Source organism: Pseudophryne corroboree, chromosome 5 (assembly GCF_028390025.1).
Source record: "Pseudophryne corroboree isolate aPseCor3 chromosome 5, aPseCor3.hap2, whole genome shotgun sequence".
Lineage (NCBI taxonomy): Eukaryota > Metazoa > Chordata > Amphibia > Anura > Myobatrachidae > Pseudophryne > Pseudophryne corroboree.
In genome coordinates this window covers 571,269,830-571,341,918 of record NC_086448.1, presented here as the reverse complement: position 1 = coordinate 571,341,918, position 72,089 = coordinate 571,269,830, and the positions used below count along the sequence as shown (strand labels likewise).

Sequence of the window (72,089 nt, the reverse complement as noted above, 5' to 3'; positions counted from 1 at the left end):
ATATATTCGTACTTTTATTCATATTATATATATATATTTTTAACAAGCACTTACAGCACTTCTTCTGCACATATTCACTTTATTGCAAATTTTGCACAAAGCAGCACCTAGTCACTTTTTAAGAGCAGTGTATTGATACATTGTCTTGCATATACGTACAAACTCCACACCAACACCTGGACGGATGGGAACGGAGAGTCAGTACGAGTAAGGAACATCCCGATGCAAAGACACCTTAAATAAGGCGACTGTTCTACGTATGTCTGGTACGCATATTTTAACTATCACCTAAGGATTTGCAACGTATTACTCATGAACACTGAAGGCGCAACTGATTTACCACTAGAACAATTTTGAAAACTAAGTTCCCCTGGGAATTGGACCTTTTTGAAATCTGGTTGCGACACCATTTGTTTTAGGAGTGTTTTTTAATTAAATTATTAATTTATTAATTTGCTAATTTTTGCACCATTTCACGTATAATTCAAGATCTCCCATCTCAGGGATATCTGGTTATAGAATATTCAGGTTGTAGCGCTATCTGCACCTTTTTGTACACATATATATATATATATTTATATATACAGTATGAGTGAGAATGAGATAGTGAAACCTTTGTTTTCTGATGACTCACTGTACACAAACTTTCTTTAATACACAAAGTTAGTAAAAACATTGTATTAAATGACCTTCAGGCTGTGTGTATAAGGTGTATATGAAACAAATGAATTGTATGAATGTGTACACACTTTGTTTAATGCACAAAGTTTTTAAAAATATTGGTTAAAATTACCTTCAGGCTGTGTGTATAAGGTGTATATGAAACATCTATGTTATAGAGATGTGCGGCGGGCACTTTTCGTGTTTTGTGTTGTGGTTTTGGTTCTTATTCCACTTTTGTGTTTTGGTTTTGGCTTGATTTTACCAAAACCACCCTTTCGGGTTTTGGTTTTGGATCTGGATGATTTTTGGAAAAAAACAAAAACAGCTAAAATCACAGAATTTGGGGGTAATTTTGCTCCTACGGTTTTATTAACCTCAATAACAATCATTTCCACTCATTTCCAGTCTATTCTGAACACCTCACACCTCACAATATTGTTTTTAGGCCAAAAGGTTGCACCAAGGTTGCTGGATGACTAAGCTAAGCGACACAAGTGGACAACACAAACACCTGGCCAATCTAGGAGTGACAATGCAGTGTCAGACAGGAGGGCAGATATAAAAAAAAGGCCCCAAACAGCACATCATGCAAAGTAGAAAAAGAATTGTAATGAGGTAGTTGTATGACTAAGCCAAGCGACACAATCAATTGGCCCATCTAGGCGTGGCACTGCAGTGGCAGACAGGAAGGTGGATTTAAAAAAAGAAGGCCCCAAACAGCACATCATGCAAAGAAGAAAAAGAATTGCAATGAGGTAGTTGTATGACTAAGCCAAGCGACACAAACAATTGGCCCATATAGGCGTGGCACTGCAGTGGCTGATAGGAGGGCATATATTAAAAAAAAGGCACAAAACAGCACATAATGAAAAGAAGAAAAAGAATTGCAATCAGGTAGTTGGATGACTAAGCCATGCGACACAACCACCTGGCCCATCCAGTAGTGTCACGCAGTGGCTGTATGTCGAGAGTGGGCCGCAATTATTCGGTCCACTGACAGCATCTCCAGCATGCTCCAGTCATTTTAAAAAAAAATCTGCAATTGGTGGACTTATACGGCAGTACCCCAGGACTAATACAGCAGTACCTCTGAACTCATATGGCATTGTCACACAGGATGGCACTTTTCAAAAACTAGGCCCCAAACAGCACCTCATGCAAAGATGTCGAAGAGGTGCAATGAGGTAACTGTATAGCTAAGACAAGCGATACAAACAATTCCAACTGGAATTATACTGTACGTCCAAATCACTGGAATTAATTGGCAAGATCACTGTAATTAATAATTATAAATCACAGAAATTAATTGGCAAAATCACTGTAATTATACGTCCAAATCACTGGAATTAAATGGCAAAATCTCGCTATCGCCTGCCTAGTGAAGTGGAATCTAGATGGGATTTGTTACCGGGGACACAATACCTCCATCAATTATCTAAATCCCTCTGCACTAATGGCGGATACCGGACGCACGTCTAACACCAACATAAGTGTCAAGGCCTCAGTTATGAAGGCTTCCATCATCATGTGAAGCTGAACCACTAGTCATGAACATAGGCCAGGGCCTCAGCCGTTCCTTGCCACTCCGTGTCATAAATGGCATATTGGCAAGTTTACGTTTCTCCTCAGACCATTTCAATTTCTGTTTTTGGTTCTTTTTACTGACCTTTGACTTTTTGGATTTTATATGCCCTCTACTATCATATTGGGCATCGGCCTTGGCAGACGACGTTGATGGCATTTCATCGTCTATGTCATGACTAGTGGCAGCAGCTTCAGCACTAGGAGGAAGTGGTTCTTCTTGATCTTTCTTATTTTATCCTCAAAATTTTTGTTCTCCATTATTTTTTGGGAGTTATGTGAGACAATATGCAGCACAGGAATAACTGGAATGACTGATGAGACAGGACACTACCACTGGTCTGATGCAGCACATCACAGCAACACTGTAAGGGATTTGTGGTTGTTGTTGTTATTATTATTATATGGCAGCAGTGGACATATAGCAGCAGCGTATATTATCACTGGAATGACTGATGAGACAGGACACTACCACTGGTCTGATGCAGCACAACACAGTCAACAACACTTTATACAGCTACACTGGCAGGAGATGACACAAACACTGTGACTGCCTGGACTGTTGCAGCACAATACACTGTGACTACACTGGACTGGACTGAGCAGCACAACACAGCACAAGACTTGCCACCCCACTTTCCCGCCCTCACACAGACACTGGAGGACAGAGACACATCCTCTCACCACACTCTTCGAGACTGGAGTGAAAATGGCTGTGACGCGCGGCTCCTTATATGGAATCCAAATCCCGCGAGAATCCGACAGCGGGATGATTATGTTTTGCCGTGTTTGGGTTTCCGAGTCAGGCGTGAAAATCCGAGCCTGACTCGGATCCGGGCTCGAAAGGCAAAGTTCGGTAGGGTTCGGTTCTCTGAGAACTGAAACCGCTCATCTCTAATATATATACTGTATATATATATAATGTTATTCTTGATAAAACTGCACCTCAAAAGGTATTGCTTCTAAAAACTCCTTCTGAAGGGTAACTGGATTCCCTCCAATGTCTTTAATGGCTGCAGTGCCATTTCTAGCGGCGGACACAGCGTGCAACGGCACTTTTCCTGTCCCTGACTGCTCCACCTCCGCCCTGTAATTTTACTCCACTCATGCGCAGAACCGACCCGTTCGCCTTGGTCAGTTGCGAAAAACTGCAGCGTACGAACGGGTCGGAATGACCCCCAATATGCAAGCAGTCTAAGAAGCAATGCTAATAGTGAACCTTAAACTACATTTTACAACTAGGTTAAAACATTTTTTTTACCTGATTCCACATGATATTTGTAAATGTACTGTACTTATTTACATGTGAATGATTGGCTCACCTACTGTATGCGGGATGTGTCTGGTATTAAGCAAGGATCCCTGCTAGGAGTTGATGGAAAACTGAGAGCTATGGGGGTCATTCAGACCTGATCGCAAGCTAGTTTTTTTGCTGCGCTGTGATCAGGTCAGAACTGCGCATGCGTATGCACCACAAAGCGCAGGTGCGTCACACGGGTACAAAGCGGATTATTGCGGTGCGATGGGTTTTTTCGAAGAATCCATTCGCACAGCCGATTGCAAGGAGACTGATAGATAGAAGGTGTTTCTGGGTGGCAACTGACTGTCTTCATGGAGTGGTTGGAAAAATGCAGGCGTGTCCAAGCGTTTGTAGGGCGGGTGTCTGATGTTAATTCTGGTTCCGGACACACTGAAGTGATCGCAGCAGCTGAGTAAGTCCTGGGCTACTCAAAAACTGCAAAAGATCTTTTTGTACCACTCAGCTGCACATGCGATCGCACACTTGCACAACTAAAATACACTCCCCTGTAGGCGGCGACTATCTGATCGCAGCATGAGCAATCAGGTCTGAATGACCCCCTATGAACCACAATTCAACTACTGACACAAGAAGGACCAGAATCAAATGTAGTCAAATGCAGGCTAAAGGTAAATGTAGGCAGCACAGGTAAAGTCAGAAAACAAGTTTGAGGTTAGAGTCTCAAGTAGACTGGGATAGTCGGAAAAAAAGCCAAGTACTGTTCTAATTGTAAAGCACAACGGAATATGCTGCGCTATATATGAAACTGTTAATAAATAATAAATAATACTGTAATAGAAGGAAGTTTCATAAAAAATTTAAATATCACACTAGAATAAAATACCCTTTTGCTCAAGGACATTGTTTTGCACTAAGCAAGTTTTTTAAGCTGGTACGTAACACGTATGTCCGGTAGAGTCCATGATACACATTATGCCAAGTAGAGCCCCTGATACACATTGTGCAAGGTAAAGCCCACATTATGCTAGGTAGAGCCTCTAATTAACATTATGCCAGGTAAAGCTCCTGATATACGTTATGCCAGACAGAGCCCACATTATTCCAGGTAAAGCCCCTAATACACATTATGACAGGTAGAGCCCAAATTATGCCAGGTAGTATTCTTGATGCACATTGTGCCAGGTAGAGTCCACATTATGTTAGGTAGAGCCCCTGATACACAATATGCCTTGTAAAGCCCACATTATGCCAAGTAGAGCTCTTGATACACATTATGACAGGTAAATCCCACATTATGCCAGGTAGAGCCATTGATATACATTATGCCATGCCAGGTATAGCCCACATTATGCAAGATATAGCCCCTGATACACATTATGCCAGGTAGAGTCCCTTATACACATTATGCCAAATAGAGCCACAGATACACATTATGCCAAGCAGAAACCACATTATGCTAGGTAAAGCCCCTGATATACATTATTCCAGGTAGAGCCCAAATTATGCCAGGTAGAGCCCACATTATGTCAGGTAGAGCCCCTGAAACACATTTTGCAAGGTAGAGCCCACATTATGCCAGGTAGAGTCCCTGATACACATTGTGCAAGGTAGAGCCCACGTTATGCCAGGTGGAGCCACTGATATACTTTATGCCAGATAGAGCCCACATTATGCCACGTAGAGCCCCTGATACATATTATGCCAAGTAGAGCCTCTGATACACATTATTCCAGGTAGAGCCTACATTATGCCAGGTAGAGCCCACATTATGCCAGGTAAATACCCTGATACACACTATGCCAGGTAGAGACCACTGAATGCCAGGTAGAGCCTACATTATGCCAGGTAGAGCACCTGATATACATTATTCCAGGTAGAGCCCACATAAATGCTATGTAGAGCCCATGATACACATTATGCCAGGTAGAGCCCGTGATACACATTATGCTAGGAGTGAGAGTGGGAGGGTGGTATGTGTTTCTGTGTAGTCTGACCCCCCTCCCCACAGAGCACACATCTTTGCCTTGTTGCGAAACTACAATGGCTAGGGTGTGTTCACGAAACCTGCATCGCTACCCGGCTACTGTTCTACATCATGTTGTACAAGTAGCCGGACCCTGCAGCTACTGTAACCTGCACGGACACACAGGGCGGTTGTGCAGACCTGCAGATTTTGCAGGCAGTCCTGCACTCACAGTGCACATGCGCTGCATGCCAGGCACTGCTGGCACACACCTACTGTAGTTACGGCTCTGGTAGTCGTGATATGTTTATCATAGCAGACTACACATTCTGATTGAAGACACTGGCATATATTAAAAGGTAAGTGGTGTGAGTGAATGACTGCGTTGTAATGTATCTTTTAGCAGCCTAGGAGAATACAGGAGTTTCCCAAGAAGGCTCCCAACAAGAACGTGAATCAAAAGAAAAAGTGGATTCTCCCTATAGGTACTGATCCTTGTTTTCAAAAAGGTCATAAGGATATAATAAACCTTATAGAAAAGCTGGATACCAATTGAAGTTCACCAAATGTTGGACTACTATTGTAAAATATTTTAAACAGAATTTATTGTACAAATGACATAAATAAAATGATGTAGCAATGGAAATAGATCCTACCAGTGCAGGTGGTATTATCCTGTTTGTGCCATCACGGATTACTGGACCTTTTGGACGCTGTATTGCTTTGGGAAACAATCACTGGGAGCCAGTGCAGGGTATTTCCCAGGGTACTCTGCATTACAACTAGAGATGAGCGGGTTCGGTTTCTCTGAATCCGAACCCGCCAGAACTTCATGTTTTTTTTCACGGGTCCGAGCGACTCGGATCTTCCCGCCTTGCTCGGTTAACCCGAGCGCGCCCGAACGTCATCATGACGCTGTCGGATTCTCGCGAGGCTCGGATTCTATCGCGAGACTCGGATTCTATATAAGGAGCCGCGCGTCGCCGCCATTTTCACACGTGCATTGAGATTGATAGGGAGAGGACGTGGCTGGCGTCCTCTCCGTTTAGAATTAGAATAGATTAGAGAGACACTTGATTTACTAATTTTGGGGAGCATTAGGAGTACTCAGTAGTGTACAGTGCAGAGTTTTGCTGATAGTGACCAGTGACCACCACTTTTATTTATAATCCGTTCTCTGCCTGAAAAAAGCGATACACAGCACACAGTGACTCAGTCACATACCATATCTGTGTGCACTGCTCAGGCTCAGGCCAGTGTGCTGCATCATCTATTATCTATATATAATATTATATATATCTGTCTGACTGCTCAGCTCACACAGCTTATAATTGTGGGGGAGACTGGGGAGCACTACTGCAGTGCCAGTTATAGGTTATAGCAGGAGCCAGGAGTACATAATATTATATCAAAATTAAACAGTGCACACTTTTGCTGCAGGAGTGCCACTGCCAGTGTGACTAGTGACCAGTGACCTGACCACCAGTATATAATATTAGTAGTATACTATCTCTTTATCAACCAGTCTATATTAGCAGCAGACACAGTACAGTGCGGTAGTTCACGGCTGTGGCTACCTCTGTGTCGGCACTCGGCAGCCCGTCCATAATTGTATATACCAGTGACCTAATCGTGGTTTTTTTTTCTTTCTTTATACATACATACTAGTTACGAGTATACTATCTCTTTATCAACCAGTCTATATATTAGCAGCAGACACAGTACAGTGCGGTAGTTCACGGCTGTGGCTACCTCTGTGTCGGCACTCGGCAGCCCGTCCATAATTGTATATACCACCTAACCGTGGTTTTTTTTTCTTTCTTTATACATACATACTAGTTACGAGTATACTATCTCTTTATCAACCAGTCTATATATTAGCAGCAGACACAGTACAGTGCGGTAGTTCACGGCTGTGGCTACCTCTGTGTCGGCACTCGGCAGCCCGTCCATAATTGTATATACCACCTAACCGTGGTTTTTTTTTCTTTCTTTATACATACATACTAGTTACGAGTATACTATCTCTTTATCAACCAGTCTATATATTAGCAGCAGACACAGTACAGTGCGGTAGTTCACGGCTGTGGCTACCTCTGTGTCGGCACTCGGCAGCCCGTCCATAATTGTATATACCACCTAACCGTGGTTTTTTTTTCTTTCTTTATACATACATACTAGTTACGAGTATACTATCTCTTTATCAACCAGTCTATATATTAGCAGCAGACACAGTACAGTGCGGTAGTTCACGGCTGTGGCTACCTCTGTGTCGGCACTCGGCAGCCCGTCCATAATTGTATATACCACCTAACCGTGGTTTTTTTTTCTTTCTTTATACATACATACTAGTTACGAGTATACTATCTCTTTATCAACCAGTCTATATATTAGCAGCAGACACAGTACAGTGCGGTAGTTCACGGCTGTGGCTACCTCTGTGTCGGCACTCGGCAGCCCGTCCATAATTGTATATACCACCTAACCGTGGTTTTTTTTTCTTTCTTTATACATACATACTAGTTACGAGTATACTATCTCTTTATCAACCAGTCTATATATTAGCAGCAGACACAGTACAGTGCGGTAGTTCACGGCTGTGGCTACCTCTGTGTCGGCACTCGGCAGCCCGTCCATAATTGTATATACCACCTAACCGTGGTTTTTTTTTCTTTCTTTATACATACATACTAGTTACGAGTATACTATCTCTTTATCAACCAGTCTATATATTAGCAGCAGACACAGTACAGTGCGGTAGTTCACGGCTGTGGCTACCTCTGTGTCGGCACTCGGCAGCCCGTCCATAATTGTATATACCACCTAACCGTGGTTTTTTTTTCTTTCTTTATACATACATACTAGTTACGAGTATACTATCTCTTTATCAACCAGTCTATATATTAGCAGCAGACACAGTACAGTGCGGTAGTTCACGGCTGTGGCTACCTCTGTGTCGGCACTCGGCAGCCCGTCCATAATTGTATATACCACCTAACCGTGGTTTTTTTTTCTTTCTTTATACATACATACTAGTTACGAGTATACTATCTCTTTATCAACCAGTCTATATATTAGCAGCAGACACAGTACAGTGCGGTAGTTCACGGCTGTGGCTACCTCTGTGTCGGCACTCGGCAGCCCGTCCATAATTGTATATACCACCTAACCGTGGTTTTTTTTTCTTTCTTTATACATACATACTAGTTACGAGTATATTATCTCTTTATCAACCAGTCTATATATTAGCAGCAGACACAGTACAGTGCGGTAGTTCACGGCTGTGGCTACCTCTGTGTCGGCACTCGGCAGCCCGTCCATAATTGTATATACCACCTAACCGTGGTTTTTTTTCTTTCTTTATACATACATACTAGTTACGAGTATACTATCTCTTTATCAACCAGTCTATATATTAGCAGCAGACACAGTACAGTGCGGTAGTTCACGGCTGTGGCTACCTCTGTGTCGGCACTCGGCAGCCCGTCCATAATTGTATACTAGTATCCAATCCATCCATCTCCATTGTTTACCTGAGGTGCCTTTTAGTTGTGCCTATTAAAATATGGAGAACAAAAATGTTGAGGTTCCAAAATTAGGGAAAGATCAAGATCCACTTCCACCTCGTGCTGAAGCTGCTGCCACTAGTCATGGCCGAGACGATGAAATGCCAGCAACGTCGTCTGCCAAGGCCGATGCCCAATGGCATAGTACAGAGCATGTCAAAACCAAAACACCAAATATCAGTAAAAAAAGGACTCCAAAACCTAAAATAAAATTGTCGGAGGAGAAGCGTAAACTTGCCAATATGCCATTTACCACACGGAGTGGCAAGGAACGGCTGAGGCCCTGGCCTATGTTCATGGCTAGTGGTTCAGCTTCACATGAGGATGGAAGCACTCAGCCTCTCGCTAGAAAACTGAAAAGACTCAAGCTGGCAAAAGCACCGCAAAGAACTGTGCGTTCTTTGAAATCCCAAATCCACAAGGAGAGTCCAATTGTGTCGGTTGCGATGCCTGACCTTCCCAACACTGGACGTGAAGAGCATGCGCCTTCCACCATTTGCACGCCCCCTGCAAGTGCTGGAAGGAGCACCCGCAGTCCAGTTCCTGATAGTCAGATTGAAGATGTCAGTGTTGAAGTACACCAGGATGAGGAGGATATGGGTGTTGCTGGCGCTGGGGAGGAAATTGACCAGGAGGATTCTGATGGTGAGGTGGTTTGTTTAAGTCAGGCACCCGGGGAGACACCTGTTGTCCGTGGGAGGAATATGGCCATTGACATGCCAGGTGAAAATACCAAAAAAATCAGCTCTTCGGTGTGGAGGTATTTCACCAGAAATGCGGACAACAGGTGTCAAGCCGTGTGTTCCCTTTGTCAAGCTGTAATAAGTAGGGGTAAGGACGTTAACCACCTCGGAACATCCTCCCTTATACGTCACCTGCAGCGCATTCATAATAAGTCAGTGACAAGTTCAAAAACTTTGGGTGACAGCGGAAGCAGTCCACTGACCAGTAAATCCCTTCCTCTTGTAACCAAGCTCACGCAAACCACCCCACCAACTCCCTCAGTGTCAATTTCCTCCTTCCCCAGGAATGCCAATAGTCCTGCAGGCCATGTCACTGGCAATTCTGACGAGTCCTCTCCTGCCTGGGATTCCTCCGATGCATCCTTGCGTGTAACGCCTACTGCTGCTGGCGCTGCTGTTGTTGCCGCTGGGAGTCGATGGTCATCCCAGAGGGGAAGTCGTAAGCCCACTTGTACTACTTCCAGTAAGCAATTGACTGTTCAACAGTCCTTTGCGAGGAAGATGAAATATCACAGCAGTCATCCTACTGCAAAGCGGATAACTGAGTCCTTGACAACTATGTTGGTGTTAGACGTGCGTCCGGTATCCGCCGTTAGTTCACAGGGAACTAGACAATTTATTGAGGCAGTGTGCCCCCGTTACCAAATACCATCTAGGTTCCACTTCTGTAGGCAGGCGATACCGAGAATGTACACGGACGTCAGAAAAAGACTCACCAGTGTCCTAAAAAATGCAGTTGTACCCAATGTCCACTTAACTACGGACATGTGGACAAGTGGAGCAGGGCAGGGTCAGGACTATATGACTGTGACAGCCCACTGGGTAGATGTATGGACTCCCGCCGCAAGAACAGCAGCGGCGGCACCAGTAGCAGCATCTCGCAAACGCCAACTCTTTCCTAGGCAGGCTACGCTTTGTATCACCGCTTTCCAGAATACGCACACAGCTGAAAACCTCTTACGGCAACTGAGGAAGATCATCGCGGAATGGCTTACCCCAATTGGACTCTCCTGTGGATTTGTGGCATCGGACAACGCCAGCAATATTGTGTGTGCATTAAATATGGGCAAATTCCAGCACGTCCCATGTTTTGCACATACCTTGAATTTGGTGGTGCAGAATTTTTTAAAAAACGACAGGGGCGTGCAAGAGATGCTGTCGGTGGCCAGAAAAATTGCGGGACACTTTCGGCGTACAGGCACCACATACAGAAGACTGGAGCACCACCAAAAACTACTGAACCTGCCCTGCCATCATCTGAAGCAAGAAGTGGTAACGAGGTGGAATTCAACCCTCTATATGCTTCAGAGGTTGGAGGAGCAGCAAAAGGCCATTCAAGCCTATACAATTGAGCACGATATAGTAGGTGGAATGCACCTGTCTCAAGTGCAGTGGAGAATGATTTCAACGTTGTGCAAGGTTCTGATGCCCTTTGAACTTGCCACACGTGAAGTCAGTTCAGACACTGCCAGCCTGAGTCAGGTCATTCCCCTCATCAGGCTTTTGCAGAAGAAGCTGGAGGCATTGAAGGAGGAGCTAACACGGAGCGGTTCCGCTAGGCATGTGGGACTTGTGGATGCAGCCCTTAATTCGCTTAACAAGGATTCACGGGTGGTCAATCTGTTGAAATCAGAGCACTACATTTTGGCCACCGTGCTCGATCCTAGATTTAAAGCCTACCTTGGATCTCTCTTTCCGGCAGACACAGGTCTGCTGGGGTTGAAAGACCTGCTGGTGACAAAATTGTCAAGTCAAGCGGAACGCGACCTGTCAACATCTCCTCCTTCACATTCTCCCGCAACTGGGGGTGCGAGGAAAAGGCTCAGAATTCCGAGCCCACCCGCTGGCGGTGATGCAGGGCAGTCTGGAGCGACTGCTGATGCTGACATCTGGTCCGGACTGAAGGACCTGACAACGATTACGGACATGTCGTCTACTGTCACTGCATATGATTCTCTCAACATTGATAGAATGGTGGAGGATTATATGAGTGACCGCATCCAAGTAGGCACGTCACACAGTCCGTACTTATACTGGCAGGAAAAAGAGGCAATTTGGAGGCCCTTGCACAAACTGGCTTTATTCTACCTAAGTTGCCCTCCCACAAGTGTGTACTCCGAAAGAGTGTTTAGTGCCGCCGCTCACCTTGTCAGCAATCGGCGTACGAGGTTACATCCAGAAAATGTGGAGAAGATGATGTTCATTAAAATGAATTATAATCAATTCCTCCGCGGAGACATTGACCAGCAGCAATTGCCTCCACAAAGTACACAGGGAGCTGAGATGGTGGATTCCAGTGGGGACGAATTGATAATCTGTGAGGAGGGGGATGTACACGGTGATATATCGGAGGGTGAAGATGAGGTGGACATCTTGCCTCTGTAGAGCCAGTTTGTGCAAGGAGAGATTAATTGCTTCTTTTTTGGGGGGGGTCCAAACCAACCCATCATATCAGTCACAGTCGTGTGGCAGACCCTGTCACTGAAATGATGGGTTGGTTAAAGTGTGCATGTCCTGTTTTGTTTATACAACATAAGGGTGGGTGGGAGGGCCCAAGGACAATTCCATCTTGCACCTCTTTTTTCTTTTCTTTTTCTTTGCATCATGTGCTGATTGGGGAGGGTTTTTTGGAAGGGACATCCTGCGTGACACTGCAGTGCCACTCCTAGATGGGCCCGGTGTTTGTGTCGGCCACTAGGGTCGCTAATCTTACTCACACAGCTACCTCATTGCGCCTCTTTTTTTCTTTGCGTCATGTGCTGTTTGGGGAGGGTTTTTTGGAAGGGCCATCCTGCGTGACACTGCAGTGCCACTCCTAGATGGGCCCGGTGTTTGTGTCGGCCACTAGGGTCGCTAATCTTACTCACACAGCTACCTCATTGCGCCTCTTTTTTTCTTTGCGTCATGTGCTGTTTGGGGAGGGTTTTTTGGAAAGGCCATCCTGCGTGACACTGCAGTGCCACTCCTAGATGGGCCCGGTGTTTGTGTCGGCCACTAGGGTCGCTTATCTTACTCACACAGTCAGCTACCTCATTGCGCCTCTTTTTTTCTTTGCGTCATGTGCTGTTTGGGGAGGGTTTTTTGGAAGGGACATCCTGCGTGACACTGCAGTGCCACTCCTAGATGGGCCCGGTGTTTGTGTCGGCCACTAGGGTCGCTTATCTTACTCACACAGCGACCTCGGTGCAAATTTTAGGACTAAAAATAATATTGTGAGGTGTGAGGTATTCAGAATAGACTGAAAATGAGTGTAAATTATGGTTTTTGAGGTTAATAATACTTTGGGATCAAAATGACCCCCAAATTCTATGATTTAAGCTGTTTTTTAGTGTTTTTGGAAAAAAACACCCGAATCCAAAACACACCCGAATCCGACAAAAAAAATTCGGTGAGGTTTTGCCAAAACGCGTTCGAACCCAAAACACGGCCGCGGAACCGAACCCAAAACCAAAACACAAAACCCGAAAAATTTCAGGCGCTCATCTCTAAACAACACCTGCGGCTCCTTCTACCTGCACTGGTAGGATCTATTTCCATTGCTACATCATTTTATTTATGTCATTTGTACAATAAATTCTGTTTAAAATATTTTACAATAGTAGTCCAACATTTGGTGAACTTCAATTGGTATCCAGCTTTTCTATTAGGTTTATTATATCCTTATGACCTTTTTGTAAACAAGGATCAGCGCCTACAGGGAGAATCCACTTTTTGTTTTGATTCACTGGCATATATTAATCTACAAACACTGTGGATTTTACTATGTGCAGCTACTCCATTGTGAAGTTCAGTGGTAAGCAATTTAAGACTTATACCCCTTTTCCACTAGCTGTTTTTACCCGGGTTTTTGCACGGGGGCGCGCATCGACACGGGTTTTTAGTAGGTGGAAACGGGTCAACACGGGTTGAGTGACCCGGGAAACCTACCCGGCTATTTACCTGGGTAGAACACGGTAATGACACGGATAACGGTGCAGTGGAAACGGTCATTACACGTGTTTTCAGACCCAAGTAACGCTCTGAGACGCTGATTGGTGCTTCTGGGGCACTGGAAGATGATGTCATCCCTGGGAGACATGCTGGGCACATGCAGGCACCGCAGCAGCAAACAACACTACGCTGGGCACATGCAGGCATTGAGGCAGCTTGCAAACAAAACACTCTGAAGTCACGCTGGGTACATACAGATATTTTTATTGCTGCAGCTTCCAAACAAACAGACAATATACAGCAGCAGAAGCTCCAGCACAGCAACATGGCTAGCCATACCTGGTCAGACACAGAGATCAAAGAGCTGCTTAATATTTGGGGAGAGGAAGACATTAGAAGGCAGGTGACTGGAACAGTTAAGGATGCTATCGTCTACAAGAACATATCCCTTATGCTGGCAGAAAGGGGCATCCAAAAAACCCAGCAACAAGTCGTTAACAAATTGAAGGCACTACGCAGACAATTCACCAAAGTACATGACCATAACCGCAAGAAAAGTGGTGCTGGGCGTATGGAATGGGCATATTATGGCCTATGCTATAGTGTCTTCGGCAAAACTGCGATAACAAATTCCATAGCACTATCGTCATCCAGCTCTGCCAGTCGCCAGATGTCAGTCGACGAGGACTGTGATGAAACACAGCACAGCCTTCCCAGCTCACAATGCAGCCCATCATCCCCGTTGCTTATATCGGACAGCAGTTTCGAAGACTCGACCGTCAATGATGATTCCATCAGTGCCACTATTGAGGACGTACCACAGTCTTATGCGGAGACGTCGCAACCCCCCAAGACCACGACTTTGCGCTCAAATAGTAAGTATTACCATTACAAATACAGTTGCAGCAGTCCCTATACAAAATCTATGTAAAGGCATGGTAATGTTGCAGAGTATAGCTAGTGTGCAGGTGGGAGAAGGCCACAAACACGTATATGCTACCACTGCTATTTGTTAATAGAATCATGGTAATGTTGCAGAGTATAGCTAGTGTGCAGGTGGGAGAAGGCCACAAACACGTATATGCTACCACTGCTATTTTTTTATAGAAGCATGGTAATGTTGCAGAGTATAGCTAGTGTGCAGGTGGGAGAAGGCCACAAACACGTATATGCTACCACTACTATTTTTATATTGTTGCTTACATTCTGTTTCATCCCCTTCACAGTCTACAACGTTCCACAGCGGAAAAAGAAACTGAACAAAACAGAACAAACGGTCAGAGCAATGAAGTCCATTATCGTGGATCACCTGCGTGAGGCGGATAGTGAGCTCAATGCCCAGGAAGATGCACGGCTTGAGAGATTTCTTGCGTCAGAAAAAGAAATGCATCAAACTTTTATGAGGCAGTTAATGACCATGCATGATAGGCAGATGACATTTTTTGAACGCACGTTTGCACGTACCATAGGGAATACCACACAAGCACAACAGCAAGACACAGCCTACCCACAGCACCCACATGGTCCATACAACTATGAGCCTCCCTCAAATCCCCCAACACAAATCCCGCAATCCTCAGAATATCGGGTATATAGACAACTGCCTTAGAGCAGTGGGTGATAAAACAATGTTTGTGTTTTAAGGTTCTGTTTGAACTGTATCCTCAACCCTGATACCTACAAATCCAAACATTATTTTGATTTTACAGAGTGCCCTGTTGGCACTTTAAACTTTTATATTGTTACCTCTGAAAATGTGCGGCAGTGTGATCCAAATATTGGGGGTACCCCGATACCTGCCAAACCAAACATTAGGTTTTTTTTTACAGAGTGCCCTATTTGCACTTTACTCTTTTATACTGTTACCTCAGGGCAGGTGTCTTTACCATGTGGCCCTCTAACTGTTGTGGAAAGACATAGCAACACATGCTGGTACATGTTGTTCCACAACAGCTGGAGGGACACATGTTGAAGACCCCTTGCGTTATGTGGAATTTTACAGTGTCATGTTTGCACTTAAATATTTTATATTGTTACCTCAGAAAATGTGTGCCAACTGTTTAAAAGAAAACATATAATAACAACTTTTGAACCAAATTTTTATAACTGAAAAACAAAATAAACAAAATTTGTTTGCACACAAAAACTTGTCTGTCTTCTCTACTGCAACATTATTTGAAGATTAGCTGCAATGGTGGCCCTTATGCACTCGCTGGCAGTGTCATGCCCCCCCCCCCCACCAAGCCTGGTGCATCACGTGCAGTGACCCCCGCCCCATGATCATGTACATTCTACTCGGGGAGAAAGTTTTCCTTTTGAATCTCACATATGTTATGGAGAATGCAGCAGGCTGCTACTATATATGGCATTATTTTCAAGTCCACATCATTCCTCTTCATGAGGCAGCGCCAGCGTCCTTTTAAACGCCCAAACTTAGGGCATGGGTATATGATGTCTGTTCAGGGGATAAGTGAACATGCTGGGTGTAGCCCTTTATTAGCCAGCGCTGTAATGGGTATGCTGCATCACCAATGAGGTGGACCGGGATGTCCACACCATGTACGATCACCGATTTCTGTTAATAAAACATTAATATTATTACAGGGGTAAAACTTGACTATTGGTTTATGGGCGAACATTAGTTTAAGTAGTAAATAATCTTACCTCACGAGGGAAAAGCCATCCACCAAGCTTGTCCTCAGCAATACTGTAAAGATCGGAGTTGGCTAGAACCCTTGCATCATGTGACCATCCGGGCCACCCTATGAAGACATCTGTGAAACTAAAAATAATGGTTTATGCATTATCATAAAACAGGCCAAGCCTATTTCAAACACATTAGTGAAACAGTGCTTACCAGTATTTGTGGTCCACTACAGCTTGCAGAACAATGGAATACCAACCCTTACGATTGTAATAGTCTGCTGGGTTGTCACGGAGGGCGATGATGGGGATATGGGTCCCATCTATGGCACCAGCACACTGTGGGTAGCCACGATTCTTAAACCCTTTTATAGTCGCAACTAGCCACTGTCCTTGTGGCAAGGAAATAAAGCGATGGTACATGGTATTCAGCAATGCCCGCGTGACCTGGTAGACAATCTTGCAAACCGTGCAAATCCCTACTCCAAATAAACTGGAAACTGTGCGATACTCTCCAGGGGTAGCATACCACCAGAGAGCAATCGCTAATCTCCTGGCTGGCTCAATGGGCTTCCGGAACCTGGTGGTCTGCATGGTTATTGCGGGGGACAGTAGTTCCAAAACATACTCGAATGTAGCGCGAGACATCCTGAAGTTTTCCATCCACTGCTCCTCCTGATATGCTAGAATGGTCTGCATGAATGCTTCTCCATGTCTGCGATCTCTCAACAACATTCTTCGGCTTGGTGTAGAGTTCATTGTTATGAGAGAAATAACAACAGTGGATGATATACGCGCTCTCCTCCTTTTCAAATATTTGCGTCGATAGGTAGCACTCTCTGCAAAGAATTGAGCTCTCCTTCTCCAGCTCTGCAGTAGGTAGCACAAAGTGAAAAGCTGTATCAAGCTGTCTGTAGCAGAAATAAGCAGCAGTAAACTGCAAACAGTCTGCGACTCCATGCTAGACACAGCTACTGCACCGGCGTCCATTGCTGCAATGCTGTGAGCAGGCCCCACCCCTCCCTTTTGGTCCTTTTGATGACATCATCTTGATGAGACAGTAAAAAGACCATTTGTAATGACAGCAATAGGCTTTTACAGAGATTACCCGGGTTAGGTGGAAACAGATCAGACACGGGAATAACCCGTGTCGAAGTGTAGTGGAAACGGGGTGGCCGACATGGGTTGTAGCCGTGTTAAACATCCCAGATCGGACACGGTACTTAGGTGGAAAAGGGGTATTACTGTACTTAGGCCCTCATTCAAGTTGGATCGCAAAGAGCGATCCAACTGCACAAATTTCTAACGCCATGCGGGTGCATGCGCAGGGCCCATCCTGCGCATGCACCCACATTTACTGCAGGCACCCTGCAGTAAATGCTAATGCCGCTGCCTGTCAATCAGGCAGAGGCGTTTGCGGGGCGGCGGAGATGGAACATTCCATGGGTGGCAGGGAAACAGAGGCATGGTGGCACAAATGGGGGGGGGGGCATGACATGGGCGTGACCGGGGTGGCTGTGGTGGAAGGAGGCTTCCCTACTTTCAGCGATCATGCTGAAATTGTGGTGCAACTGCAATTTCAGCGTGGTCTCAGAGCACGAACAAAAGGATTGCAAATTGCCTTAAACCTGTGTATTTGTTTTGCATATTTATTTTTTTCACTTGAGTTTAATATCCCACTGATACTTTAACTTGACCTTATTATCTCAAAATAAAATATATAAAAAAAGCTATAAAATATAAAATTTACTGCATCTGCTATACTTGAAGTTTTGTCTAGGTACAGTATATGGTGTGTGCAGGTGTGTGTTCGCTTTTGTAGTAGACCTGTCTCTGAACTGCCCAGGACTTACTCAGCTACTGTGTTTGCTTCATGCTGATTGGGGCCGGAGCTGACGTCAGACACCCTCCCTCAAAATGCCTGGTCCCTCCTGTGTTTTTCCGGACACTCCTGTAAAAGGTCAGTTGCCACCCACAAATGACCTCTTCCTGTCAATCACCTTGCGATCGTGCATGGGATCACTTTTTTCACACTATCCCATCGCTAGGCACTGATGTCCGGTGCAGTCATCTGATGCGCCAGCGCATTGCGGTGCATACACATGCGCAGTTCAGATCTGATCGCCCGCTGCGCAAAAACACACAGATCAGGTCTGAATTACCCTCCTAATTCAGTATGATTGCAAATGCAATTCATTAGTAATGTAAATGAAGGAAGAGGTTCATATCACCTCCTTCCTGCATTTGCGATGCAATCCTATATGGGATGAACATCACAACCATCGATCGCAATGTTCAACTGTGACGGCAGGCTGAGTAAGCCTGAGTTTACTCAGACTTGCCATCACAGAGCGGCTTGCGAGGCCAACTGCATCTGGGAAGCAGTCCTTGGCCTCACCACTCCCGGAAAAGAGGGGTGATACGTCCCCATTTTCCGCAAAGCCTGCCGCCACCGTACCTCCCTCCGAACGCCTCTGCCTGTCAATCAGTCAGAGGCATTCGCATCTCTGCATTGTGATCGCAGGACCCATTCTGCACATTCGCAGAATGGGTCCTGTGCATGTGCAGTTTCCCAACCATCGAGTAACTGCAGGAGCGATCCTTACTGGATTAGGTCCTGTGTTCCAAATTTTATATTACACAGCTTTTTTTATGTGTGTTATTTTTAAAAATAAAATACATGTTTAACATAATATAATGTTACTGGCTCAACATTGTCTCTTTGGATACTATCAACTCAGTCTTCCTTTGCTATTTTTTGTCTTTTTGAGTATGGTGGGCAACACCTTCATTTGTGTTGATTGCAGCAGAGATAAGTACCCTTATCTGGGGTGTAATTAGGTGCTGGGTAACCCTTTGTATCTTTCTAATACAAACTTACTGCACTTCAGATCTCCATATTAAATTATGTCCGTGGCGGGTTCAGAGCCATGCATGCATGTTGGAGTTGCTATGCCAGTACCTAAAAAATTAGAAAGTAAGTGAGAGTAACTGGAAAACATTATGGGGTATATTCAATAAGTGTTGGATCCATTCCGACATGCATTTGTTGGAATGGATCCGACAAGGGCTATTCAATGAACGGCCAAATCTAACTGTCGATTTGAGCCAAGTCCAACTGTCGGATTTGGTCATTCCTGGTGTCCTGTCCTGCTGCTGCTGTCAGCGGCTGCCAGTTGCGCTGACAGAGGAGGTGGGGGGAGCTAACGGTGGGGGGAAATTGTCTGCGGCGGTGGGGGGAGGAGCTGCCGGGAGAGAGGAGCCTGGCCGGGGGGATGCCCTGCTCAATCTGACTCTTTTTAAAGTTGGATTGAGATTGTCGGAAAGGGGGCCAAAACCTGTCGAATTTGGCCCTGTTTCCGACAGAAGCGCGCTGATCTGCGCCTATTCCGCGTGATTTCCAACTAGTCAGGATTTCCCAACTTGTCGGAAAAAATTTCCCAAATTGAATAGGTCGGAACCACTTTTGACAAAAATCTGTCAGAAGCTACCGTCTTTCCGACAAGATGGCTGCTTCCGACAGCTATTGAATACAGCCCAAAGCCTATGTTCTAATCCATCCTCTAAACTATTCTTATGCCAATTGTCAAGTCCATTCATTTAAAGGATTGGCCGTGATTGAGCAACAAACATAAACTATTTTATTTTTATACATTAGTAGTGATTAAATGAAAATACATTTGTAAGATAATAAGATAGACAATAGATACATTCTTCTGACTAAAAATTATGTCATCAATGGTTAATACACTTAGTGGTGAGCTAAGTGGCTGATATTTGTTTGTCACAGGATTTGCCTAACCAGTGTCAATCATTTTTTTTATAGGAGATTAAACCATAGCTGCAAACTTTTTACAGTGATTTAAAACACATTTTCAGATGGCAACATTTATTTGCATGGTATTTTGTATATAGTACAGTGCTACATTTTCAGGGCATACATACACATTTTACTGTTGTAAGCTTAGTTGCATATGTTCTTCAGTAGGGGGCAGGTCTGCCATCAGAAATTGTGGGGCCTTGGACTGATGTGATAGGTACCCCCCCCCCACACCCTAAAAAAAAGAAAAAAAAAAGAATAATATATTGAAACTAGTGAAAATGATCCTCCGAAAATGACGACCGCCACCTTTGGGAGGGATAATTATTATTATTACATTTTATTTATAGGGCGCCACAAGTGTTTCGCAGCACCGTACAAAGGACAGTACAGGGAGACAAAACTTAGCATAACAGTAAATAAATAACAAAAATGGAGTGCAGGTAACAAAGAGCACCCCAATTCTCATACACAATACAGCTTAGATATAAGTAGTGAGGGAGTGATCATTGTACTACTTGGGGCTGGCGGCCATAGATAGAGAGGGGCCATTTATCAGCAGGAGAAAAAGCAGGTAAAGATGGTCGCTAAGTGAAAAGTGTCAAGAAGAGGGCTTAGACAAGAGGAAAGAGGGCCCTGCTCTGAAGAGCTAACAATCTAGTGGGGAGGGGCAACAGACAGATGACATGAGGTGCAAGCAAGCAGGTAGAAGCCTGATGGTGGTATGCGAGCAAAGCAGAGATGTCCAAGGCATGGGGCAGGGGGATGGAGGAGCAGCCTAAGGACTAGGTTATGAATTGGAGGGGTACGCTTTGATAAATAGGTATGTTTTCAGTGCCCGTTTGAAGCTTTGCAAGGTTGGGGAGAGTCTAATGGAGCGGGGGAGCGCATTCCACTGAAGGGGTGCAGCACGGGCAAAATCCTGAACTCGTGCATGGGAAGCAGTGACCAAGGCAGAGGAGAGGCGACGGTCATCAGCCGACCGTAGTGGGCGGGAGGGAGTATGAAGGGAGAGGAGGTTGGAGATGTAGGGAACAGTGGAATTAGAGATGGCCTTGTATGTGAGGATGGGGAGTTTGAAGAGGATTATGTAGGGGAATGGGAGCCAGTGTAGATTTTGTCGAAGGGGAGTGGCAGAAGTGGAGCGAGGGGAGAGAAAGATGAGCCTAGCTGCGGAGTTGAGGACAGATTGGAGGGGAGCGATGTGGGAGCAAGTGAGGCCAGTGAGAAGCACATTGCAGTAGTTGAGACGTGAGATGACCAGTGAGTGGATGATAAGTTTAGTTGCACTCTGGGAGAGAAATGGCCTGATGCGAGCAATGTTGTGTAGCTGGAACCGACAAGATTGCGCCAGAGCTTGGATGTAGGGTGCAAAGGAGAGGGAGGAGTCAAGAGTGACGCCCAGGCAGCGGAGTTGGGGAACGGGGGAGATGATAGTGTTGTCAACAGTGATAGAGATATTTCTAGGGGGTGTTGCTCTGGCTGGGGGAAAGATAATAAGTTCTGTTTTATCCATGTTGAGCTTCAGAGAGCGCTCAGACATCCAGGAGGAGATGGCAGAGAGGCAGCTGGAGACCTGAGAGAGGACAGAGGGGGACAGATCAGGGAGGAGAGGTAGAGTTGGGTGTCATCAGCATAGAGGTGGTATTGAAGGCCAAAGGAGTTAATGAGCACACCCAGGGAAGAGGTGTACAGGGAGAACAGAAGGGGGCCTAGGACAGAACCCTGAGGGACACCAACAGGAAGGATGGAAGGGTGTGAGGTGGTTCCGGAGGCAGACACAGAGAAGGAGCGGTTAGTGAGGTATGAGGTAAACCAGTCAAGGACGGTGCTAGAGAGGCCAACATTTTGGAGTGTGCGGAGGAGGAGAGGGTGATCCACGGTGTCAAAGGCAGCAGAGAGGTCCAGAAGGATGAGCAAAGAGAAGTGGCCCTTGGATTTGGCCGAAAGCAGGTCACTGGTGACTTTCACCAGGGCAGTCTCGGTGGAGTGGAGTGGGCGAAAGCCAGATTGTAGTGGATCAAGGATGGAGTGGTCAGAGAGGTAGCTTGTGAGACGGCTGTAGACCAGTCGTTCAAGTAGTTTGGAGGTGAAAGGGAGAAGAGAGATGGGGCGGTAGCTAGTGAGTGATGAAGGGTCGAGGTTGGCTTTTTTGAGAATAGGGGACACCAGAGCATGTTTGAATGGTGAGGGAAAGATGCCAGTAGAGAGCGATAGGTTAAAGAGGTGAGCAAGGTGGGAGCAGGCAGTGGGGGGGGAGGGAGCGGAGAAGACGGGAGGGGAGGGGGTCCAAGTGGCAGGTTGTGGGGGGAGAGGATAAGATGAGGGAGTGGACTTCCTTGTCTGAGGTGGGACGGAAGCAGGACAGGGTGGGATAGACGGATGGGAGGGATGGTGGGAGCAGGGGGGCAGCAGAGGGGTGATGGGAGGAGATGTAATTTTGAATATCCTCAATTTTGGAGATGAAGAAGGAGGCAAAGTCAGTGGGAGTGAGGGAAGAGGGGAGGGGAGGAGGAGGGGGGCGAAGGAGAGTGTTGCAAGTTTCAAAGATTCTGCGTGGACTGGAGGAATGAGAAGAGATGAATGTTTGGAAAAAGGATTGCTTGGCGAGAGAAAGAGCAGAGCTATAGGAGGAGAGGATAAACTTGAAATGGAGAAAGTCCGCCAGAGAGTGGGATCTCCTCCAGGAGCGTTCTGCGGACCGTGAACATTTTTGTATGAATCTTGTAAGTTTGGTGTGCCAGGGTTGGGGTTTGGAGCGGCGGAGGGGGACAGATGAGAGGGGGGCCACAGAGTCAAGAGCAGCAGTAAAGGGAAGAGTTATAGAAGGAGGCTGCCTGGTTGGGACAAGTCATTGTGGAAAGAGGAGAGAGGAAGGTCTCGAGGGAGGACATGATAGCGGGGTTGAGGGACCTGAGATTACGTCTGGTGATCGTGTGTTTGGGTGTGGAGCAGAGAGGGGAAGATGATAGGGTGAAAGAAAGCAGATGGTGGTCAGAGAGAGGGAAGGAAGAGTTAGAGAAATCAGAGAGATCACATCGGTGGTTGAAGACAAGGTCGAGGGAGTGGCCGAGATTGTGAGTAGGGGTGGAGCACCATTGAGAAAGTCCAAAGTAGGTGGAAAGAGCAAGAAGGTTAGAGGAAGCTGCCTTAGTGATGTCGATAGGGATGTTAAAGTCACCGAGGATGATAGAGGGGAGGTCGGAGGAGAGAAAGTGGGGAAGCCAGGCAGCAAAGTTGTCAAGGAAAGGTGAACAGCGGCCAGGGGGGCGGTAGATCACTGCCACATGGAGGTGAATGGGGTAGAAGAGGCAGATAGTGTGGACCTCAAAGGTGGAGAAGGTGAGTGAGGGCTCAGGTGGGATGACACGAAAGGTGCAGTTAGGAGAGAGGAGGATGCCCACGCATGTCAATAATATTCCACACTATCTGCTGCACCTATGTGGCAGGCGAACCCAACCCAGTGGCAGGCATTATGGGCAGCTGGCAGCAGGCAAATGGGGGCACGTAGCAGGGCAGCGACAATAGCAGCGAGCGGTATAAGCGGCCGGGGCACTCCCCTGTCTGTCAGAGTGGCAGGGCCTGGGACAGTTGGCCCCACAGCAACCCCTTGATGGCAGCACTGACAGGTGGTACATGAAGGTAAGAAACAATAGGGAAGGACTCCAAAAAGTCCTGTGTTATGAACAATCAGCATTATCCCTTGCATGGAAAATTAATCAGAGAGGAATGTGATAAGAAAGAGATATAGCCTTACTGATTATCAAGAAAAATAATGCATAGAAGAATGCCTGAATACCTTTTATTTTCATCATGAATTCGTAATGATTTTATCTTGGGAGTAGAACACCCCCTCAGATTCAGATGTTTATAACATAATGGGCGGGATGTAACAAAGTGCCATCCGAGTTCGGCCAGCATCCTGCATGGCCACCAAACTGAGACTTTTTTAAAAGGGGCAATCATTTACAAGGCTAAACCATGCAGTGTATAAGATTATTCCTTTAAAAAAACATCTGAGTTCGTCTGGCATCCCGCACAGTCACAGAACCCGGACTTCTTTACATCCCACCCTATAACTGAAAAGACTCATCCAAGGAAACAGGTGATTTTATGCCTTGCATACTGTATAAAAGAGAGAATGTAATACTGTAACTACAAAATTTCAGTGGCAAACAGAAGATACAGTACTCGTATTGCAATTACAAAAACTTGGGCGATTTATGGAAATAAAATTAATTATATTGAAGAGTTTGGGTTGGTAATAGTAATCATTTGAAGAGATAAGGTCACATGAATCAAAAACACACCCTTAATGCAAGACTAGACTGAAGAGGCTCTGCAAGCAGAGTTGTGCACTTATTTGCTGTGTAGGCTCTACTATCCATATGCCTAGTTTTCTACTCATCATTTTCATTAGTTCAGGCATGCACCAGCCTACAATTGATGCATACAATATGGAGCCATCTCCATTTGCAATTGAGGAAGTGGAACTTAGCTATATAGGGGGGTCCTGATATAGACCATGTTCAGTGAGGCCATGTAACAGGAACTGCAGGCTATTCAGAGTTGGACAACAGGGGCCAAATGTAATAGGCTGTGGGATTCTGAAACTGACAAGATTTTTAGCAGGTTAAAAGTCAAAATTAAAGCAGCAATTTTTAGTAAGGCAAAATCAACCTGGTTTTGCCTAACTAAACATTTCCACTTTAGATCTGACTGGTAACTTTCCAAAGTCTGAGCAGTTAATCCCACAGCCTATTACATGTGGCCACTGTTGTCCAACTCTGAATAGCCTGCAGAATAGCCACCTGCTCCAAGGTATCACGTTTTATGTCTGCTCAGTTACTGTGGTGTGCTGTATACTAGGAGGGCATTAGATTAGGGTGTATAGATTGATGCCAATTATCTCTTGGGCTAGACAAGGGTGAATTCCATTCCATACATCTTCTGGGGCTCCTGCATTCTCTTGATGTACAAATACTTAAAATAACCCAGTGCAATCATGGCATAAACACTTCCTTAAACTTGATAAAACCATCCAGTTTAATTCTTGGCTACAATTTTGGACAAATTCAGGAATTTTTACCATCTGGCTGGAGGAAGCTTGTTAGTGAGGTACAAGTAGTAACTGATGCCTATTGGTATGAAACTTCTCTTTATAATATTTTATATGGTTTGTACATCCATGGTATTAAACAGATTACACCACTTCCTCCTCTCCATGCAATAGTATAATTATTTAGAAAACCAGCTTCATAACATACTTTTATTGTAACAAATGTGTCTTTTGTAGCAACATTCAGAGGTGCTAAGAAGGGTGTGGGGTGGGTATTGATTACCCTGGATAAACAGCAGGGACCCAGGCAAGCAATGGAGGGAAATTATTGCCCACACAGAGGATCTCTGCATAAAGACAGCTCTGCATAACACACAAGTCCATTAACACACAATTGATATTACCCCGAACTGATCCTTCATATGAAGTTGCCACCCAGTAACACCTATTCAGCCACAAGTGGACCCTGAATTGCCCGCAGATGCATAGTCTGCATTGGTCTTAATGTCTTGACACTGTGGCCATCAGCTTTCCCATCCCACTCAATGCAGCTGCGCCTCTCACCCCAGTGTGAGGCTGCTGTCAGTGCTGCTGCTGACAACAGAGGGAGCAATGATAGCTGGGAGCTGCAGAGAGGAAGTAACATTCTTGTTCAGCTTAATCCGCACCACTACTACTCCCAGCCTGCATCCCTCTCTGCTCTGCACTACTTCTGCTTCTACTCCAAGCCTGCCATCCCTACTCTGCACCACTACTACTCCCATCTTATTCCCTGCTCTGCTCTACTACTACTCCCAGCCAGAAATGTATTGAGGATGACAGAACCCCTAGGCACTTCAATATTGGTAAGCTGGCCCTTTATACCAAAAGACCCTACTGAACAACAAGACAAAAGAGGTGGTAGGTATAAAGATGGCGCTTCCTGGTTGCTGTTATGGATATTAGGATACAACAGAATAAAAATAACTAAATTTATTACACTCTTAATATCCACACTCATAAAACTTGTAAAATTACCATACGCAAAGCAATGTATGGACAAACATTAAAAAACATAGAGTTCAGGAGTGAGTCCTACTGAGGAGTACGTAAGGGAGCAGTAGGTGGGGATGAGTGCAGGGAAGTCTGGACTTACCCTGCAAATGCTCCCAGATCTTAAGTCCACACTACGGCAGGTGATCCTCCTTCTCTGGTCAATGGGGTGGTGGTGTTCCTTTTTCAACTCATATGTTTCCCCTTTCTCCTGGTTCCATTTTTATAGTAGCAGATGGCTACATCCAGTTCCTCCATGACCGGACGGAGAAAATTACGTTGACGGACATTAACTTTGTTTAAAAAGATTAAAAAGCATTTGGTGACTTCCAAATAAACCAAATATCTCAGAAATGTTCCTTTATATTGAATGTTGAATCTTTTGTGCTGTATATTAGTTCTCCAAAAACGCGGACCAGAAGTTCCGCCTCCGCCATGTTGAAGGATGTTTCTGTAAGCTTAGATCTGGTTCCACCATTTTAAGTGTGGGCAAGAGTAATGACAGCGAGTTCCATTGTTGGTCTTTTTTCACAAAAAGAATTTGTTCTTTCAAGATCAGGATTTTATATTCAGTTTAATCTGAGGATGTTGTTTCTGAAGACGATATAGACATAGACTTGTGGATCGGAAGTCCTGCGACTGCCATATACATTAATTTCCAGGTGGCGTCTATTCTTAAAGTTACTCAAAATTGTGTGAATATATTTGATTGTAGAATTTATTTGTTTATTTACCTCAAAAGGAAGATAAAAATAGTAGTGATTAGTTCTTTGCAAAAAAAATTACATATAAACAGGCAATATATTAAAAAAAAAAAATAACTTTACAGAAACCATTTTATTTCAAAGTCCTGATTTAACCGGTAGGCATCAGAGTTTGTAATTTAAATATTGTCTTCATTTCAGTCTTTGCTAAAATTTTCTCTGTGTTACGATTGCGCCAATTCAGTTTTCTATGAATTAATCCTGCAAAATATTTTATTGAATTGATTGAACAGTTATGTTCCAACCTACAATGATCCGAAAAGTTGTGTGTACTTAAGCCCTTTTTTATATTTCTTAAATGTTCTCATAAACGGGGTTTTAAAGATCTTGAAATTCTCCCAATATATTCTTTATTGCAAATGCACTCAATCACATATATAACATTCATGGTGTTACAGGTTATAAAGTCTTTGATTTGTATTGGAATATTATTTACTCGAATTTCTGTATATTTGGAAACTTCACTTTTTATTTGTTTGCATGCTATACACATGCCACAGCAATGAAAACTTTTAGTTTGGATCGGATTCATTGGTTTAACGGTAAAGTGCTCCTTACTAATTCATATTTAAGGTTTTTGGCTTTTTTATAGATAAAGGTAGGCTGATCTGTGATGTTTTCTTTCAGGATTGTATCCATCTGTAGAATGTGCCAGTGCTTTTTTATTATTGTCTCCATTTGTGTATGGCTGTAGTCTTATCCAGTTAAAAATGACCAGTGAAATTTTGAATTGTTGTTGGAACTTCTCTTTTAATTTTGTTGAAGCAAAGAAGATATTTCCATATTTAATACGGAATTGGCTGTCCGTTCAAGGGTTTCTTTGCTGTAACCTTTCTCCAAAAAAGCTTTTTTCATTTCTTGTATTTGTTCATGGCACATAGGGTCTTCACTACAATTCCTACTGACCCTAATTAATTAGCTCTTTGGTATACCATTCAGCCAGTTATGGTGATGTTCACCGTAATATCCACAATTCACAAATTTAGTTATTTTTACTCTGTTGTATCCTAATATCCATAACAGCTACCGGGTAGCGCCATCTTTACCTACCACCGCTTTTGCATTCACTACTCCCAGCCTGCCCTCTGCTCTGCACTACTACTACCATCTTACCCCCACTCTGCTCTACTTTTGCTACTACTCTTAGCCTGCCCCCCTGCTCTACACTGCTTCTACTCCCAGCCTGTCACATTTTAATCTCTGCACTACTACTACAACCAGCCTTTACCCTGTTTTCCACTATTACTTCCATCCAGCCTCCAGCTGCAGGCAGAGTGTATGGAACGTGTGCTCCAGGCCTCACCGTACAGTACTCATCCAAACCACCACCCCAGCCTCTGGAACATAGCTGTAATTCACCCTACCCCCCCAGCCTCCAGAACATACCCTACTTTCGGCCCCCTAGACATAGAGTAGCCTCCCCAGGCCAGGGACATACACCTGATCTTCCACCCCTGACCCTAGGGATGTACATGACCCACCTGGCCTCTTAGACACAGTACCCCTCAACCTAGGGACATAAACTTTCCACCTCACCTTTTTTAATTGTGGAGGCCAGTGTGTTTGTTTGTGTGCTTGTCCTCTAGGGATAAAGTGTTCATTTTTTTTCTTGTGGGGGCCAAGTGTTTTACTTCTTCCTGTGGGTGGCAATGTGTTTGATTTTTTTCCTGTCAGGGGTCAAATTGTTTTTTTTCCTGTTTGGACCAATCTGTGTTTTATTGTTTATTGGGGCCAATGTGTTTTTTTAGCCAGTGGAGGACAATTTTTTTATGTTTTTTATTGTGCAATGCTTTTTGTCTGCACATGCATCTAAGCTGCACCGCCCATGGTCCTGATGGTGTTTGCATAGAGCTGCAGTCCAGATTCAGATGCACGCACAGAGAAGTGTATTCGAAAGAGAAGCTGAATTGCTCACATTGGAGGCCATACTCAGATGGATGATCTGCACCAAGCATAGGACTAGTGAAAGTTTCAATAGTGCAACCAATGGTGGCATCTAAAGACACTCAAAGCATGATTGCAATGTCGGTAGACACTGAAAGTGGGCATCTCAGTCACTGGATATTCAGATGCATGGATGAACATCAAGAAAGTGCATTGTAGCGGTATTAGCATGAAGTCACAGATGTAACTGCAGCAAAAGATGCAAGGAGGCCGCAACTGCATTCAACTCAGAATCAGGCCCTATGAGGAGATATCCGGCCACCTCGATAGGCCCTACCCCTCAACAGACACAGCCCCCATAAGGGCTGCTTCCATAAATTTCCTGGGCTGGTTTTCTTTCCCAATCCGCGTCTGCCAATAGGTATAGTGCACGGAATATTAAAAATGTAAATCAATTTAGCTAGTATGCTGCATATAACCAAATAAAGCTAAATCTGTTTTAACCATAGTAATACATATGCATTCATCATCTGGATTAAACATCTACTGTATGTGACTAAATATATTGGAGACATGATTCAAACATACATTATGCATTGTAGAATATAAACTATTGAGCGTTATATAATAGGTACAAAATAAAATATACTGTAGCAAGATGTGAATTGCTAATGCTACTGGTAAAAGGCATGTAAAAAGATAGTCATTTAAAGGTATGGCTTTTGAATAGCACCAGTATCCGAAACAAATTTGTAAATGACAAGTGAATGAAAGACCTGTCAAGTTACCATAAAGTGAATGGGAAAAGGCCAAGCTGAAGAGTTGTAATCCCTAGTGTGTACCTCAAAGCATTTTAGCAAGATACCCATTTGTCATCATTTAGCTATAGCATGTCCTTGTTTTCCATTTCAGGCATTTTTCCAATAAAAAAAAACTCTCGCTCTGTTTAGCCAATGAAATATTGTTCTCTCGATAATTCCACGTCAATAACTTAGTATTGTTTTGTGACATAATTCTGTTTCTTACCTTAAGAATGCATCCTCCCAAACAAGTACTTTAATCATATAAATTTGGTTAAAAAGAAATGTTAGGCTGTATATACTTTATTACTATTACTATTACATTGATTATTGTGATACCCAGTGGTGCAATAAATTGACATGTTTCTTTATTAAGAGATGATATGTAGGAATGAAATTCCCTTAACAGCTACACACTGTACGTTAAAAGTAAGAAAGAATTGCAGTAGTAGAATTCAATACAGTTAGATTTTGAGCTGCATCTGTTTTGAAACCTGCTAAATTTCCAATAAGGATTCAAGTTAAGAGGATCTTTCTTGATAGTTTAAAATAAAATGCAAAATATTAATACATGGAATTGACTGCAAAGGAAAATACACAGCTATGGATGGTCCAAGCTTACAAGTCCATATGTGAAGTACCTAAATAAAGACAATTCTGCTACTGCACATTTGCGAGTTGTCTTTGACAAATATTGCTTTGTTAATATAGAATAGCTGCCTCCTTAGACCTTTAATCAACCTGCTATGATTGTCTCTGTCAAAGGGTTTACTTGTACTGATAGTAGATACAGTACAAATATCAAGTTGCTCGGGATGCAGTGAAGTATAGAATTAAAGTCCATTCTGTGTGATATGACTTAGAGGGTAATTCAGATCTGATATCAGCAGCAAATTTGTTACCTAATGGCACAACCATGGGGGTTATTCCGACCCGTTCGCACAAAGCGGTTCTTCGCTGTGGTGCAAACGGGTCAGAACAGCGCATGCGTGGCGGCCGCAATGCGCACATATCCAGGACGTCTACTAACCGTTTTCTAGGCATGGAGATCCGAACGCAGGCGTGTACAGATGTTTGGAGGGCGATGTCTGACAGAAATTCCGGGACCTTCGTCGTTGGATACGTTGCACAGGGTAAGTAGGTCCGACCCTGGTCTTGTTTTGCAGGAAACTTTTTTAGCATAGCAGGTCTGCACAAGCGATCGCAGCCCTGCTATGCTAAAATACACTCCCCCATAGGTGGTGTCAAGTTGTGCGCACGAGCAGCAGAAAGTTGCTATGTGCAATCAACTCAGAATGACCCCCCATGTGCACTGCAGGGGGGCCAGATATAACATTTGCAGAGAGAGTTAGATTTGGGTGGGTTATATTGTTTCTATGCAGAGTAAATATTGGCTGCTTTATTTTTACACTGCAATTTAGATTTCAGTTTGAACACATCCCATCCAAATCTAACTCTCTCTGCACATGTTATATCTGCCCCCCTGCAGTGCACATTAGCTAACAAATTTGCTGCTGCGATCAGATCTGAATCAGGCCCTTAGTGCTTAGTAAAACAACCAACTGGAGAACCACGATGTTGCTCACAGAGGGCCAGATTCAGACCTGATCGCTGTTGTGCAAAATTGTACAGCATCCGATTATCGAATGACTGTGCATGTGTATGCACCACAATGACGCCAAACATCGACAGGATGGTGCGAAAATTTTGATTGCAAGGCGTTCGCAAGGTGATTGACAGGTAGCGGACGTTTGTGGATGGTAACTGTCCATTTTCTGGAAATGTCAGGAAAAACGCAGGTGTTCCTAATCGTTTTCTGGGAGGGTGTGTGACATCAGCTCCGACCCCGACCAGCCTGTTTGTATCGCACTGTAGGAGTAAGTCCTGGGCTATGCACAGACAGCACAGTATGGAAAAATCATTCGATGGTGAGTGAGTTGTGAACGGATTGGCAGATGTCCGCCGCCTGGCAAAGTTTTTGCACGGTGTTCACATGCATTCGCACAATTGCACGGGGCGAGTTTTCACTCTCTCTGGGCGGCGACTATCTGATCTTAGATCTCTGCACATTTGCAGCACAGTGATCAGTTCTTAATCAGGCCCAGAGAACGGTAATGTACTGCATTCTGGTTTTGCACAGTCAAAGTAAGCTATCTTATTTTTACTGCTGTCCTGAAAACCTGCACTATACAGATCATAAATTGTGGCCTCACTTGTTCCAAATAGTCCCTTTTACCTGTGACGTGCGTGAGGCAGGTGAGGCAGAGCCTTTCCTGTCAGACTACTGTTTGTGCCAGAGTTTTGACTGCATAATGTATATGAAAAATACAAAGAATTTGCTTGAAATATCTTCTTTGCATTATTCTAATAATTTTTATAGCCAAAACTATGGAGTAAAAAGTCTATGGCGCGTGAGGCAGTGACTCCCCTGTCTATCTTTTCCGCACATCTCTGATCAAATCTCACCAAATTTCCAGGAGTTTATACTGTTGCACATGTGTATTATGCCCAGATGTACCCTTGGCTCATATATTGTGTGTAAATCTGGTTCTGGTGCTAGCCAGTGCCTCCTGAGCCATTTAGCTCACCACACGTTACCTGCCTTTTATGCACCATGTCCCAGGTGACTCAAAAGCACTAAGGGGTACATTTACTAAGCAATGATAAGAGTGGAGAAGTTAGCCAGTGGAGAAGTGGCCCCATCAACCAATCAGCAGCTCTGTATCATTTTATAGTATGCAAATTATAGATATTACTTCAGTGCTGATTGGTTGCCAGGGCAACATCTCCACTGGCTCACTTCTCCGCTCTTATCACTGCTTAGTAAATGTCCCCCTAAGTGTGTTTTTCACTCAAAATATGTATCTTATTCACACAAATAAAACAACTGAAAGTGACAAAACTACTTAGCTAGACTGCACTGATCAATTTGATTTCAATATTTGAAAATCTACTGTATGTGCGACTGAGGCTGAATCTGTATACGAAGTGCTACAATACATCTGCTGTGGCTTTTTTTCACACCTGGTGGAACAGATGTACTAAGCCTTAAAAAGTGATCAAGTACCAGCCAATCAGCTCCTAGCTGTTATGTCACAGGCTGGGTTTGAAAAATGACAGTTAGGAGCTTGTTGGTTGGTACTATATCACCTTGCAGTTTATTACATTTCAAGGTTTAGTTCATCTGGCACTTGCTAGTCCTGTTGTGCTTTATCAGCGATTTTGTATGTGATTAAAAGTAATTCCTGTGCGAATAAAGTCGCAGTGCATCGTCTGTAGTCAGGGCCGGCTTTACCATTAGACAGTTTTAGGCGGCTGTCTTGGGGTGCTGGCCCCTCGAGGGCGCCACTGAATTCATCTAGCAAAAAATGAAGGATGTCTCTATATACAGCCTCCTCCTTTTACACTGCACTGGCTACTGCTGCGGGTCTAATCAGATGCAGCCATCACTATCAGACTGTACTACATAGTGTCTCAGTGCTTCCTCCGTGCTGACACGTGTAAAATCAAGTCATGTGAAGGCACATATGACGCGAATGTAATTATGGCTCCCAAGGGGCACCCCCACGGCCACTCTTCATAGCCTTGATGCACCTCCTCCTGGACCCTGGATCCCGTCTCTCCAGCAGTAAGCAGCTCCTGACTACATGTCTGCATCTGCAGCATCGCTGTAATAATGCTGCCGCCTGTAAGAGGACCCATGCCATTTAAAAGAAAACAACTTTTAGTTAAGTAACCCTAAGGGGTTTCGACAGTACAGATCTTGCACTCAACATCAATGAGAAACTTGCTTCAGTGTCCTATACAATTCCTAGCATGCCATTTAATATACATAGGCATAAATGATGCTCAAGGATTTGTAAGTGAAAACTGTTGTTACTTTGTTTACAATATACTTTTTCACTTCTGTGTTGTCCCTTTTCTCTGTATATGTATAATGATGTAATTCACTACAGCCCACCTAGTGGCCACCTGCATCTACCCTCCGAGAGGGGGTGGCGGGAGGGTTTGCTGGTTGCGGACGCTAGGCTAAAGCTTTGCCTAGGGTGCAGAGAGACCTTGCACCGGCCTTGTCTGTAGTACACTTTCAGTGGGATTTCACTCTGTGATATGAATAAGATACACAAGACACTACACCTCTTGGAGCGGCTCAGTCGAGTCTGACCTCTTGCAGGGTACTGAGGCTAGTTCTATGCGGACATGTCTGTATGTCTGGAGGTAATCAGGGTTGATGCCATACTGGTTGTTTTCATTTACAGTTAACTTACACATATACTCTATATTCCCTTTTTATTTGCGCAAACGCTCCTATTTGCCTGCCTCATGTATTCTTTGTATTATTTAGAGATGATCGGGTTTGGTTCTCCGAGATCCGAACCCCCCCGAACTTCACCCATTTTACATGGTTCCGAGGTAGCCTTGGATCTTCCCGCCTTGCTCGGCTAACCCGAACGTGGCCGAACGTCATCATCACGCTGTCGGATTCTCGCGAGATTCGTATTCTATATAAAGAGCCACGCGTCGCCGCCATTTTCACTCATACATTGGAGATTGAACGGAGAGGACGTGGCTGCGTTCTCTCCCTGAAAAGATCCGTAATCTGTGCTCAGTGTGCTGCAAATATCTGTGCTCAGTGTGCTGCAAATATCTGTGCTCAGTGTGCTGCAAATATCTGTGCTCAGTGTGCTGAAAATATCTACGTTCTCTGCCTGAAAACGCTCCATATCTGTGCTCAGTGTGCAGCAAATATCTGTGCTCAGTGTGCTTTATTGTGGGGAATGGGGACCACCAGTATATAATTATACTTATAGTAGTACAGTACAGTAGGCCATTGCTGTATCTTGCAGCTCTGTGTCACTGCAAGTATCCATTCCATATCTGTGCAGCATTTTTGTCAGCAGTATATATAGTATTACAGTGCAGCATTTTGGTGACCAACAGTATATAGTTGTGTACAGTAGGCCATTGCTGTATCTTGCAGCTCTGTGTCACTGCAAGTATCCATTCCATATCTGTGCTGCACTTTTGTGAGCAGTATATATAGTATTACAGTGCAGCATTTTGGTGACCCAACCGTATATAGTTGTGTACAGTAGGCCATTGCTGTATCTTGGAGCTCTGTGTCACTGCAAATATCCATTCCATATCTGTGCTGCATTTTTGTGAGCAGTATATATAGTATTACAGTGCAGCATTTTGGTGACCAAACAGTATATAGTTGTGTACAGTAGGCCATTGCTGTATCTTGCAGCTCTGTGCCACTGCAAGTATCCATTCCATATCTGTGCTGCATTATTGTAAACAGTATATAGTAGGACAGTGCAGCATTTTGGTGACCAGCAGTATACATATATAGTACAGTACAGTAGGCCATTGCTGTATCTTGCAGCTCTGTGTCACTACTAGTATCCTGATCAGTGCTCAATATCTGCTGCATTGTTGTGACCAGTATGTATACTGTACTTTGCGACTTGTGTTCGTGGATGGGAGACCTCCAGGGAATACTAGGTGCTGTGGGCCTTTTTCCTATCAGGAAAATCCTATCTTATCCTCTCTTCTTGTTTTCTCAAAGCTTACTAGATATTCCGATTGGTCTGTGACCCATATATACTGTTTCTTTCAAATAATTATACCATAATTATATCTACATCTACATTTTCACCTGTTATATCTAGAACCATATTTGGTACAACGGCAATCTAGATAAAATCAATTGTTATACTATTATTCACTTTTTGTTCACCCAAGCGAATTTTAATAAGATAATCAATAAAAGCTAATTTTTAATCCTTTTTGAGGTAGGACTCTAAGGGGTCACCTCCTCAACCATATACTCCTTTCACATTCTTTTCTATATCCAATTAATGAGTGCTTCCACACAAGGTTATTTTGTCTTTCTCTTGTTTGTTGTCTGTAGGTTAACTACAAAATCCATGGGAGCACCGCCAAAGTTTAGTACTATTTACAATGTAAAATAATAGTCAGTATTTTGGTACATACATTCATTTTTTCGTACAATCTCAAACACTTAATTGTAAAGCTGGTGCAGATCCACAACTTTGTTCTTTCGATTTACCTTGGTACTGAGGTTTTCCTCAGCTCTTGGATCTTGCACAGCATTCAGGCTCTAAACAGCCATTATCATTATTTACTGTACAGATTTATCTCTTTTCCCTGTGTGTTTCTATTCTCCTGGTTTTCATTTTATAATAGAGTATTACAGCTATCTTTTTCTGGACGATTATTGCAATGAGCAATTTCAGCTTGAAAACAGAACTATCAAGCAAAAGACCAACAGAGGATCTGGACACTATTTTTCCTATACAATTATCGGAATCTGCTCCAGACAATAATTGGGAGGACGATTTATTTCACTTAAAGAAAGTCCTCCAACGTCGAATTAGAGTTGATTGGGATGTAACTAGCCTTGAACATTATCTCAAACAAAAGATCACTCCAAGGGGTTTACGACCCAAGCTCTTTCCCTCTTTTGAACTTTCCACGGACAATTTGAAAAAAGAATGGGAGACCTGCCTCTTGAAATGCTCTCAGGAATTGATGAGCGTGTTGATTAAACACAACCACCTAGTCCTAGAAGAATGCACCAAAGAAGTGGATAGACTAGGACTTAAATTAGAACAGTGGGAGAAAAACGCCACCTTCCAGACCAGCTTCGCTAAAATAAAAAAAGACTTGGAATCCTATGAGGACGGCATTATAGACCGGAAGAAAAACAAATTCTCAAGAGATAAACGGGATTTTACCTCAGGACATATCTTTAAATGGACTAATCCAACACGTAGGAGAGAACAGAAAAGACAAGATTATACCCCATCTTCCTCAGAAATTGAACCATCTGACACTGAAGATAGCAATTCATCAAACCTCGATCTGAGAGAACCCCACCAACAAAGAAGAGATTTCAGTCTCCACTCATCATCCTCCAGTACTTCTTTTTTAGAAGACAACAGGGGCCAATCCCGAGGTCGCCCCGCAAAACAAAAACAAGGCGGGGCAGGAGGAAGAAATACAAGAGAAAGATGGGGGTCTCCCCAATCCCGTCGATATCCGTCCAGGAGGAGGAAATAACAGAATCCACCACTTCAAGTTTAAAAATAATCAATCTATCCACTCATAATTTAACAAAAGATCAAACCGAGGTTCTGGAGAAGGGTCTCTCTTTTTCACCCACTACCAACTTCAATCGTTTCAAATGGGAAACTGACCTCAGACTTTTTGGCCGCAAACTCCTTTTGAAAAAACATTTTAGTAAGAGTGACATGGGACAAGCTTCATTCATTAACGAATCTTCAGATCTAGCCCTTCAAGAACAAGAAGCACTGCTAAACCTGGAAGAGTTATCCGAGGAACATATCCCCTCAACAACAAGGCCAATTTGTAAAAAACGTTCCACCTTTTACCCCCAGGACAATATATGCCCTGAGGTTAAAGTCTATCTTAATCTAGTTTCCCGTGACTTTGATACACTATATCGACAACAGCGAGTACAGAGAATTGCAGGCAACTTATCCATAAACCAAAAAGTAGCTCTGAAGGAAATTCAAAAATGGGACGATGTCCAAATTAAAATGTCAGATAAAGGGGGAAACATAGTGATCTGGCCAACAACACTTTATCTCAAAGAGGCCAACAGACAACTAAAAGATGTCTCCTGCTACAAGACCACACTGTTTAATCCAACATCCAACTTCCAAACCCTATACAACAATATTTTAAATCGACATCTACAACTTGGAACAATCACAAAAGCGGAATGGGATTACCTCAACACACCACATCCTAGGACCCCAACGTTATACCTACTGCCAAAGATACACAAAAATTTGGAAAACCCGCCTGGCCGACCCATAATCTCAGGTAATGGGGGCCTTTTGGAAAAAGCAAGTTGTTTTCTAGATGTTCATCTGAGACAACATGTTTTGAGTCTTCCGTCTTACATCAAAGACACAACTGATGCCCTTAAAAAAATTCAGGGCATACATTTGGAAGAATCTCACCTATTAGTAGGACTTGACGTTGAATCTTTATACACCTCCATAAAACATGACCTGGGCATAAATGCCGTTAAGTATTTTCTATCCATGGAAGGACTTTGGGATTTCCATGAATTTCTATTGGAACTACTTCACTTTGTATTAAACCACAACTATTTTCTATTTAACAACAAATTCCACATCCAAATTAGAGGGACTGCAATGGGGCAGCATGTGCCCCCACCTACGCAAATCTTTTCTTGGGATGGTGGGAACGTGAAATAGTTTTCAATGAGAGTCAAGAAGAATACATCAACCATATTGTCATTTGGATACGCTTCATTGACGACATCTTTCTGATCTGGGACGGCACACAACATAAACTGGAACAATACATTTTATCTCTGAACAACAATAATATCAATCTTAAATTCACTCATGTCAGCAGTAAAACCAGTATTCCCTTTTTAGATCTCAGGATATACCGGGATACTGATAACAACATAGCAACGGAGATCTTCAGAAAAGAAACTTCTACTAATAGTCTCTTACACTCATCAAGTGGTCATTTTCCCCCAACAATTAGGAACATTCCCAAAGGTGAATTTCTTAGATTAAAACGTAACTGCTCGGAGGAGTCTACCTTCAAGTCCAAAAGCCTTGAACTTTCTGAGAGACTAAAAGATAGGGGTTATAGCAATCGCTTAATCAAAAAAACAAGATCTGAAGTTGAAAAAGTGTCACGTGACTCTTTGGTATTTCAAGAAAAAAAGTCCAAGGATGATAAATCTACACTGAGATTCATAGGTGATTTTTGCAACCACTGGAAAGAAGCCAGAAGAATCTTACAATCCCATTGGCATATTTTGAAAATGGACGAAGACCTTGCCAAACACATTGGAGATAACGTTAGCATGAGTTGGCGAAGGGCACCCAATCTAAAAGATAAATTGGTCAGAAGTCACTTCTCATATCCATCAAAGTCTAAAACAACCCTAAAGGGCAGCTACCCATGTGGTGACTGCCGAGCGTGTCCACATGTTAAGAATCAAACGAACATAACAGATAAATTTAATCAAGTGATCAAGATTGATGAGTTTTTCAACTGCAAAACAGTAAATGTCATTTACTGCATTACATGCCCATGTAAACTCAAATATGTGGGCATGACATCTCGTATGCTTAAGGTGAGAACTTTAGAACATATAGGGAATGTACGAAATGCAAAATCGGACACAGCTAGATTCAGGAAACTCACTACTGTTGCAAGGCATTTTCTTCACCATCACAACAGTAAGACTGATGACCTTAGTGTCTTTTGCTTGGAACATGTTAAATTGGGACTAAGAGGAGGTGATATCAATGAAGCTCTACAAAAGAAAGAATCAGAATGGATCTTCCAACTGGACACCCTCATGCCTAAGGGCCTCAACGAATACATCAACTACAGTGTCTTTCTCTAATTCTAAATAACAGGGCACAATTCACCATGTACAAACCTCTCAACTTCTCTCCCTCACATTCCACTATCTTTGTCTCTTCCTTCTTTCTTCCTTTCTTTCTTCCCTCACTTCACCAATCATAGACCTTCAGCTATTTAGACATTTCATTTTCCCTTGTTTTTCTCCTTTCTCCTTTCTCTCTTCTCTCTTTTTCTCTTCATTCTTCTTACTGTCTCTCCCTTGTAATTTTCTCCTCCTCTTTCCTTTCTCCTGTTTTCCTTTCCCCCTCTTCCACCTTTTCTCCCTTTCTATCGTCCCTCCAATATTCCCCCCCCCCTTTCCCCCCCTTTTTTTCACCACAATCCCCCAACCCCTTCCTCCCCTCTTCCCCACGCTTATTTCCTTCCTTTACATCCCTTTCCTCTCTTTCCCCCTCTTCTCCCCCCCCCCCTTTTCCCTCTCTCACTCCAGGTTTCCGCAGCACAGAGTCACCTTCCTTAGCTATCACCCATGGTACGTCCTTTCATCACCCACAATATAATCATCATCCCCTAATTCTCATAAAATGTTTCCTCCCTCTTTCTTTCCCTTTTTTTCTCTTTTTTCCAACATCCATTCTTTTGCAACCAATCATCTCTCACCCAAATCACTCTCTCTTTCTTCTTCTTCTTTTTCTTTCTCTTTTTCACACCAATCTCCATTTTACTCAAATTTACTTCATCTCATTTTCATTTCTCTTCCTTTCCTCCTCATCTTCCACACTCACAAAAAATATTTCCTTCCCCAGACAGCCACACATTCACCTCCCTACCTTACACCACAACACCCTTTCACTTCACTCTGGCACCCCCCCACATCCATTTCCCCTCTCCCTCTCTCTCCCTGCCACCCCACCCTAATCTCCAACCAATCATTATTTTTCCCTTCCTCACAACCACACCTATACCCTTCACTCCTCATCATCTACAAAATCTGCACTTCACCAACGGTCACACAACTGAGCATCACTCCTACCACTTTATTTTCACAACTTTATTTTCACAAATCTATATAACTTTCACAATATTATATATTTTTACCATCATCATTATCATACATCAATTCCCACTAATTCATAAATCCCAATACTGTCAAAGGTCCAGAACAAAATCATACACTCAATCTCATATCCATATACATTTTTATTTTTATTATTTATTTTTTATTTTTATTTTTATTTTTATATTTATATTTATTTTTATGTTTATTTTTTATTTATACATTCATATACATTCAATTCTTCATTTTATATTTATATTTATTTTCATTATCATTCTAATCATATGTTTATATCAATATATGATTTTCTCAGTCAATCATTCATATTTAATTTAGATTCCAAGTTTACCTCTATTCTTATTCCTAATTTCATTTTATCTTTCTCATTCCAATTGCTCAGGACACCTAATATACTGGCATGTCCGCAATACCACATTCTTTCCTTATATTGCTAGTGAATCCATTCATTATTTATTCATTATCTATTCATCATCTTTATTAAACAAATTTCTGTTATCAATCCCGTTAATGATTCCAGTCCAGCTGAGCAACATTTACTGATCATCAATTCCCAAGCAGTCTATTGGTCCGCATATTCAACATAAAGGAAACCAGGGCTACGGACCACACAGGACTTCTGTGAACAAGCCTGTTCCACAGGTGAAACGTACGTCAGAACAAGGACGTCCAGACAGTGACGTCTCTGCGGCTTCGCCCTCTCCGGAACGGGCTGCCGCACGGTCTCAGACCTCGGAGCACGGTCAGCTTCGTTTAGCAGGTTACACCGATCAGCTGCCGGGACACTCACATCTCCGGAAGCGGTAACTGTATATGCTACATTTGTACTTCAGTAGCGCTACAGACTTTCAATTTGGTCTAATTACTCTAATGCCTGCTCCATATGTACTGTATATGCTACATCTGTACTTCAGTAGCGCTAAAGACCTTTAATTTGGGTCTAATTACTCTAAATGCCTGCTCCACATGTATATTTAGGAATGAACCTATTAATTTCTAATTAAGGAATAACATTGTAAGCACATGGAAAAATAAGACTTTCATTTATACCTTCTAATTTTTTCCATCTTTTTCAATTCTTTTTCATTATTATTTTTTCAATTTTTTTCATTTTTTACGTATTTTTTCATAAGGATTTAAATTGTAAGTTGCCAATACCAACATTGCAATCATTATTCCCACATGGGGACAAAGGCAACAATTTTTGCTGTTCGCATTTAATGTTTGCCACTTTGTATTTATTTCAGCAAGCTTACAGGATGCAAAACTCACACAGGAGGTAGAAATTTTATTAACCGTGTCAGTATTAAAAAAGGACACTTATACCTTTATGTTGTGGGACTTGACAAATCCAGTACCCACGGTTACCACCAATTAGGAATTGCATGATCATTTGTAATTATCTCTAATTAGAGAAAAGAGAACGTTTGTCATCAAGTTTGTGCAACCCAATCAAAGTTCATTGCCTATTTACAGTGGACACTCTCAAAGTGGCAACCCCCAACCCTTCAGGTTTCAATTTATTTATTTATTTATTTATCCACAGTCATTAAGCAATTATCACACCAGTCCTATTGATTGGAACTCCTTAGTGGATTATTTAATTTTCAAAGTAACCCAACAAATACTTAAATTCCTGATACAATTGGCCCACGGCCATACTATCCTGAATGCGCCCGATCACGTCCGATCTTGGAAGCTAAGCAGGTTTGGCCTGGTCAGTACGTGGATGGGAGACCTCCAGGGAATACTAGGTGCTGTGGGCCTTTTTCCTATCAGGAAAATCCTATCTTATCCTCTCTTCTTGTTTTCTCAAAGCTTACTAGATATTCCGATTGGTCTGTGACCCATATATACTGTTTCTTTCAAATAATTATACCATAATTATATCTACATCTACATTTTCACCTGTTATATCTAGAACCATATTTGGTACAACGGCAATCTAGATAAAATCAATTGTTATACTATTATTCACTTTTTGTTCACCCAAGCGAATTTTAATAAGATAATCAATAAAAGCTAATTTTTAATCCTTTTTGAGGTAGGACTCTAAGGGGTCACCTCCTCAACCATATACTCCTTTCACATTCTTTTCTATATCCAATTAATGAGTGCTTCCACACAAGGTTATTTTGTCTTTCTCTTGTTTGTTGTCTGTAGGTTAACTACAAAATCCATGGGAGCACCGCCAAAGTTTAGTACTATTTACAATGTAAAATAATAGTCAGTATTTTGGTACATACATTCATTTTTTCGTACAATCTCAAACACTTAATTGTAAAGCTGGTGCAGATCCACAACTTTGTTCTTTCGACTTGTGTTATACACCTGGTGATTTTATACATCCTGTAATCTGTACTGAGCGATGTGTGAGATACACCTGGGGATTATACACCCTATATACTGTACTGTGTGATGTGTGAGATACACCTGGGGATTATACACCCTATATTATTATTATTATTATTATTATCCCTTATTTATATGGGGCCACAAGGGTTCTGCAGCACCCAATTTCAGAGTACATAAATAATCAAACAGGAAAACAGCAACTTACAGTTGATGACAGTATAGGACAAGTACAGGGTAAATTTACATAGTTACATCAGCAGATGAAACTGGAATAAGTATCAGGTGGCAGAAGACTGCTGGATGTGGTACAGTTGAAGATTATTAAAGTAAGACAAAGGATAAGCACATGAGGGAAGAGGACCCTGCTCATGAGAGTTTACAATCTAAAGGGGAGGGGTAGACAGACATGGGTGACACAGAAGGGGTACATAGAGAACGTGGAACAGAGGGTTAGGATGAGATTTGGCTGGGTTTGGTGAAGAAGTGGACCCCCAGATGGCACAAGTCAATACTTAACATTGCAACATTTTACTGGGCTATGCAGGAGAAAATTATAAATAGGGGAAAATAAAAATAAAAAAAAAGAATCAATAACTTCTACCGCTTTCAAAAAGGTCAATGGAGGCTGAAATAATGGACAACTACCTCATGGAAGCCAGATACAGTATACCAAACAGTACTTAGCAGAGTTAGGAATGAGTGCTTATGAAATACAGTAACATTTTGTCATAATATTTCAGAAACTGCATGGCTGGTCTCTTGCACTCTTTTGCTTTAATACACCACCTGCTTTAGGATTTATATTCAAAACATTATGTCTCCATAATCCCAAAAACGTCAGTCTTCTTGGAAAGTGGTTTGTTCCTTTGTAAGGGAAAGAGAACAAACATTCTCAAACAACAGTTTCTCAATTTATTTTTCCTCTGGGAAGGGATTGTGGATTCGCAGGAATATCTGAGCAATTCTGTAATCAGAAAGCAGCGACTTTCTACAAATGTTTACAAATAATTCCAGTGATTTTGAAATTTTCTTCCAGTGATTTGGACCAATAATACCATTGATTAGAATTAATAATTCCTGTGATATTGAGGTGTTTGTGTCGCTTAGCTTAGCCATCTAGCGACCACAGTGCACCTCTTTTTCTCTTTTCTTTGCATCATGTGCTGTTTGGGGCCAATTTTTTTTAAGTGCCATCCTATCTGACACTGCAGTGCCACTCCTAGATGGGCCAGGTGTTTGTGCTGCCCTCTTGGGTCGCTTTGCTTAGTCATCCAGCGACCTCGGTGCAAATTTTAGGACTAAAAATAGTATTGTGAGGTGTGAAGTGTTCAGAACAGACTGGAAATGAGTGGAAATTGTGGTTATTGAGGTTAATAATACTATAGGATCAAAATTACCCCCAAATTCTATGATTTAAGCTGTTTTTGAGGAGTTTTTGAAAAAAAACACCTGAATCCAAAACACACCGGAATCCAACAAAAAATTTCAGGGAGGTTTTGCCAAAACGCGTCCGAATCCAAAACACGGCCGCAGAACCGAATACAAAACCAAAACACAAAACCCGAAAAATTTCCGGTGCACATCTCTAGTATTATTATGATAGTGTTAAAATTCAAAACGCTGGGATACACTGGAATATTACAGGTGAGGCTCTGCCTACTCTGCCTACCCTGACCACACATCACCATATGACTACTACCATTCTGCAGCCCCTTTTAGATGCCAATCTCAATGGAAATTTACATGGTGGAAACAAAAACTAAAAACAGACTTTCTGTGTCTGGCTGGAGTCCTGTATACAGAATATCTTCATAACTATCAACTAGTGCTACCGATCTGCCGTTTGTACGATTGTGCAATCAGGGGGGTTGGGAGATATTCTACTGCAAACATTGATATTTTTCTGATGAACACACATGCCAGCTGTGTGGTCTCTCCCCCATTTTATATCTTAGGAGGTACAGTACTGTATGTCTCTTAGTCAGGGCAAATGGCAGCAATTAAAACAAATCTTGGAATACAATTTCAGAGGGTTACCACCTGCGCACTGAGGCAATGCTAACTATTGAAATTGGCGAGCTGCTAATGTTTGTAGGTGATCTATCCTACTAGGTAAATTGCAGAGTATGTATAACACAGCGCTCAGCCCCTAATATCTGACCGTAAAGGGTGTCAGTGTTAACTTTGTATGTGCAGTCTTAATTTTAATTTTAATATGTAACAGATGGGATCATATGTTTCATTGATTTGTGTCAAACAGATAAACCACAAATTAAGGTAACAATTAAACTTTTAATGAGGAGTCACAGTGCTCCTCCCAGTCAACTTGTTAAATGCTTTAAGTTATCCTTTAACAATTAAAGGTTAATACTGTCCATGCAAATGGCGTGAATTATTCTCATGGAAATTAATTTAAAAAATCTCTGATCACTACCATAGTCCCGCAAAATTAATGCACCTAAATGATCTAGTTAACAGAGTATAGGTTCAAATGCTGATCGCAAAAAAATGTATTTTTTAAAGGTGGTATTTCGCCCTAAACAGAGCCGTCCTTGGTACTGCTAATCGCAGCAGAAATTTAAGTATAAATAGAAAATGCAAGTGTGTGGTGGGGGATATATGTTCTGGGGGTGCGGCGTCCCGTAACCCTCAGGTACATATACTTACCCTTCTTCTTCTGATCGTCCTTGTCTTTCGTCCCCCGCTGTGCTTGCTTCTATCACTGTCTCGGTCCCCGGCGGGTATAAAACTTCTGTGTGTAAGCCTGCACACCGATGAATGGACCTCCGGGACGACGAGACCACCGGCGGCTGCGGCACTTCCGGGTACTGTTAACCTGGTGTAGGCATTCAGTCCCCGGCGCGCTGCAGCACTGACGGCGGCTCCACTTCACTAGCCAGTGAAGGAGACTGTGGGAGCTGACAGCATCCACCGCTTTCTGCACCTCTCGGAGGGTAGATGCAGGGGGCCACTAGGTGGGCTGGGGTGAATTACATCATTATACATATACAGAGAAAAGGGACAACACCAAAGGACTTTTAAAGTGAAAAAGTATATTGTAAACAAAGTCACAACATTTTTCACTGTCAATTCCTTGAGTGACGACCATCATTTATGCCTATGTATATTAAATGGCATGCTAGGAACTGTATAGGACACTGAAGCAAATTTCTGATTTATGCTGAGTGCAATATTCGTACTGTCGAAACCTCTTAGGGTTACTTAACTAAAAGTTGTTTTCTTGTTTTTCCTTGTAAATGGCATGGTTCCTCTTACAGGCGGCAGCATTATTACAGCGATGCTGCAGATGCAGACATGTAGTCAGGAGCTGCTTACTCCTGGAGAGCCGGGATCCAGGGTCCAGGAGAAGGTGCATCAAGGCTTTGAGGAGTGGCCTTGGGGGTGCCCCTTGGGAGCCATAATTACATCCGCCTTCTGTATGTCTTCACATGACTTGATGTTACACGTGTCAGCAGGGAGGAAGCGCTGAGACACTATGTAGTACAGCCTGATAGCGGTGGCTGTATCTGTTTAGACCCACAGCAGCAGTCAGTGCAGTGTAAAAGGAGGAGGCTGCATATAGAGACATTCTTCATTTTTTTGCTAGATGAATTCAGTGGCACCTTCCTAGGTCAGCACCCCTAGGCAGCCGGGATCCGAGTCTGGCTAGGGACTTCCCGCCTTACTAGGATCCCAAAGTGAGGCCGAACAGCATCTTCCCGCTGTCGGATTCCCGCGGGTTTTGAATTTTATATAAGTCTCTATGCATCGGAGCCATCTTCACTCTGGCAGTGGGGAGTGTAACTGGACAGATGTGTCCGTCTTAGTACTGTGTTGTCTGGCATGGGGCGGGTGCTCTGTCTGCTGTATCTGAAAGGGGTGCTCTGTCTGCTGTATCAGTACATGGGTGTTCTGTCTGCTGTATCAGTCCAGGGGTGTTCTGTCTGCTGTATCTGAAAGGGGTGCTCTGTCTGCTGTATCAGCCAGGGGTGTTCTGTCTGCTGTATTAGTCCAGGGGTGCCCTGTATGCTGTATAAGTCCAGGGGTACCCTGTCTGCTGTATCATTCCAGGGGTGCTCTGCCTGCTGTATCTGAAAAATGGGTCTTCTGTCTGCTGTATCTTAAAGGGGTTCTCTGCTGTATCAATCCAAGTGGGGTGCTCTGTTTGCTGTTTCTTAAAGGGGTGCTCTGTCTACTGTATATGAAAGGGGTGCTCTACTGTATCAGTCCAAGTGGGGAGCTCTGTCTGCTGTATCAGTCCAGTGGTGCCCTGTCTGCCATATCAGCTTAGGGGTGCCCTGTCTGCTGTATCAGTCCAGTGGTGCCCTGTCTGCCATATCAGCCTAGGGGTGCCCTGTCTGCTGTATCAGTCCAGGTGCACTAAGTCTGCTGTATCAGTCCAGGGGTGCACTGCGTGCTGTATCTGAAAATGGGTGCTCTGTCTGTTGTATCTGTATTCACATAATTCTTATTATTGTGATTCATTCAAATTAATATTATTAATAATAATTATAAATTAACTAAAAATTTTATTAATATAACTAAACTTTCCACACTTGAATAGCGAACCTTCAGCATGCCAAATATATCTTTTAAGAACAGAAGAACTTAGGCCCTCATTCCGAGTTGTTCGCTCGCAAGCTGCTTTTAGCAGCTTTGCACACGCTAAGCCGCCGCCTACTTAGAGTGAATCTTAGCTTATCAAAATTGCGAACGAAAGATTCGCAATATTGCGAAAAGACTTCTCTGTGCAGTTTCTGAGTAGCTCGAGACTTACTCTTCCAGTGCGATCAGTTCAGTGCTTGTCGTTCCTGGTTTGACGTCACAAACACACCCAGCGTTCGCCCAGACACTCCTCCGTTTCTCCAGAAACTCCCGCGTTTTTCCCAGAAACGGTAGCGTTTTTTCAAACACTCCCATAAAACTTAAAATAAATACTTTTTAACGTATGATTGGCGAACCTTCTCCATGTCGAATATATCTTTGAGGAACAGAAAAACTTGATCCGAATTTTAAAATGATTTTAATAGATGATGACAGCATTTAAAAATATATTGTTAACTGCCATGTGTTTGCTGCCCGCTGCTGTTGCTTAGCTTAGTCATCCAGCTACCTCGGTACAACCTTTTGGCCTAAACTGGATAAAAACAATATTGTGAGCTGTGAGGTGTTCAGAATAGACTAGAAATGAGTGGAAATGAATATTATTGAGGTTAATAATATTGTAGGAACAAAAAAAAAAATTCTGTTATTTTAGCTGTTTTTATGATTTTTTCAAGGGCGCAAGGGCGGTTTTGCACAACCAATACAGATCCAAAAAACGAAGGAGAACCAGATCCAAAACCAAAACCCAAAAAATGTCCCTGAGTTTGCAGAACTGTCCCACTACAAATGGGGACCCCATTCTACATTTTCCCTGACCAAGTATACAGGTACTGTATGTTCACAACTATTCAGAAGAAACTGTTATAAGACCTCAAAGATACTATAGATACTATAGATTTGAGAATGTATGTCTCGAGCTTTATATAAAGAACAATCAGGATGGCCAATCAAATGTTCTTTTTATTAAACCATAATTAAGACAATAAATATGTCTAGCTGTGGCAATAATAACACATAAAATATCATACCACACAATTTGGTAACATTATATTGGTGAGGCTAGCCCACTTTATAATATTATGTGAATTACTTCATATAAAGTGTGATGGGTAGTAGAGACCACTGCCCCCTGAAGTGTAAGGCTGCAGTGCCCTTTAAAAAAGCAACATTAGTTTGGCTTTGCTGAATGGACAAGTTACTTACTGTAAATCATATAGAAACTGTTGTTTCATAATTTTCAGGGAACTTAGTTTAATAAATTGAAGACTAAAACTGATATAGAACAATACTGTATGTGTTTGTGACTTTTTTAACAGTAAATGCATTTTAGATTTTTAATTTTCTAATAACAGAAAGCAAATCATTTTGTTATGCCCTAAAAAAAATATTTTACATTAATGATTTCTGATTTCAATTGATTTGCTTACATTAATTATTTAGTATATAGCATTTTATATATGTTTATCATGCCATTATATGTTATATTATGCCATGAAATGTGATTGATAAAAAATACAGACAATTGCACTGAATTCCATACAAAAGCTCTAGTCCAGTACCAGGGGAATTAGGTCAGATACTTAGAGGAATATTTTCTGCAAAACCCAGCTGACCATTCATCTCTCTTTTTAACTAGTGTCAATGCTGGTTTACTTGATGATGATTTGATGCACGACAATTGCTCCCCTTTGCGCTCTGAAAATGAGTGATGACAGAGGCTGTATAGTGCTGACTGAAGTGTTGCTGACAATGTTAAAAAGAAATGAAAGAAACATCCTGGAATGAATGGAAGAATGTATATTTACTTATATAAGATTTGATATGTTATAGAAACAACTACAGTATTTCACTTCTAAATTGTTTATATCTTTAGACATCTAAACATAATCATAAATATATATTACTCCAATTTTAAACTTTATGTGCTATAATAAAAATATATGATATGGCTGACAATAATAACAAACTCCTATTAAATTAAAAATATTTAATATTGCATGAATAATCACAAATAATAAAACAAGACCGGTCTTAATAATTTAAACATCTAAGATAACAAATGTAAATGCTTTCCATTAAAAGGAGGTGGACTTGAGCATATTCTGTGCACAGAAGTGTATAGACTAGCTCTATAGGTAAATGACTCAATATATATATAAAAGTCAAACTAAATCAAGTATAGCTGCTGGTGGAACCCGTATGTTAGATGTTTCCAATAATCAGTCACTTAGTATCAGACTTCCTTTAAACGTGACAATCCAACACAGGACAATAAAGTAAATGAGAGCCGCTCCAACCGGAATCTTACGTGAGGTATAAGCAAGTAATGTCAGCAGGAAGAAATCCCGACATCTGCCATGCTGGCTTCTGGCTGCGGGGAAACCGGCACCTGCACTGGCGCCTGCTGTAACCTGTCCTGCTCGATCTGAATGCTCCACAGATCTCCACCTCTACGTGCCGTTTGCGAGCACCGATGCGCGGCTCCTCTCCACTCAAAAATAATTCGACCAGCAGATGAATGCTGCAGCTGGTGTATGTTACGGGTCTAACTCCAGCAGGGGTCCAACCGTAAAGCTTCTGACGCGTTTCGCTCCTCCTACAGGGGCTTCATCAAAGAAATATATATTATGCAAAACAATATCGCTTTCTAATTTTGAATACATGTCCCATGCAAAAAGCCTAGTGATAATAGAGAAGAGAGGGTATGTTATTTTTTCTGGAAATATGGCAATACAAATTTGGGTAGATATGAATAAAGTTGCACAGTCACTGTTGCTTTTAGAAAGGGTCTCCATGTAAACACTTTATTTTACCATTTGCAGAATTGAAGGACAAGATTAAATGAGCATGCCTGAAAAGTAAAAGTGTCACTCCAAAATCCTGCCTACTATCACTTTAGGACCATTTCCATAATTACTTACAAGTTTACTCTGTTCACTTCTGTCTGATGATTAATAACATAGAAACATAAAAAAACAGAGAATTTGAAGGCAGATAAGAACCACTTGGTCCATCTAGTCTGCCCCTTTTTAATTATCCTTTTTCTAACCTCACCCCTATTTGATCCTTAATTCTTTGTAAGCAACACCCAACCACTACTCCTAGAAAAGATCAAGTACAGGGCCATAGCACGGCACTTACATGCCCTGTGTCAATCCCCAGAACATGTAAAATCATTAAATCATGCACCACTCTAAACACCCCATAAACAAGAGAAGAGTGCCACTGGGACAGTGATGGTGCCACCGCCTCAGCATTCACCCTGGGCATTGGTCACATACCTCCTACTTATGGCCTTGGTCAAGATGAGTACCTTACCACTAGTCTATGAGCAAAATATTATTACAGCTGCTTTAGAACATGTTGATAGCTTTATCCTCATGGCATCTTACAGCACTGGGTAGGATAAGGGAGCTTATCCAAACTGGCAAATACTTTTCCCAGTTTAAAGTGGGTCCAAAAATCAGCATCTGAGTTAAGAGAGTGCACTTTAATGGGGGTTATTTAAAAAAAAAAATATTGTTAGGCAATACAGTCTAGTTTAAGCATTTATCTGGTGCGTTGAACTTAGTAGGAGGCATATTGCCTCAGCATCACTGTCTGTAAATAAAAAATAGTTTGTTTCTAGAACCATTAGCACCGGGGGCATGGGACATATGGAAAGTATTCATAAGCCAAAATGGTGTGAGAACTTAGATATGTTGCATACAGTACATGCCCCACTGTTGACAGTGTAGATCTGCTGATACAGATGTATTCACGTACACTGAGTATCTTTACACCGTGTGGCATGAGACACCTGACATGACTGAGGTGCTCCAAGACAAGTAGCAATTTTGTATCTTAGTCACATCGTAGATGCAGCAAAAAAAAAGCTGCTCACAGTGTATCAGAGATGTTAGGCTGTGACTTTAATTGAAAAGGAATTGGTATAACACATCTACAGTCACAGCTGAAGCACAACGGAACATGGTATGAGGAAAAGCCATGGCTGCTCACTTTGGAGCCCTTTTTATACAGAATCAGACAGTTGCTCACAGATGTGCAAGTACTGCAGGTCCCAGTGGTTGGTGTACAGGGCCAGCTCCAGGCACGTTCCAGTAGAGTGGCCGAACAGGGTGCCACACTTAATGGGTGCTGCTATTCTCGCCGCCATATTGGAGCCTGGAGCAAGCAGCAGCGTCCATCCCGCGGCCACCTAGCAGTGGCTGATGGCTGTGATGACGAGTGGGAGTGCTGTGGGTAGGCCAAAGTTATGTGCATAATTTCCGTCGTCCCATCATTTCCGGCATAAATTCCCTCACCTCTAATCTTTCTTTTTACATTGATGCTTTTCTTCAACCACATGTACCCTCATTGAAATCCTATCTCAAAGACACTAAAGATTTTTTTTATAAAATACAGAACATTCAATGGAAGGAAACTTATGCTTTCCTGACATTGAATGTGCAGGCATTATTCAACAATATCCCTCATACCACTGGTGTAAGGGTTATCTCTAAAATGTTGGAGAGGACACATGTTCTCGAAGAACAGGACCAGTCCTTTCTTACACAATGTATTTCTTTTATTCTATCACACAACTATTTTATCTTCAACCGCACTTGTTCATTACAGCTCTTGATGACGCCCATGTGTGGTGTGCTTGCTGGGATGCAAACCTGGTCTTCTATGGTCGATATATAAATGACTTATTTATAATTTGGGATGGGGATCTTTCTTCTGCCACTTCCTTTGTCACTAGTCTTAATTCCAATTCACACAACCTAACTTTCACATCCACATACAGCAGAAGCCGGGTTGACTTTCTGGATGTGACCCTTGAGACCAAAGGAAATCAAATAATCACATCCAATTTTGTTAAACCAGTTAATACAAATTCTTATTTGCACTATAAGAGTGCTCATTACACACCATGGAAGAATAACATACCCAAAGGACAGCTAATGCGTCTTAGGCGTAACTGTTCCGATTTTGATACTTTTTTGTCACAGGCCAATGAACTCATAGAATCCCTAAGGAACAGAGACTATCCCCAACATCTTCTTAATAGGGCTTTGGAGGAAGTTATAACTATGGACAGACAAGATCTTCTTCACCCATCTTCCTTAAATAAGAACGATACATATAATACAAAAGATAGAGAATTGGCATTTATTTGTAAGTATAATAGTTGTGCCAAAGAAATTAAAACGATAATTGGAAGAAACTATAGGGTATTGAAACAAGACAATATTTTGGGAGAACTTTTACCAAACAAACCACAGGTTATTTTAAAACTCCGACAGTGAAGAAAGACAGAGATGGCTTTAATTGGCTTACTAATAAACCTTTGGGTTTCCATAGATGTGGGAAAAACAGATGCACCATGTTCCAATATATGGAACGTAAGACTATTTGCGTGTCTTTACCATTCTCAAATGAGAAATATTATTTAAAATCTTTTATGAACTGTGATTCCAAGTTCGTGATATACGTGTTAACATGTGGGAGTGGTTTAAACTATGTTGGAAGAACCACGAGAACATTACACACACGGTTTATGGAACATTGATGCAATATATTACATAAACATATGGCTCACAGTGTATCAAGACATTACAGTAACAAACATGTGAGTAATCCTGCATGTCTCTCAATAATCTGTCTAGAACATATTGCTCCCACCGATAGAGGGAAGGGGGGACAGATTTAATCGGTTATGTCGTAGGGAAGTCTTTTGGATGCTTAAGTTTAATTCTTTACGTCCAGATGGACTCAATGAAGCCATTGAATTGAACTCAGTTTTATAGTAGATCTTTGGTCTTTAGTCACTTTTGTCACATATTAGTAACTAAGGGATTATGTAAATGTATGGGCTGGGTTTAGCAGGGTTAGTTTCACACATGCGATCCCGCTGGTGATGCCCCCTCACTGATCACTGTCACCATGAATCACTTATTGTATATAATATTTTTGAATTATATTTACTGATATTCATTTTACTATGATCGTCCTTATCTTTCATAATCTTTTTTATAAAAGGAGTAGGATTGAAATTATACATTAGACTGTTTTTAGGTTATTTTAGAAACCATCTTTTCTCTTACCTATGTGGGGGCAACATGTAGAAATATATCCGTTTATAAGACGTGAGGGGTACGTATGTAAATGCATGCATTCAGATATGCATGTACGTGTGTGTGTGTTTATCTACATGTGTAGATTTATATTTCAATGCATATTTTACTGTGGGCTGTAGATTGATATGCAGCAAATGGGAAGTAATGCATATATGTACATTTCCTGTCTCTGATTGTTCTAAAGCATAAGGGAAAGATCAAAGCCCGATCAGCTCAACTAGCTGTATAAGTTTCCATGGTGACCGATCAGTTTTATGTATCCTTGTATCACAATGTTTCTATAAGAGGGATACATTTCCACATACTCTCTGAGACGTGCCTCCGGTTCACGTGTTTTAAAATGTCTTATCAATGTATTGTAGGTCCCGGTCACGTGAGTATCATCACATGACCGTCAGAGGATAGACATAGACTTTATTTCAGCAAAGTAGGTCACGTGACCGAAGTTCCCGGGTCACATGCTAGGAAGTTTCCAATAATCATGGTACGGCTTTGGTCACATGGGTAACAACATGTGATCTTATAAGGGGAATATACTAAGACTCCAGTCATGTGAGTGGCATCACGTGACAGGAGCATTAGGTCATATGAATTGAATAACCAAATGGACCAATGGGATTGACAAATAGCGCAAATCACGTGATGGGATACATCAAGTGATCGGACATAATAAACTAATTTTATTGTTGATATATTTTTTATATAAATTTCACTTTATTGACTAAGTGTATTTTTAACATACTAATGTTATGCTTTTTGTATTACTTTAAGACGGTTTGCTTCTTTATCATTTTGCACCTTAACAGGTGTTGATTGTTATGTTATTAAGAAAGGTATAAATAGACGATTCAGTACACACTAGGCTTATGCTCCTGAGGAAGCTGGATTCTATTGTTGCCAGTGAAACGCGTTGAGCCCACCACCAGACAACTGCTTGGATTCCACTCCATTACTTGCACCTATTGGAATTTTGTCAACCTTTGGCCACTATTGGACACTTTCCTATCACTGGATAATCTACATCTAACATCATTCTGGTCCACCCTTGCAGCTCTAAATGGACTTTTCCTAAAGCTGATGTCATCGAGTGTTAAAATTCTGTGGACCCGGTAAATATAATTGCCTTACAGTGAAATGCATTTTGGAGACTGTCCTAGCCAATAAGAATTTGACAATCTGTTTGAACAAGAGTGGATCCATACTAGTGATTCTATTCAGAGAGGTGTCATCATCTGAGTTTGCTGCTATTAGCGTAAATTTGAATCAATTCCTGTGGTTTTAATATGTGTTATGTCAATAAATTGTAATTTTTAAATTTTGAAGCAAACCGTCAATTCTATACAATTATTACAGCCAGCGTTGATACACTTTATTGATTAAAAGCTATGTGCATGCTGTGCGGTGCAGTTGTCTGACATCAGGTGCTCCGATCCTCCTCTGGTGAGACTTACCACGGCAGCCGCACCACTTACGGCGGGACCCTGGCTCTCCCAGCGCAACTCTTGGTCACACAGCCACCCCTATCTTTCTTTCAGGTGAGTGGCCCTCCATCCAGCAGTGCTTGTCCCCTGTCCTGGCTCTTGGGTTTCAGCGCTGCTCTCTCTCTCTTTTAAGGGTCCACATTTTTCCTCATATGGTGTTCCTGGCACTGTGGGGCATATAATGTGTATCTGGCACTGTGGGGCATATAATGTGTATTTGGCACTGTGGAGCATATGTATCTGACACTGTGGGGGCAATATCATGTGTATTTGGCACTGTGGAGCATATCATGTGTATCTGACACTGTGGGGGCATATCATGTGTATCTGGCACTGTGGGGGCATATCATCTGTATTTGGCACTGTGGGGGCATATAATGTGTTTCTGGCACCATGGGGGCATATAATGTGTATCTGGCACTGTGGGGCATATAATGTGTATTTGGCACCATGGGGGCATATCATGTGTATCTGGCACTGTGGGGCATATCATGTGTATCTGGCACTGTGGGGGCAATATCACGTGTATCTGGTGCTGTGGGTGATATCATGTGTATCTGACACTGTGGGGGCAATATCATGTGTTTCTGGCACTGTGGAAAATATCATGTGTATCTGACACTGTAGGGGCAATATCATGTGTTTCCGACACTATGGAGCATATCATGTGTATCTGACACTGTGGGGGCATATAATGTGTATCTGGCACTGTGGGGCATATCATGTGTATCTGGCACTATGGGGCATGTCATGTGTATCTGGCACTGTGGGGGCATATAATGTGTATCTAGCACTGTGGGGCATATCATGTGTATCTGGCACTGTGGGGCATATCATGTGTATCTGGCACCGTGGGGGCATATCATTTGTATCTGGCACTGCTGACCAGCATATCATGTGTATCTAGCACTGCTGGGGGTCATATCATGTGTATCTGGCATTGCTGGGGGGCATATCATGTGTATCTGGCACTGCCGGGGGGCATATCATGTGTATCTGGCATTGTTGGGGGGCATATCATGTGTATCTGGCAGTGCTGGGGGGCATATAATGTGTATCTGGCACTGATGGAGGGCATATCCTGTGTATCTGCCATTGCTGGTGGGCATATCATGTGTATCTGCTACTGCTGGGGGGCATATCATGTGTATCTGGCACTGCTGTGGGGAATATCATGTGTATTTGCACTTCCATACTGGGGTTTTTATGTGTATTTGACATTATACTGAAGACATTATGTGTAAGGAACACCACGGTGGCTGTTATGTGTAAGGCTGCTAATTGTGTGTGTAGAGGGGGTGTGAAAATATATTTATTTATAGTTTGACAATATGAAGTTGCAAGGCCATGCCTAGTTTTCCAGGAGCGCGCGCCTGGTCGGGGGGGGGGGGGGAGGGGGGGCACTTCAAAATTTTCTCGCTCATGGTGCTAGTAGGCCTGGAGCCGGCACTGTTGGTGTATGCTAGCAATGTCGTTTGTAATCTTCTAGTTATTTTACTTATGCAAATAAGTTGTACATTTTGAGTGAAACAGAGTGTGGCCAAATTACAAGAGACCTGACGTGCCGCAAGAGGCTATTTGGCATGACTTGAGTCACAGTGCATGAGCACACATCTGTATCTGCTCTTGTGATATCACACTCACACTTATATCGTCTCATCAACTCCAGGATCTGTGTCTGTTTACAAAAGATCGCATGACATGTAAGGGGCATACAGAGAGGTCTGCTGAGCTTGTTGGGTGGTTTGCTAGACATGAAAGACATGCAGGGAGGACTAATGAGCATGTACATGGCATGTAGAGAGATCTGTTGGGCATGTAATTGGCATTAGCGAAGTACAGTAGACATGCAGGAAAGTCTAGTGATACAGTATGTGTTGAGGTCTGATAATTAGGATAGCATACTGTTTGTGGGAATTTTTGGTGGGCATGTTAGACACATATTGGAGGTCTGATTGGCATGTAAGGGAAATTGAAGAGGTCTGAAGGCATGTGGACAGATCTGATGAACTTGTAAGGGGCTTGTTAGAAAATATTGGGAGCATGTAGGAGGACTCAGGGCATGTGGAGAGGTCTGAGAAAAACTGTATGTGACTCATGGCATATGGAGTCTGGTGGGCTGTTAATAATGATAATAATAATAATAATAATAATAAATGGGACATATGCGTCGTGCAATTCAAACACATATGTAGACACACTGACTCACAAAGAAAAAAAACACTCTTTGGCACCCAGAAAAAATAAAACACTGTACCCCCGACAGAAAACAATAAATAAAACATTGTCCCCCACAGTAAAATAAACAAACTCATTGACCCTGACAGAAAACTAAATAAAAACATTAGCCCCAAAAGAACAAAACACATTGGCCCCCTACAAGAATACAACAAAACACTTTGGTCCTCACACAAAAAAAACACATTGATCCCTGACAGGAAAATATAAACACATTAACCCCCACAGAACAAAAAAACCATGCTGGCCTCCACAAGAAAAAATAGGGTGGATAGAATGTGTCCCTGGGTTGTGGGGGGAGTACTGTGTGTAGTGGGCTAGAGGGCAGTGTGGGGAATGTATGTCCCTGTGGCCAGGGGTGGAGGTGGTAGTGTGGGGAGTGTATCTTCCTGCTGGCCTGGGAGGGGGTGTTACTGAACAGGAGTAGTAGAAGTGTGGAGAAGGGGGTAAGATGGGAGTAGACATTGTACAGAGCAGGGAACATACTGGATGTAGCAGTGGTGGATAGCAGGGGCAGGCTGGGAGTAGTATTTGGGAGCAGGGGAGAAGACTGAGAGAAGCAATGGTGAGAACAGGGGGCAGGCTGGAAGTAGTGGTGTGGAACAGGGGGCAGGCTAGGAGTAGTAGTGGGGAGCGGGGTGGGGGGAGGCTGGGAGTAGTGGTGGGGACCAGGGGGAAGGACAAAGTAATAGAGTGGTGGAGAGAAGGCTGCAGGCTGGGAGTAGTAATGGGGTGCAGGGGGCAGGATGGAAGTAGTAGTGGGAATTGGGGGCAAGATTGGAGTAGTAGTAGTGCAGTAGTCAGGCAGGGAGTAATAGAAGGAGAGGCAGGATTGGAGAAGTGGTAGGAAGAAGTGACGAGGATGGGAGTGGAAGGGACTCAGTGGGCATAAGTTAAAATAAACTGAACAAGGATCTCCTCTTTGCAGCTGCAGAGTTTAAGTGAAGCATCCTGCACTTCCAGCAGCCCACAACTGTCTTTTCCCTGCGTGGTCTAGGGGTGCTTGGACACTGGGGCAGACATTGCCTGAGCTTGGGGGAGGGGTGAGTTGGAGTGCTGCACTTTCGTACCAGCTGCACATGTAGGCTCCTCAAAGCTTCCATGCCTGGCTGCCCGCCCCATCACATGTCCAAGCCAGTGTTTGTAATACAGGCTGCACTGGCTCAGCAGCTCAGCCCACAGAAATTCAGAGAAGTGCCCTGAGCATGGCCAGTGCTGTCTGTGTGACAGTTGGTGGCGGGTGGCCCTGGGAGGGCCCTGTAAAGGGGAGGAATGTCTCCTTAAAGGTAGGGGGTCGTGCTGTGGTGGGCATAGGCTGCACACATAGCCCGGTTATACTACACCTCTCCCTTCTGCAGCTGCTGCTGAGATGTTGAGGGCGGAGCTATGCCCTGTCTCCCTGTGAAGCAGCCAATCAGTGTTTGGCATGGCTGTGCAGGGAGGGGCGGAAGAAGACAGAAAGGCATTGCCATGGTAACCAGGATGCGCTGAGCCTGATCACTTAGTACTGGGGTGGCAGCTGGAGCCGGAGGCAGAGCTAAGAGGCAGGAGCAGTGCCGTAGACTGGCCATACTGTCCCTACTGCTGCAGGCCGGGGTCCACCCCTGCACAAATGAGCCAAAACATTTTTGCTACTCCCATATGAACCAAATGACATTGACTTTCATGTAACATTCCCATATTTCAAGGTCAGGGATATATTAGCTGATGAACAGACATTGGGTATTTATAATAGCCACACTGAATGCAGAAGAAATGGTCACGTACAAAAACCTGAGTCACTTTGAGAAGGGCCAAAATAAAATGGGCAAACAGAAGGGCTGATGTGGCACAAAGTGCATAAAATGTTAATGATGGTGATGAAGTTCTGTGTCATTACAAAGTGCATTCAGAGCCGGATTAAGTCCATGGGGGGCCCGGGGTACTTAAGACAGTGGGGCCACTATTCAAGAGAGGAGGAGGGCGTGGAGGAGAGGGTCACATACCAGCCAACGTTCGAACTGCGCTCCCGTCCCCGCCAACCGCACAGACAGCTGAGCGTCGGCTGAGCTCTCCAATCATGTATGAATGAAGCAGCCTGCCGCTCAGCCATTGGGGCAGCCTACTTCACTCATACGTTATTGGACAGCTGAGCCGGCGCTCAGCTGTCCTGTTTGTATGGCTGCCACTGCAGTGCGGACGGGAGTACAGCACCACAGATCGGATCGGAAGAGAGATCCGATCTGTAGAGTGGCAGGGGGCCCTTTTGTAAAGGGGGGCCCAAGGGTACATATTCCCGGGACCCCCCCTTCCCCCTTAATCCAGCTCTGAGTGCATTGAAAACTGAATGTGTATGGGGTTGCATGGCTGCAGGCCAGTCAGAGTGTACAGTACATGCTAACCTCTGGAAACAATACAGGTAACTGTCCAGGTTTCTTCTAGAGATGAGCGCCTGAAATTTTTCGGGTTTTGTGTTTTGGTTTTGGGTTCGGTTCCGCGGCCGTGTTTTGGGTTCGAACGCGTTTTGGCAAAACCTCACCGAATTTTTTTTGTCGGATTCGGGTGTGTTTTGGATTCGGGTGTTTTTTTCAAAAAACACTAAAAAACAGCTTAAATCATAGAATTTGGGGGTCATTTTGATCCCAAAGTATTATTAACCTCAAAAACCATAATTTACACTCATTTTCAGTCTATTCTGAATACCTCACACCTCACAATATTATTTTTAGTCCTAAAATTTGCACCGAGGTCGCTGTGTGAGTAAGATAAGCGACCCTAGTGGCCGACACAAACACCGGGCCCATCTAGGAGTGGCACTGCAGTGTCACGCAGGATGTCCCTTCCAAAAAACCCTCCCCAAACAGCACATGACGCAAAGAAAAAAAGAGGCGCAATGAGGTAGCTGTGTGAGTAAGATTAGCGACCCTAGTGGCCGACACAAACACCGGGCCCATCTAGGAGTGGCACTGCAGTGTCACGCAGGATGGCCCTTCCAAAAAACCCTCCCCAAACAGCACATGACGCAAAGAAAAAAAGAGGCGCAATGAGGTAGCTGTGTGAGTAAGATTAGCGACCCTAGTGGCCGACACAAACACCGGGCCCATCTAGGAGTGGCACTGCAGTGTCACGCAGGATGTCCCTTCCAAAAAACCCTCCCCAAACAGCACATGACGCAAAGAAAAAAAGAGGCGCAATGAGGTAGCTGACTGTGTGAGTAAGATTAGCGACCCTAGTGGCCGACACAAACACCGGGCCCATCTAGGAGTGGCACTGCAGTGTCACGCAGGATGTCCCTTCCAAAAAACCCTCCCCAATCAGCACATGATGCAAAGAAAAAGAAAAGAAAAAAGAGGTGCAAGATGGAATTGTCCTTGGGCCCTCCCACCCACCCTTATGTTGTATAAACAAAACAGGACATGCACACTTTAACCAACCCATCATTTCAGTGACAGGGTCTGCCACACGACTGTGACTGATATGACGGGTTGGTTTGGACCCCCCCCAAAAAAGAAGCAATTAATCTCTCCTTGCACAAACTGGCTCTACAGAGGCAAGATGTCCACCTCATCTTCACCCTCCGATATATCACCGTGTACATCCCCCTCCTCACAGATTATCAATTCGTCCCCACTGGAATCCACCATCTCAGCTCCCTGTGTACTTTGTGGAGGCAATTGCTGCTGGTCAATGTCTCCGCGGAGGAATTGATTATAATTCATTTTAATGAACATCATCTTCTCCACATTTTCTGGATGTAACCTCGTACGCCGATTGCTGACAAGGTGAGCGGCGGCACTAAACACTCTTTCGGAGTACACACTTGTGGGAGGGCAACTTAGGTAGAATAAAGCCAGTTTGTGCAAGGGCCTCCAAATTGCCTCTTTTTCCTGCCAGTATAAGTACGGACTGTGTGACGTGCCTACTTGGATGCGGTCACTCATATAATCCTCCACCATTCTATCAATGTTGAGAGAATCATATGCAGTGACAGTAGACGACATGTCCGTAATCGTTGTCAGGTCCTTCAGTCCGGACCAGATGTCAGCATCAGCAGTCGCTCCAGACTGCCCTGCATCACCGCCAGCGGGTGGGCTCGGAATTCTGAGCCTTTTCCTCGCACCCCCAGTTGCGGGAGAATGTGAAGGAGGAGATGTTGACAGGTCGCGTTCCGCTTGACTTGACAATTTTGTCACCAGCAGGTCTTTCAACCCCAGCAGACTTGTGTCTGCCGGAAAAAGAGTTCCAAGGTAGGCTTTAAATCTAGGATCGAGCACGGTGGCCAAAATGTAGTGCTCTGATTTCAACAGATTGACCACCCGTGAATCCTTGTTAAGCGAATTAAGGGCTGCATCCACAAGTCCCACATGCCTAGCGGAATCGCTCCGTGTTAGCTCCTCCTTCAATGTCTCCAGCTTCTTCTGCAAAAGCCTGATGAGGGGAATGACCTGACTCAGGCTGGCAGTGTCTGAACTGACTTCACGTGTGGCAAGTTCAAAGGGCATCAGAACCTTGCACAACGTTGAAATCATTCTCCACTGCACTTGAGACAGGTGCATTCCACCTCCTATATCGTGCTCAATTGTATAGGCTTGAATGGCCTTTTGCTGCTCCTCCAACCTCTGAAGCATATAGAGGGTTGAATTCCACCTCGTTACCACTTCTTGCTTCAGATGATGGCAGGGCAGGTTCAGTAGTTTTTGGTGGTGCTCCAGTCTTCTGTACGTGGTGCCTGTACGCCGAAAGTGTCCCGCAATTTTTCTGGCCACCGACAGCATCTCTTGCACGCCCCTGTCGTTTTTTAAAAAATTCTGCACCACCAAATTCAAGGTATGTGCAAAACATGGGACGTGCTGGAATTTGCCCATATTTAATGCACACACAATATTGCTGGCGTTGTCCGATGCCACAAATCCACAGGAGAGTCCAATTGGGGTAAGCCATTCCGCGATGATCTTCCTCAGTTGCCGTAAGAGGTTTTCAGCTGTGTGCGTATTCTGGAAACCGGTGATACAAAGCGTAGCCTGCCTAGGAAAGAGTTGGCGTTTGCGAGATGCTGCTACTGGTGCCGCCGCTGCTGTTCTTGCGGCGGGAGTCCATACATCTACCCAGTGGGCTGTCACAGTCATATAGTCCTGACCCTGCCCTGCTCCACTTGTCCACATGTCCGTGGTTAAGTGGACATTGGGTACAGCTGCATTTTTTAGGACACTGGTGACTCTTTTTCTGAGGTCTGTGTACATTTTCGGTATCGCCTGCCTAGAGAAATGGAACCTAGATGGTATTTGGTACCGGGGACACAGTACCTCCAACAAGTCTCTAGTTGGCTCTGCAGTAATGATGGATACCGGAACCACGTTTCTCACCACCCAGGATGCCAAGGCCTCAGTTATCCGCTTTGCAGTAGGATGACTGCTGTGATATTTCATCTTCCTCGCAAAGGACTGTTGAACAGTCAATTGCTTACTGGAAGTAGTACAAGTGGGCTTACGACTTCCCCTCTGGGATGACCATCGACTCCCAGCGGCAACAACAGCAGCGCCAGCAGCAGTAGGCGTTACACGCAAGGATGCATCGGAGGAATCCCAGGCAGGAGAGGACTCGTCAGAATTGCCAGTGACATGGCCTGCAGGACTATTGGCATTCCTGGGGAAGGAGGAAATTGACACTGAGGGAGTTGGTGGGGTGGTTTGCGTGAGCTTGGTTACAAGAGGAAGGGATTTACTGGTCAGTGGACTGCTTCCGCTGTCACCCAAAGTTTTTGAACTTGTCACTGACTTATTATGAATGCGCTGCAGGTGACGTATAAGGGAGGATGTTCCGAGGTGGTTAACGTCCTTACCCCTACTTATTACAGCTTGACAAAGGGAACACACGGCTTGACACCTGTTGTCCGCATTTCTGGTGAAATACCTCCACACCGAAGAGCTGATTTTTTTGGTATTTTCACCTGGCATGTCAACGGCCATATTCCTCCCACGGACAACAGGTGTCTCCCCGGGTGCCTGACTTAAACAAACCACCTCACCATCAGAATCCTCCTGGTCAATTTCCTCCCCAGCGCCAGCAACACCCATATCCTCCTCATCCTGGTGTACTTCAACACTGACATCTTCAATCTGACTATCAGGAACTGGAGTGCGGGTGCTCCTTCCAGCACTTGCAGGGGGCGTGCAAATGGTGGAAGGTGCATGCTCTTCACGTCCAGTGTTGGGAAGGTCAGGCATCGCAACCGACACAATTGGACTCTCCTTGTGGATTTGGGATTTCAAAGAACGCACAGTTCTTTGCGGTGCTTTTGCCAGCTTGAGTCTTTTCAGTTTTCTAGCGAGAGGCTGAGTGCTTCCATCCTCATGTGAAGCTGAACCACTAGCCATGAACATAGGCCAGGGCCTCAGCCGTTCCTTGCCACTCCGTGTGGTAAATGGCATATTGGCAAGTTTACGCTTCTCCTCCGACAATTTTATTTTAGGTTTTGGAGTCCTTTTTTTTCTGATATTTGGTGTTTTGGATTTGACATGCTCTGTACTATGACATTGGGCATCGGCCTTGGCAGACGACGTTGCTGGCATTTCATCGTCTCGGCCATGACTAGTGGCAGCAGCTTCAGCACGAGGTGGAAGTGGATCTTGATCTTTCCCTAATTTTGGAACCTCAACATTTTTGTTCTCCATATTTTAATAGGCACAACTAAAAGGCACCTCAGGTAAACAATGGAGATGGATACTAGTATACAATTATGGACTGCCTGCCGACTGCAGACACAGAGGTAGCCACAGCCGTGAACTACCGTACTGTACTGTGTCTGCAGCTAATATAGACTGGTTGATAAAGAGAAGATGTCTATGTAACTATGTATGTATAAAGAAGACTGAAAAAAATCCACGGTTAGGTGGTATACAATTATGGACGGACTGCCTGCCGAGTGCAGACACAGAGGTAGCCACAGCCGTGAACTACCGTACTGTACTGTGTCTGCAGCTAATATAGACTGGTTGATAAAGAGAAGATGTCTATGTAACTATGTATGTATAAAGAAGAATGAAAAAAAACCACGGTTAGGTGGTATACAATTATGGACGGACTGCCTGCCGAGTGCAGACACAGAGGTAGCCACAGCCGTGAACTACCGTACTGTACTGTGTCTGCAGCTAATATAGACTGGTTGATAAAGAGAAGATGTCTATGTAACTATGTATGTATAAAGAAGAATGAAAAAAATCCACGGTTAGGTGGTATTACAATTATGGACGGACTGCATGCCGAGTGCAGAGACACAGAGGTAGCCACAGCCGTGAACTACCGTACTGTGTCTGCTGCGACTGGATGATAAATGATATAAAAAATATATATATATCACTACTGCAGCCGGACAGGTATATATTATATATTATATAATGACGGACCTGCTGGACACTGTCTGTCAGCAGAATGAGTTTTATTTTTATAGAATAAAAAAAAAAAAACACACAAGTGAAGTCACACGACGAGTGTTTAACTTTTTCAGGCAATCACAATATAAGTATACTACTAACTATACTGGTGGTCAGTGTGGTCAGGTCACTGGTCAGTCACACTGGCAGTGGCACTCCTGCAGCAAAAGTGTGCACTGTTTAATTTTAATATAATATGTACTCCTGGCTCCTGCTATAACCTATAACTGGCACTGCAGTAGTGCTCCCCAGTCTCCCCCACAATTATAAGCTGTGTGAGCTGAGCAGTCAGACAGATATATAATATATATAGATGATGCAGCACACTGGCCTGAGCCTGAGCAGTGCACACAGATATGGTATGTGACTGACTGAGTCACTGTGTGTATCGCTTTTTTCAGGCAGAGAACGGATATATTAAATAAACTGCACTGTGTGTCTGGTGGTCACTCACTATATAATATATTATGTACTCCTGGCTCCTGCTATAACCTATAACTGGCACTGCAGTAGTGCTCCCCAGTCTCCCCCACAATTATTAGCTGTGTGAGCTGAGCAGTCAGACAGATATATATAATATTATATATAGATAATAGATGATGCAGCACACTGGCCTGAGCCTGAGCAGTGCACACAGATATGGTATGTGACTGACTGAGTCACTGTGTGTATCGCTTTTTTCAGGCAGAGAACGGATATATTAAATAAACTGCACTGTGTGTCTGGTGGTCACTCACTATATAATATATTATGTACTCCTGGCTCCAGCTATAACCTATAACTGGCACTGCAGTAGTGCTCCCCAGTCTCCCCCACAATTATAAGCTGTGTGAGCTGAGCAGTCAGACAGATATATATAATATTATATATAGATAATAGATGATGCAGCACACTGGCCTGAGCCTGAGCAGTGCACACAGATATGGTATGTGACTGACTGAGTCACTGTGTGTATCGCTTTTTTCATGCAGAGAACGGATATATTAAATAAACTGCACTGTGTGTCTGGTGGTCACTCACTATATAATATATTATGTACTCCTGGCTCCTGCTATAACCTATAACTGGCACTGCAGTAGTGCTCCCCAGTCTCCCCCACAATTATAAGCTGTGTGAGCTGAGCAGTCAGACAGATATATATAATATTATATATAGATAATAGATGATGCAGCACACTGGCCTGAGCCTGAGCAGTGCACACAGATATGGTATGTGACTGAGTCACTGTGTGCTGTGTATCGCTTTTTTCAGGCAGAGAACGGATTATAAAGTAAACTGCACTGTCCTCACTAGTAAACTCTCTCCACTCAGTCTCTACACTTCTACAGTAACAGTACTCCTCCTAGTCAGCTCCAGTAAATCTCTCTCAGTCTCTTATAATCTAAATGGAGAGGACGCCAGCCACGTCCTCTCCCTATCAATCTCAATGCACGTGTGAAAATGGCGGCGACGCGCGGCTCCTTATATAGAATCCGAGTCTCGCGATAGAATCCGAGCCTCGCGAGAATCCGACAGCGTCATGATGACGTTCGGGCGCGCTCGGGTTAACCGAGCAAGGCGGGAAGATCCGAGTCGCTCGGACCCGTGAAAAAAAACATGAAGTTCTGGCGGGTTCGGATTCAGAGAAACCGAACCCGCTCATCTCTAGTTTCTTCCACAGGGGAACTGGGGGCTTAAGACAAGTTGAACTTGCCAAGCACAGGTGACTAGGAATATGATTTATATAGGGCAGTCTGCCTCTGAATTGGACACTGGAGTCATGTGAGCAGTAAGGTCTTTGTGACTGGCTGCAATAGAGTCAGCTGCCCTCAGGCAAGATGGCTATATAAACTAACTAAATATTAGCCACAGGTGTACATTTGGTAAAAAAAAATTAACCACTTTGAAGAAAATGGAATGACTTTCTGGAACTTTTTAAGTTTTCCCCAAGGTACCTGGAGTGTGTCTAATCATAGCGAGTTTTAGAATTTATCAGCAAATGTTTAAGTTTTCTGCAGCCCCTTTCCAGAAAAAATTTGCTGCTGACTGCAAAGTATATAGTAAAAACTCTGGAAAAGTATTTTTCTTATCAACTGCACAGCAATCAGGGGCATATTTCTAAAGACTCTACAGATTTGGTCTGAGTCCCTTTACCACCAGAGAAGAGGACACAATAAATATGCTGGCTATCACAGTGTTGGTTGCATGATGGATCAGATGGGGACACCTCAGCCCATGTACCTTTTATAGATGCTTTATTCCACTGTTTACAATCTAGCTTCAGAAACTGTTAAAATCCAGATCATATTTTGCTCTAAAGTTGTTAGAGTAGTGAACAATTATGACTACTCAATATAGATATTTCTTTACAGAAAAACAACCACATACTGTGCAACTGGTGGGTTAAAAAGGGTATGCATTTCCATATATAAACTATAAGGGCGGGATTCAATTCTTTTCACCCCTTTCCACACCCATTCTGTTTCTGCCCTTTGGGGCATGATATCATTCTTTCAGCTTGCTGCCCTTTACATGGCTAAACTTGATTACTATGGGCACAATATGCACGATAACAGGGTTAATTTTAGACATGAGATTGGGCGTGATATATAATTTCAATTTCACCCTAAGAATTTTGTCCTCAAGTGCTGTCTTCATTCGTCTCATTAACAGTTGGTGCCTTCAAACAAGCCTACCACTGTGTTGGTAATCCACCAATGTATGGCTTAGATAACCCTCAAATAATTTTTAATAGGTCGGTAAATTACTCACTTTTCTTTTTCCCATCAATGTCTCAAGTAATCTGACACAACTACACCAGATGAACTAAACTACAACTATACCAGATGGGCCAAAATGTAGATACATTTTTTGCTCAGGAAAATCTGCAATTAGGATGGTCAGTAAGGGTCAACTATTACTATACAATACTATTTAACATATTTATTGATAACATAACTTGAAATATAATAGTAAATATTTGTACAGGTAACACTTATTATATAGGTATTATAGAGACCCTTAGCCCAATCCTTCCCATTCCCAATAAAATAAAACACTTGTTATTTTAAAGAACACTGGGGCAGATGTATTAACCTGGAGAAGGCATAAGGAAGTGATAAACCAGTGGATATGTGCAAGGTGATAAAGGCACCAGCCAATCAGCTCCAATATGTAAATTAACAGTTAGGATCTGATTGACTGGTGCCTTTATCACTTTGCACATATCCACTGGTTTATCACTTCCTTGTGCCTTCTCCAGGTTAATACATCTGCCCCCCTATCTTACTCTTACAGCCTATGGGGGTCATTCCGACCCGATCGCTCGCTGCAGTTTGTCGCAGCGCAGCGATCGGGTCAGAACTGCGCATGCACCGGCGCCGCAGTGCGCCTGCGCATGGCAGCTTTCGTTACCTAGCGATCACCTCTGAGACAGAGGCGGTCGCTAGGCGGAAGAGGGCTGAACGGCGGCGTTAAGCTGCCGTTTAGGGGGAGCGGTCCGGCCAACACAGGCATGGCTGGACCGTTGTGGGGCGGGCCGCTGTGGCCAGCGGGAGCGACGAGCAACTCCCGGCCAGACGCAGGAGCAGCGCTGGCTGGGAGTTAATCCTCAAATACAAAGGCATCGCCAGTAGGATATCATAAATGCGGAAAAACAAATTGTCTATCCTGCAAAAATGTACCTAGGAAAAGCTCTAGCTTTCAGTCCTTTAGAACATGGGAAATATTCCCCATAGATGAATTTATGAATTGCATGTCTACTTACATTATATACCTTATATCATGCCAATGTGGGAAACAATATATTGGTCGAACCATTAGGACCCTTCATGTTAGATATATGGAGCATAGGAGAAATATTGTTAAAGGAGCAAAACATCCATTGTCAGATCATGTTGTGAATTGTCAGAATTCTAAGGTAGAAAATATCACAATGATTGGTATAGAACATATTAAGGTAACAAATAGGGGGGGTGATCGATTTGACCGACTCCGAAGGAGAGAAGCATATTGGACATTTAGAATGGATACAATGGTCCCTTCAGGTCTTAATGACATGATATAACTTAATGGAGTATAGGAATGTAGATATAATGTAATCATATGTATGGTAAATGGATCTAGAAAATTATAATAGAAAGTAATAATAATAATAATAAAAATGAAAATTGATATGAATATCAAATCTAGAATTACAAGGATATTAATACCCTATACTTCATTGATATAGATATATTTATATAAGAAGGTACAATTATAAAGATCTGAACTGATCATCATACACCATCCATTTTAGAAGAACTTCTGTGCAATTAAAGTATAGAAAGACTGCAATGGAGAAAGTAAATGGATGGTTATATAAATAGGATCTTATGTGTCAGGAGATTTTATTATTGTATTAGTCTATTGTTGCATAATGTAACAGGTATGAAATAATTATAAAAATGAATAAATGAAAAATGAATAATGACAAATGATTTCTATCTTTAAATTTGAAGGGGAATACATATCCCAATTTTATGTAAATTGAATAAAGGGGATAGCAACCAGTGATGCAGAATAAATAAGTCTAATCACCTGTATGTATATATTTATATTTATTTATAGTAATATTTATTGTTTTTTAGTGTCATTTGAATAGCCATATATAAGTACCTGGAGGTTTAAGTGATTATAACCGGTAATAAGTGCAATTGATGCGGCTATTTGGATGAAATTAGATGGGACACTGTGATCTATACAAGAAGTGAAGTAATTATATACAAGTACAGGTGACAGCTGTCGAAATGAGGCGTGAACGGCATTATGCTAATGTCAGTACGGGCTGTGCAAAATATCTGTGTTTAAAAAGCCGTGTGGCCAGGGAGAGCCATTCACACTGAGGAAGCTGCCGAGGTTGGAAGGCAGGGAAACGCGTCTGTGTTTTTCTCCCACTGACGGGATCGAGTGCTGCATAACTACAAGCCGGCCGGCTGATGAGTGACCCATTGCTAAACAGTGATTAGAGGAGCAGAAGGGTACATATACTCCGGATAAGGCTGAGGCTACACAAACAGCCGGGAGGGACAACATCCGAAGTGAGTTGTTCCATGAACTCCAGACAAGGCTGTATGTGAGACCAATAGCCGGGAGGACAAATAGCTTACCCTGCTGGGAGTCGTGACAGGTTTGCCAAATAAGTAATATCACGCTGTGATTTGGATATGTGCACAAGAGCTTTGAACTTTCCATAAACACATTGTATGGACATACAGGAATACATACTATTATTGCATGGAACATTGGCACTGTTTGACAAACAAGATATTCAACTGCAGTATTTAAATCACAGACTCATATTAAATACACAAGAAAGAGTTGCTGAAGTGCACTTCTAATTGTTACCATGGTATTTATCCACTAGGTAGCAAGTGAGCTACTAGTGAGGCAATATAAAGTATCACCTGAAGCACATCTAATTGTATGTAAGTTTGAGAGGAATATATACTGTGGGGGTTTTAAGGATATTAATTTTATTGAGATGTTTAAATATATGTAATTTACGCATACCGGCCGGTATGAATTTGTCTTTTAATATATAATAATCGTATAATAAAATCTGCAAACAGATTAAATCTGCGCCTCCCATTGTCTTTTTCTATTTTTTCTTGGTTTAAAAAAGGGGTGTTTAAACCAATTACCCCTGGGAAGGCTGCTAGGTTTTCTCTGGGCAATAAAGGCGCCGGGATTTTGCTGTTGGTGTTATTTTAAAGAACACTGGGGCAGATGTATTAACCTGGAGAAGGCATAAGGAAGTGATAAACCAGTGGATATGTGCAAGGTAATAAAGGCACCAGCCAATCAGCTCCAATATGTAAATTAACAGTTAGGATCTGATTGACTGGTGCCTTTATCACTTTGCACATATCCACTGGTTTATCACTTCCTTATGCCTTCTCCAGGTTAATACATCTGCCCCCCTATCTTACTCTTACAGCCTAGCAACTCCCGGCCAGACGCAGGAGCAGCGCTGGCTGGGAGTTAATCCTCAAATACAAAGGCATCGCCTCTGTGCGATGCTTTTGTATTTGTTCGGGGGGGGGGGGGGCGGCACTGACATGCGGGGCGGACTAGCCATGTGCTGGGCGTCCCCCCACATGTCTGAGTTAACGATCGTAGCTGTGCTAAATTTAGCACAGCTACGATCAACTCGGAATGACTTCCTATTATAGAAGGGAAACAATTGTCTCTTAATTTGACTCCTAACTTAACCATTTAGGTTAATATTATTGATAAAATTCACAGAGTAAATTATACATTGCTTTAATAAAAAAAAATATGAATATATATATACTGCTCAAAAAAATAAAGGGAACATTGAAATAACACATCCTAAATCTGAATGAATTAAATATTCTTATTAAATACTGTGTTCTTTACATAGTTGAATGTGCTGACAACAAAATCACAGAAAAATTATCAATGGAAATCAAATTTATTAACCCATGGAGGTCTGGATCTGGAGTCACACTCAAAATTAAAGTGGAAAAACACACTACAGGGTGATCCAACTTTGATGTAATGTCCTTAAAACAAGTCAAAATGAGGCTCAGTAGTGTGTGTGGCCTCCACGTGCCTGTATGACCTCCCTACAATGCCTGGGCATGCTCCTGATGAGGTGGCAGATGGTCTCCTGAGGGATCTCCTCCCAGACCTGGACTAAAGCATCCGCCAACTCCTGGACAGTCTGTGGTGCAATGTGGCGTTGGTGGATGGAGCGAGACATGATGTCCCAGATGTGCTCAATTGGATTCAGGTCTGGGGAACAGGCGGGCCAGTCCATAGCATCAATGCCTTTGTCTTGCAGGAACTGCTGACACACTCCAGCCACATGAGGTCTAGCATTGTCTTGCATTAGGAGGAACCCAGGGCCAACCGCACCATCATATGGTCTCCAAAGGGGTCTGAGGATCTCATCTCGGTACCTAATGGCAGTCAGGCTACCTCTGGCGAGCACATGGAGGGCTGTGCAGCCCCCCAAAGAAATGCCACCCCATACCATTACTGACCCACTGCCAAACCGGTCATGCTGGAGGATGTTGCAGGCAGCAGAACATTCTCCTTGGTGTCTTCAGACTCTGTCACGTCTGTCACATGTGCTCAGTGAGAACCTGCTTTCATCTGTGAAGAGCACAGGGCGCCAGTGGCGAATTTGCCAATCTTGGTGTTCTCTGGCAAATGCCAAACGTCCTGCACAGTGTTGGGCTGTAAGCACAACCCCCACCTGTGGACGTTGGGCCCTCATACCACCCTCATGGAGTCTGTTTCTGATCGTTTGAGTAGACACATGCACATTTGTGGCTTGCTGGAGGTCATTTTGCAGGGCTCTGGCAGTGCTCCTCCTGTTCCTCCTTGCACAAAGGCGGAGGTAGCGGTCCTGCTGCTGGGTTGTTGCCCTCCTACAGCCTCCTCCATGTCTGCTGATGTACTGGCCTGTCTCCTGGTAGCGCCTCCATGCTCTGGACACTACGCTGACAGACACAGCAAACCTTCTTGCCACAGCTCACATTGATGTGCCATCCTGGATGAGCTGCACTACCTGAGCCACTTGTGTGGGTTGTAGACTCCGTCTCATGCTACCACTAGAGGGAAAGCACCGCTTTCAAAAGTTACCAAAACATCAGCCAGAAAGCATAGGAACTGAGAAGTGGTCTGTGGT

General features: G+C 43.3%; 1 pseudogene; it reads left to right on the top strand.

Annotated features, from left to right (window-relative positions):
• The first annotated feature begins 41,849 nt into the window (after positions 1–41,849).
• Positions 41,850–41,967, top strand: LOC134930551 (5S ribosomal RNA; annotated as a pseudogene).
• The last annotated feature ends 30,122 nt before the right edge of the window (positions 41,968–72,089 follow it).